Source organism: Diospyros lotus, chromosome 11 (genome assembly GCF_014633365.1).
Source record: "Diospyros lotus cultivar Yz01 chromosome 11, ASM1463336v1, whole genome shotgun sequence".
NCBI classification, from domain to species: domain Eukaryota; kingdom Viridiplantae; phylum Streptophyta; class Magnoliopsida; order Ericales; family Ebenaceae; genus Diospyros; species Diospyros lotus.
Window position 1 is genome coordinate 15,393,205 of NC_068348.1, and position 72,089 is coordinate 15,465,293.

The 72,089-nt window shown below is 36.9% G+C and overlaps 1 non-coding gene across 1 annotated transcript; it reads right to left on the bottom strand.

Moving 5' to 3' along the window:
• Positions 1-36,460: 36,460 nt before the first annotated feature.
• On the bottom strand, positions 36,461-36,567 carry LOC127813808 (small nucleolar RNA R71). The gene has a single exon (XR_008026214.1). It is a non-coding gene; the product is annotated as a small nucleolar RNA R71 (small nucleolar RNA).
• Between the last annotated feature and the right edge of the window lie 35,522 nt (positions 36,568-72,089).

Consider the following 72,089-nt stretch of genomic DNA (forward strand, 5'->3'; position numbering starts at 1 on the left):
GTAGCTGTCAATGTGAGTCTCCTCTATCCAGGTTTTAGCATCCTCTATGGAACGCAAGTCACTAGGTAATAGATGGACAATGCAACCTGTGCCATGCCTACAATAACTAATAATTATTATAAGCTTGAGATTGTATTACCAATGTAAATAGAACAATAATTAAAAATTTTGCTGACATTATATATTTCCTCGATGTCTTTTTGTGATTGTATGTAGTGAGTGTAGCCCTTAGGGGGCTTAAAATCATCGACCCCCTATTGGTCTAGGTGATGCTCGGCTACTTCAGCCACTATCTGCATCACCATGTCCCCTACATTGTCTTGGCTAGGAACAGAAACATTCTCTCCTATCCTAACCGATGTCAAGGGTGGCATTGTCTTCTCACCCTCCACCAGCGGCAATTTGTTTTTGTCTGTCATGTCCACCACGACATCAACCTTTCTCCTCTTCCATCGCTGAGTGTATTCAGTGTATAGTGGCTGACAACACTGTGATTGCAATCGGTCGCTTGCAATTCTTTCCCCGCCCATAACCACTTCCTCCTGAAACTGTACAAATACTATCCATTACATAATAGTACGTATTTCATAATGAAATGTAAATAAAAGTGAAGTTAGAGCTTACTTCGGATTGAGATGTTCAGTCCTCCATATCATTATGAGATGGATGTACTTGATGACCACCTCGCTACTCCTTATCACCATCCTCGATGTGTTTTGGGGAATCGTCAATAGGCGGGACACGTAGATGAGTAAGTAGTGTTGCCTTCACCCTACCTACTTGCCTCAGTCTCCTCTCTGCCCGCATCATTTGTGAGCTTATTCGACTCATTTCCCCATCATACCCATCCAGCCAAGTGTTAATTTGTCTTATCTGCCCATCCATCCTATATGACATCTCCAGCATGACGGTCAGCATCTCGGTGATTTGTAAAAGGAAAAAAAAATTACAATAATAAAAAATAATTGCAAACACTTACAGAGAATTACAAATCAAAAAATAGTTTTAAAATAAAATCCTATCGTAGCATACTGTCCAAAGTGGGCAATACTAGGAGGGGGTTCTACCTCCTATTGAGACTTTGACTTCCTCTCTCTGTGTTAAGCCTCAGCCTCGTCCTCGTCCTCCTCCACCACCACCTCCTCCCACTCCTCCTCCTCACGCCCATCTCCTACCTCGTTGGACTCCCTAATTTTATCCTTATCCCTAGTTGACGTACTTACCTTCTCATCATTGTCAACCCCCCTCCCCACCCCCATTTTTGTACACATCGGTGCCAACCGAGTATAGAGGGTTGAAGGTCTGCCAAAAATCCATCTCGCACTCCACTGTGGTGGGCTTGAGTGTCGTGCCTGCAAAATATTGAATTGTTTAGCCAAATATTATATATAACAAAATAAACTAAATTTAAAGTTAGGTTACACACTTACATCCCTAAGGCATTCATCGTAATTGATTTTGTGAGGCCTTTTGTTGGATAACCACTTTCTACACCCAGGAATGGTGATTGGACGGGTAGTCTTATGGCTCAATTATTCTCCACCCATGGAAATGTCTTAATCAATCACCACTGTAGATAGTAAATAATTTTACAATAGTAAACAAAAACAAACAAAACATTCAGTTAGTATATACAAATCATATACAATAACTTGATGTAATATATAATATAGAGAGAGTAAGTAATTATACCTGAAATGCCCAAACAAAACCATAAATGTTGACTTTCTTTCCCACCTCACCATTCAACTTTCTCTCACTCGTGGCCAACCGGAGGTAATGTAGACTCTAGCTATAAACGTACATCCCCCATGAGAATGCCTCAAATGCCCCTTAGTCCTTGGCCATAGTCCATATGAAATCCTCTATAGGTGCGCGCTCATCTTGGCTAAGCAAGATCATGTTCACCACAATAATATGACCCAGCTAGAGGACATCCTCTGCATCTAGATCCATGCTACCAAGTACTACTTTAATTTGGGCCACAGTCACCATTCATTTATGGGGGAATAGACGCGCCCATAAACTACCCAGCTCAATGAGTCTAGCTTGAAATCTTTCTTTGTCAATTAACCCGAATCAGATTCTATAGATGAAGATGAACTCCTGCTTGTCATACCTATATGGCATGCCACCAATCTCAAACCACATCTCATTATATCAAGCATCTGAAAATGTCACTTTCCTCTCCAGGACTTCATATATCAAAATTGTGGTGTAGACAATGATCAAACATAGGGATCTATAAGAAATGTCCAAGTGGGCCCTAAGTAAATCTATCCAAGACCCCATGATGTCTAAGACCATCGTGAACTGTCGAAAGCTGGTTGATTCCACAGTGTGTAGTGACTTGTGTCCCTGGCAAAATTACCCGTTGAGCGTGAACGTCAGTAAATTGCTTAGACTAATGGTGAGTCATCTGTAGGGAAAATAGAAAATAATACAAGAACAACAATTGGATCAGGAAGTAGATTGAAATGGGGTCAATGGTTTCACCGGGCGATTAAGACCTAGAGCTATGTTCCCAGGCTTAATGGACTGATGAAGCTCGGGAGGTCGGCCTTCCTCACGCCCTTTTGAAGCCTAATGAAGCCTGAGCTTCAACGCCATTGATCAGGAGTGAGGAAACCCAGAAACATACGCCCAGCCTTCATTGTCCGATTTCTCATCAGGCTTAAAAGGTCGATTAAGCCCGGTAGGGCATCGCGCGACCATCGGCCTTCCTTTCCTCCTCTAGCTAGGAGCCCTACTAGGAAGGCCAATGGGCACCCTCGCCGATGGGGCTTTCTCAGGTAAGGAACCCCCATCGACAAGGATGCCCATCGACCTTCCCTATAGCTTCCTAGAGGTAACCCGACGCATTGCGACGAAACCCATCACGATGAAACACATCCAACCCCTCCACAAAATATCACACAAAATGAGAGGAGATCTAACCTTTCGACCATCGATAGTAAGATTCAGCAGTGACGGCTTCACAGTAGTGGTTGGGTTTATAGGGGGAGAGATCGGGCTTAGGAGAGACACAGGAGATCGAGTTTAAGGAGAGTCTCAATCAAGTTTAGCCTATTATCATTTTCTTTTAAACTCTTTAAATATAATTATGGACACATATGCATAAAATGGAAGGACTTTTAATTACTAACAACCAGAGACACAAAATTAAATAATTTTTTTAAAATTAGAAGACTAATTGTTTGTGTTATCAAAATTTTCATATCATTATCTTGATATAATGTTCATTGAACGTAATTCACCGGGTTTTTTTGAGAAGTTAATGATCATTAGATCATTTAACATGCTATTATCATCTTGGTGCAATGTAGGCTCAATTAACATAATTAACGTAATTTCCTAACACCATAGATCATTTAAGTGCTATTATAAACCAAGGATTTGCAACATTAATTTTACAAAAATAAAAAAAAAAAGATATTTGGAAGTATACAATTCACCGGGTTTAGTTACCCGTCCTGATCCAGAAAATCCGATGTTTCATTTTTATTTTTTTATTTTTTTGGTGGTGTGGGGGTTTAGGGGATCCGAATGACTCAAGAGGCACACAATCAAATTATAGAATGGTTCATTACATGTCAATTCATATTAACATCCATACAACATCAAAAACACTAAAAATACATCAAAGGGAAGCTTATTAACTTAATAATATGATACAAGCCCTTGGTGTATTGTATATGTTGAGAAATCTCCTGTGCAAACCAACACACATCCAAGAACTGCAGTACCAATGATCCAAGAAATCTAAACAAAATGAAAAGAAACTAAAATAAACGCAACACACACAACACAATAGAAACTAAAACAAAGAATACCGTATGTATGTGTTCGGATCAAAAGATCCTACTCACAAAAAGAAGTTTCACCCCTAGTCAATCCACTAGCGATAATCAAGGGATTTACAAAATATATACAAGATCTCACGGCAACTCATAAATCAAAAACCATAACAATGTGAAATGCAACAGAGTACAATGCTCAAAATACCCGAGCAACCCAGCAATCATACCTCACAAATCTCTCTTGAAATACCACCCCAAGTGATACTTATATACCATGAGACAAGATTGGAATCGCACGCCTTCATTCCTTCTGATCGTCGAGTTTGGCTTTCCCGTTCTTTGATCTTGCTTCTTCGTTTTTCCCTCTCTTTGTGCTTCGGATTAGGGTTTCTGGTGTGTGTGTGTGTGTGTGTGTGTGTGTGTGTGAAAGTGTAAGAGAAAATCGTCTTTAATTTCCCCCAAATGCCAGCCTTTTATAAACATGGGTTAAGGGACACGGATGGCTTTAGGATAAAAGAATAAGCCTTGGGCTTGTTGGGCTGCAGACACCAACGGCCCAACCCAACCTAATTATATATAACCCAAATACATGTAAATGAAATTAAGACCGCATGAAACACACATGAAATGAAACCCAAATTAAGTATTAACATATATCAATTATTTTGAATCACAAATCCTAACAGTATACTTGTGAGTCTGTTTTCATTTCCTCAACTCTTCCCTAATCCTCCAAAGTTACAACTTGGTAAGCCGCTTCCCCTCCTTCTCAAGCCTTTTTTCCTCAACAAAACAGCAATTCTTGTTGAAATCGCTGATGAGATTCGATGAGGTAAGCCCTTAGTTCATGGTTCCCACAAAGATCGCCAACAATTCAATCCACTAAGTCATCACTGAAGAAGCCTACTCGAATGGTAATGAACTCCACATCGTCGACATCGGAGTCTCCCACGACGTGCAATGGCTGAATCAATTTACAGATTAATCTTCTTGACAACCATCCATTAACCAATCTAACCGCTCAATCCATTAATTCCTCTCCCGACAAAACCCTGATTATCTGCGCCCAGTTCAAACTCCATTGTTTGAGCCACCATAACCCCGACAACCTAACCGAATTCTTGAGATTTCTCCAGAATCAGGATTCTGAGCAATTTTGTTTTTGCATAAATTTGAGGAGTTAATTGATGTTATGAATAATTTGTTATAGAAGCAAATAATAATGATGATGATGAAAGTTAAAATATAAAATTTAAAAAATAATATATCTAATTATTAAACTATATATAATTAGAACTTAATAATATGATTTGAGATTTAAAAAAAAAGATATATTTTATTTTTTAATAAAATTGTATGATTATATATTTCATACATATGTTGAATTGAATTAAAAATGTTTTATATTTATATAATTTTATGTGAGATTTTGATTTTTGATCAATTCAAACCTTTTTTAATACATCACCATGGTTTCATGAGTCATAACACATTTATGATGTTAAGAAGATTGAAGTTTAAAAATTAAAAAAAAAATCAATGATTATAAGTAATTGAATATTTTATTATATGTTAATAATTGGTATAACAATGATTAAATCATGATGCGTAAACTTATAAATTATTAAGTTTTATTTAATTTTAAATTTTATAAAGCAAGTTTAATGATTAAATTCTATTTTCAACATAATTTAATCAAAACTTAATAATCACATGTAAAACATTGGAGTTAAATGAATTCATATTTATTTAAATGAATTCATATAAATTATGAACAATCAGAATAAGATATTAAACAACTAGATATAACCATAACATACAAATTTTAACTTTTTATTTATATTTGACTTTATCGTTGATCGAATTGTTATTTTTGTAATTATTTCTTAAATTGTGATGTGAATCTTGCCAGTATTTAGACTTGAAATATTTGTTATCGAGTATAGTCTTACGAGTAAACTTGATTAAAGATCACAAATAGACTCGACCATAGTCTCGCAAGTTGGATCGTTTATAGACTCACTAGTAGACTTGATTATTGGTTCGTGGGCAACTTATGAATATATAGCTTGTTCATAATTTTATTCATAATTGTTGTTGCCAAAATACAACAATCTATTTTAATTGAGGAGAGATGCAAGAGTCTTGGGAGTCGTTCCTTCACTGATGAAAATCTTAACGAGTAACTGGATCTGGTAGAGGTCCAAATCTGGTGATCTTACAGAGTTGAGGGTCTGATAGATCTGATGGTCTGGTGGTCTAGTGGTCTAGTGGATCTGGTAGATCTGGTGGGCTGATGATCAGGTGGCCCAAGATGAACGAGTGACTTGAGGATGACGAGTGGCCTCAGATGACGAGTGACCTGAGGGTGACGAGTGGTCGTGACCGAGTGACCTGAGGGCGACGAGTGCCCTTGATGACCGAGTGGCCTTGGTGACCGAGTGGCCTCAGATGACGAGTGACCTGAGGGTGATGAGTGGCCTTGCTGACCGAGTGACTTGAGGGCGACGAGTGGCCGTGACCGAGTGACCTGAGGGCGACGAGTGGCCTTGCTGACCGAGTGACCTGAGGGTGACGGGTGGCCGTGACCGAGTGACCTGAGGGCGACGAGTGGCCTTGCTGACCGAGTGACCTGAGGCTGACGAGTGGCCGTAACCGAGTGACCTGAGGGTGACGAGTGGTCGTGACTGAGTGACCTGAGGGCGACGAGTGGCCTTACTGACCGAGTGACCTAAGGGTGATGAGTGGCTGTGACCGAGTGACCTGAGGGTGACGAGTGGCCTTGCTGACCGAGTGACCTGAGGGTGATGAGTGGCCGTGATCGAGTGACCTGAGGGTGACGAGTGGCCTTGCTGACCAAGTGACCTACAAAACGAGAGCACCGTTAGGACACAGGTGGGGGTCCCCGCGTAAACCCTCCGATGCTTGAGTTAGATCTCGAGAGAAAATGAGAAAAGTGTGCTTCAATTACTCAAAAATTGCCTCCCTTGTGATGAAGGCATGGTCTCATATTTATAGTGGAGGAGAGAGAGAAGACGTGCGGGAATTGGGGCGAGAATCTCGCGGCCCATTTCAATGATTTCGCGGCCCATCTGAGAGGGAAAAGAGGAGAGATTGGCCCAAGCCCACTCGACCATGACTTCTTTTGCCCTTTTCCTTGGCTCGATTTTGAGTGGTTCTCATATCTCAACTTCAAGCCCGATTTACACCTTTATTCAGATCGAATCTATCAAAACACAAAACATAAAAGTTGTATATAATTCTCTTATATTTCCACAGGACTTTGAATAAGCTCAATCGGAGCTCGTATGAGAAAGTTATGGCCGAAAAACTAAGGAAGTATCGTACCCACTCGGCATAACCGAGTGGGGTCATGAAAAGTTGTGGGAAATTGATCTCCCCATGACCGAGTGAGGGGATACTCGGTCATAACCGAGTGGGGGGCCACTCGTTCATGCCTTCTTTTTGGCTTTTGTCTTGGTTTGGATCCATCTTCCTTCAATACTTGACTCCGAGCTTTGATAGTATAGGTGCCTCAAATTCATACCCAATTTAAACCTTGATTCAGCTCGATTATCTTAAAACTCAAAACATGAAAGTTGTATATAATTCTCTTATCTTTCCATAGGATCTTGAATCAGCTCAATCGAAGCTCATATGAGAAAGTTATGCTTGAGAAACCAAAGTAGTGTCGTACCCACTTGGCATAACCGAGTGGGGCCCTCCCCACTTGATCTCTGCTCGACCTCTTGCTCCTTCGGCTTATTTTCTTGACCTCCTACAACCCGTTGGGCCTTTGAGCTTCATGTCCATGTCTCATAACTTTTTTAGGTCTTGTAATACTCCAAGTTTGCAGGGCATATCAATAATTTTATAAAAACTATTATTTAACTTAAAATTATTAAATTTTAAATTATTATAATAATGTTATTAATAAAAAGTATTGATAATATAAAATTTGTTGTGATATGAAAATTAATCAACTAATGTATGGGCTTAATAGAGAAATTATTGTTTTAATCGAGTAATGAAATGTTTAGTCGAGTAATAACTAATAAATATTGTATTCGGCTGATTTTTTATTTTAATCAAGTAAGACCTAAATATTTAAGTGATTAATCAATTATATATTTGTTTTACTCGAATATATAATGGAATAACATTATTTGAATAAGTAATAGTTAATCGATTAAATGATATATTAGTTGAGTAACTATAACATTTAATAGATTAAAATGACAAGTTTTGTACTTGTATAATTAATTGATTAAAATAAATATTATTCGAGTGAAATTATATTTGACTCGAGTATTAAAAAGACATACATGAATAATTGTATATATCAGTTGAGTAATATATAGTTTCTTCGATGAATATTATATTAAATTTTAGAAAATTAATCATTAAAAACATCATTAAATTCACATTTTAAATATTTGTTTTATAAACAAAATTTATAAATTAGCATGACTTTATAATAATTTTATTTAAAACCAAAACGATAAATAGGGGTGCAATTCAGTCGGTATGGAATGGAATATGGTAAACAAAATTTATAAATTAGCATGACTTTATAAAATTTATAATAATTTTATTTTACCATATTTCAATTTCATTCCAAAAAACAAATATAAATTCTTTTGGAATATGGTAACAAACAACAAGCAAAACATTAAACTTAACCCCAAAAAAAAAAAAAAGTTATATTTAGTAAGTTATGATTATATCAAATATAAATGTGTAATTATAAATAAAATTTGTACCTTCTTCTAACTCTTCATAATTTATATGAATTCATTTAAGTAAATATGAATTCATTTAACTCCAATGTTTTACACGTGATTATTAAGTTTTAATAAAATTACTTTGAAAATATAATTTAACCATTAAACTTGCTTTATAAAATTTAAAATTAAATAAAACATAATAATTTATAAGTTTACACATCATAATTTAATCATTGTTATACCAATTGTTAACTTATAGTAAAATATTCAATTACTTATAATCATGATTTTTTTTAATTTTTATAAATATAAAACAATTTTAAATCCTGTAATTCAATTCAACATATATATGAAATGTATAATCATACAATTTTATTAAGAAATGAAATTTATCTTTTTTTAAATCTTACATCATATTATTAAGTTATAATTATATATAGTTTAATAATTAGATATATTATTTTTTAAATTTTATATTTTAACTTTCATCATCATCATTAAGTGCCTCTATAACTGGTAAGGGTGTGCAATTGGTTATAACCAAATTGAACTAAACTACATGTAATAATTGAACAAAACTGATTCACTAACCCTAACTAACCGAAACCTAACTAACCAAAACCCAAACTGTGGTAATCGAACCGAATCGAACATCGAACTAACCACAAAATAACCAAAGAGACTGAATATTAGTTCAACTAATTTTGAACGATCCAACCGTTTGATCTTCAATCCGACTACATCTCCACCATGGAAGTAGCCCCGATCTACAAAGTGGTAAGTCTTTTAATTTCATCTACACATTTTTTAGCATTACACGTCGATTGGTTTGTGTTATAAAAAACAAATATAATTCACCGATTTTAATTATACTCGTCGGGTTCGAATGACAAATTAAACTTGATTTGGGTTTACTTGGCACATTAAACAAATATAGCTCACCGGTTTAATTACCCATCCTGGGTTTAATTGTCTAATTAAACCCGTGCTAGGTTTAATTGGTCAATTAAACTCGAGAACTCTATTGATTCTAATAATCCTATTTTTCATTTGTAAAACTTTTTGTGGGGGGTTTGGTGGGATCCCAATGACTCAAGAGGCAAGCAATCAAACTATTGTTTGAACATTACATGTCGATTGGTTTGTGTTATCAAAAATCTCATATCATCATCTTGGTCCTATGTCTATTTCTAGCACTAGTACGATAAAACACTCGATCGTTTATACTTAACTAATGGACTACAAATGTGCCCGATATAGTGGTTTGTTGTGCAACGTAGGCATAAAGTTTAATTGCAATGTGTATAGAAAATGAAAAATCTTGACATGAACTTTCTATTTATTCACAAAAAACTATTACATTGGAATACCAAATCATTAATACTATAAAAAGAAAAAATGTATGCCTCTCGGGGTATAGCTTGGATGGCAAAGGAAGGGCATTTGGGATATTTGGTGTCAATCCAGAAGGTCCTGTGTTAAAAACCTAGCCTCCCTAAGGCACATCCCACAATTTTCCTCTTCTAGCGAAATTGAGGGGCTGAGCATTGGAGGCCCTTGAGATCTTGGGTTATGTAAAAAAATAAAATAAGGTGGTTTACCTTTTGTTGGAAGACCCTCTTGTAACGACCCGTTAGTGGGTCCGATGGATACGTAAGGGAATAAAAATTTTGTTTTATTTGAAACATAATTTTTAGAAGATTATGTGTGATATTTTTATGTGAATTGGCAAAGAAGGAAACACGATGAAAAAATAAAAAGTTTGACTTTATTGGAGACGGGACCCACAATAACTTAGGGTGTGCCCTAAAGGGTTATTTGGAACTTGTGGAGTTTAGTTAATGTCTAAAGTGCCCTTAGAATGGAAGCAATTTCCATTTAATTTGATACGTCATGGGGGGTATTTAAGTAATTGTGCCATGTGTGTGTGTGTGTGTGCGTAAGAAGAAGCCTAGCTTTGTAAGCATTTAAAAGGCAAGGGAAAGAGAGAAAAGGTGGTGGTCGATCATGAGGAAGCAAGGAAGGTTAGGGTTCATCATCTTCTTCATTTCTCTTTGATTTTGGTCCTCCAAGAGAGGTGGTGCAAGTTGGTGGTAGTTTTCCTTCTTTTTGTCTTATTTCCATTGTTTTTGGGGTGTAGAGTAAAGTATAGCTTGTGGTGGTCCTCTTCAAGTAAAACCTTAAAAGGAAAAGCTTTTAAAGGCAAGTTTTACCCCTCTTAAACTCTTTGAACTTGGTATGTTGAGGATTTAAGGCTAAAACCTCCTTGCTTTGCAAAATCGAGTCCTTGTTGATACTTATGTAGAGATGTTTGTAAATATCCCTCAACTCTTGGTTGTCTTCTTTGAGGTGATTTGGAACTTCAAATAGGGTCTATTCTACCCTAAAATCCATAAGAAATGGGGTGTTATTGATTAAGATGAAGTTTGTGCAAGTGTTTAAGGTTAGAGTGCAATTACTTAAATACCCCCCATGGCAAGGCAACTGTTCAGGGCCTTTTTCCTTCTTGTCGGTCGACAGATAGCAAGGCAACTATTGACCATTTGCAGAAACAATCAACAAGTTGCTTACAGTTGTCCACCGTTCCTTCTCGTTTTTGCTTGGCAGCTTGCGCATGTTGTACTCTTTTGGGCATAACTTTTTGTGGTTATATCCGATTTAAGATCTACTTTTTGCATTGTAAACTAAACTCGATAGGCTTCATTTTGACATAAATTTTGGATTATTTAGACAAGTATTGAGCCTATAAATTTCCTATGAAATATCCATTTCAAATATGGGATTTATGTTTCAGCCCGACAATGCTCCAATTTTTGGGGCATAACTACCTAATGTGTTATCCAAATAGAGATCCTCTTTTTGGTCCATAAACTAGACTTATTAAGATTTATTTTGGCTCATTTCTTGGATCATATGGTGATGTTTTGAGGTCATAACAGCCCTATAAATTGGTTCTTAAAACTCGGTATTCTCTCGTTTTGAGTAATCTCTCTTGCTATAGTTCCTAGGAAATAAATGATCATTCTTGGAGCCTATTTGAAGTATGGTTGAGAGCCTTTGATAGGATATGTACTGCTTTTTTTAGTATCGAATTTCTTAGAGGATGGAACTAGTCTATGAGCATATCTTGGTGCAGTTGTGTAAAGATCTGGAAAAAAATAATAATAGTAGTAGTAATTCAATTTTAAAAGAAATATATATATAAATAAATAAATAAAAATATATATATATTTATTAAAAAAAGAAAATATAAAAGGAAAGAAGGAGGCGCGCGGGAAGCCCCCCCATCCAGAAAGTTCTCTCTCTCTCTTTTTCTCTCTCGCTCTCTTCTCTGGTTTTGCCGATTACTCACGATCTGACCGTTCGATCTTCAATCCAACTTTATTTTCACTGTATAAGTGCCCCCAATCTACAAAGAGGTAAGTGTTTTTGTATGATTTTTGTTAGTTTGGCTGCTATTTCGCAAGATGTATGTACAGGCAGGATTTGGGTATTTTTTTCGCTGGTTGTTTAAAGTTAGATCTATGCAGATCTGACCGTTGGATTTGTTTGGTTTTGGGATATGTTGGTCGGAAAGCTTGAGGGTGTCGAATGGTGGTCTCAGATCGTCAAAAATCACCGACCTTAGTGGCCGGCAGTGACTGGCCACCGTAGTAGCAGATGCCTTGAGTATGAAGTTTATGAGCAGCCTTACTCATATTTCCAATTAGATAAGACCGTTAGTGGAGCAGTTACATAGTTTAGAGGGAGTGGTGCACATCTAGAGATATTTCATTCTCGAGGATTTTTTGGGCATATCAAGCTTAGGTCTGCCTTATTGGAAGAGATTAAGGTGGCTCAAGTTAAGGACTCTAGTCTAGCCAAGATCATTAAGGATGTCAGATAAGGTAAGGCGTTGGATTTTTCTATTGACCCTTCTGGAGTGTTGAGATTTAGGACCTGGCTTTGTGTCCTCGAGGTGGACAAGTTGAGGAGTAGGATCCATAGGGAGCCTCATCACTCTCGATTTGCCATTCACCCAGGGACTACCAAGATGTATCAGGACCTAAAGCAATTGTTTTTGTGGCCGCACCCTAAGGAAGATGTTGCTCGTACGTGTCTAACTTGCCAAGTTTGTCAGCAAGTGAAGGCGGAGCATAAAAGGCTAGGAGGCTTGTTGGAGAGCATCCCAATTCCAGAATGGAAATGGGAGCATATCACCATGGATATGGTTACAGGATTGCCGAGGTCCCCTACGGGACATGATTCAGTATGGGTAGTAGTGGACCGCTTAACAAAGACAACTCATTTTATTGTAGTACATACATCATTTACTGCCTCTCAGTTAGCCCAAAAGTTTGTTCATTAGATTGTACGGTATCACGGAGTTGATCAAGGCTATCGAGCCGATCAGATTAATGTATGTATTAGGACTGGTTTGCAACTAGGATGCTCCCCAGGTCGTCTCCCAACGAACTGTCAATGACTGTCAAAACAAGATTAAACGGGGGGGGGGGGGGGGGGTTGATGAAAACCGAACTTAAAAATACTCAAGAATGAAGCAAAGATGGATTCCCAACCAACTAAAACGTAACCCACTACAAACCCTACCTCCTTACCTCGATAATCCCCGTCTCGCTTATGAAAATATTCTGTTTGGATTGATTCTACTCTTCTACAACCATAAAAGATTAAATCAAAACGAGCAATCGCTCACACAATAATTTGTTGTTTCTTTCTAATCAAAGCCTCAACCGAGCATGTCAATTAAACCTATCCAAAGATCATGCATGCATTCACACAACCGCGTAAAAGAAACATACATAAAATTAGAGAAGGAAAAGAAATGAAATCATCAATAAAAACATGAAAATCGAGTTCCAAACCAGATTCGACTACATGACCGAGACTCAAACCGGGCAAGGGGTACAGGAATGTAGCAGATTACAAGCGAATTAGCCTTCCATCGAAGCGGTGAAAATCCTCCAAAATCGGCCACACCCATGCCTCTTTGCTAGCTCTTATTTATAGGGTTTTGGAAAAGCAAAACCTAGGCTAAATGGACTTAGGGATTATTTATTACATATGGCCCATAATTTAATTAATTAAAAAGGGCCCAATGGATTCTAAATTCGCCCATAACCCATAATGAAGGATGGTTGCCTCTTTCAAACTCGATGTCCGTCCACTTTGCAAAGCCCACTTTCGCCTCTATCAAAATAGCTCAAATCTGTGGCCCAAATCTGCCAAATAAGAATAAAAATAGTGTGAAGCCCAATAAAATAAAATAAACAAAAGACAAATGAAATAACCTAAATAGAGTGCAATGAAGATGGAATAAGAGGGATAAATAATATAAAATATGCGCGCTATCAGGAGTTCCCATTTCTATTATATCTGATCGAGGGTCCATATTTACCTCTCAGTATTGGGGCTTGCTTCATGAGGCCTTAGGTACGCAGCTAGCGTTGAGTACTACGTTTCACCCTAAAATGGATGGCCAGTCGAAAAAGACTATCCAGATACTTGAGAACATGCTTAGAGCATGTGCCCTTGATTTCAAGGGTAGTTGGGAAAGGAATTTTTCGTATATCGAATTTGCGTATAACAATAGTTATCAATCCAATATCCAGAGAGCACCTTACGAGACATTGTATGGTCGACAATGTAGGTCACCCTTGGGTTGGTTTGAGGTTGGTAAGAGATGACTTATTGGCCCAGATTTGGTCGGCCAAAGCATAGAGATTGTCCAAGTGGTTCATGATAGGCTTTTAATGGCAGAGAATTGTAAGAAATCGTATGTGGATTATAGGCATCAACCCTTAGAGTTCGCAGTTGACGATTTAGTATACCTTCGAATATCGCCTATGAAGGGGGTAGTGAGGTTTGGGAGGAGAGGCAAACTCAGTCCCCGATATGTTAGACCTTTCTGAATCCTTAGGTGGATTGGGAAGGTAGCTTATGAGTTGGCACTTGTAACACCCCGCCTCACCAGGCATGCCACTATAAGGGTATTCCCGGGAATCTTTTTCTTCTTTTAAGTTCATCATGCATGGTGACTTTAAGAACAACCTTCACATGCAGATAAAAATCCCAAGAACACCAATCTTGCCCGATTAACTAACAAGATTGATAATCTTAAACTATACGAGACATAATATAACGCAGCGGATTAAATAACATCAAAATGTCGTGGCCTACCACGAGTTCCTTACAAGGTGTTCCCACACCAAAATATGTATTACAAACTACTAAATGAAAACAACATTATCATACAACCGTTCATACATATACCCAAAATAAATACTAACACCTTCGAAAAGATACAACAACTATCAAACTAAACACCGTTGGCCCCACCGGCCTTGTCCTCGACCTTGCAACAGTCCCTGGCTGGAACGTTGAATGTTCTAGGAGTATAACCCAGGTTAGATGATAAAACATCTAAGTGATGGCATGAAACAGTTTACTGAATGCATGAAAGACATATAAGCATGGCATACACAAACAACAACAACATGCAAACACGTCTAACTTGAGAAATCTCCCTGACATACTCAACCTCCTGTGGAAAATCCATTCCACACACCTTTGGGGTTAACCTTGCCACGACATACTTAATCCCTCGGGTGCCCTACCGTGTCACCTGTTCACCTAGATTAACCTTTGTCCCATTCTCAAGAAGACCCCACCCCGTCACATACGGACCCAATAACGACACGAAAATCAACACCCCGATGATATGAAAATCACACGCCATGCACTGACTCTTTTATAAGTTAAAAACAGTTGATGCAATATACCACATGTTCAATATGCATATGATGCCATAAGTACATAAGAGAAAACGCCTTTGCAAAACAACCCAAGTTCTTGAGGGTATAACCTCTCGCTAAAACTGGTTCAATCACGTATAACCTAAGTTTGGGAGGGTAAAACCGCTCACCTGAACCCACTACACACACTCCAACACATTTTCAAGACAAGATAAGATTAGAATCAAACCACTAACCTGAACGTGTTCAAATTGCCTCGATTTACATGCCAAATCACAAACACCCAAACTTATATACCACCTCGAGCCACGACACTCCCTAAACACCATATTTAATTTAAGAGCATCAAAAATCAATTTTTCCTCAATTTTCCATAATTTCCTCTATTTTTCTCTTGATTTTCTCCTTGATAATTCAAAAATAATTATTTTCTCAAACTTTTTCCTAAATGTTTCAACATGATAAATCCTAAAATAATTTAAGAAAAATACTGAAGTGAAAACCCGAATTTACCCTTGTCTCACGTGCCCTTACACCCTCAACGTGTGGGTGAGCGTGAGGTGTGGCGCAAGCTCACGCGCCACCTTCTTCTCTGGTTTCCAGCTATCGACGACAGCTCTGATGGCTGATCTGAAGGTACCCCCTCCAAGTCCTCAGCAAGTCGATCAGGATGGCACCAGTTGTCGGTCGAAATGACATCGAAAAAAGCCCCCGAACGGGTAGTTGTAGGCTCAGCCTTGGCATCCGCCTCTTGTCTCCGACAAAGCTCGAAATAGCTTCAAATGTTCACCAAATGCTCTCAAAATCTCCAGAAATGCTCCCCTCACCTCAAAGAACAAAAGCCATCTAACCCTATTGCTTGATTCAAGCTAAAACTCGCCCAATTTGCTTCGATTTTTGTTTGAAACCCTTAGCCTTCAACCCCTTTTATACCCATTTTCTCGATTGAAAATCACCAAATCTAGCCTTTAACACACTCGAATAGCCCTAAATCTTGAGGAAAACCCTTCAAAAATCTTGGCCAGATTTTCGGTCACTTCCGCCATAAATTTCGGTCACATCTTGACCAATTTAAGCCAATGGCCACCACCCAGCACCTCCCCACGCCGTATACCACCTTCCCCAGTCATCCTTCCGTCGTCCCATCGCCGAAAACAGCGGCCACATGTGGTGAAAGGCGACAACCGTTTTCTGTGGCTTGTGTTCACACTACAAGTTTGGTTAATTACACTTTAACCCCCCCTGATTTCTTCAAATGCCATTTTGGCCTTTTCCAAATCACCCCTGAACTATCCAACAATATCACTAAGGTCCATAAGCTTTGTACTTCTCATTTCACCCTCGAAATTCTTAAGAAATTACTTTTTTTACCTCCTTTGGGCAAAATTAAAAAATTACACTTAGCCCCGGTTGATCGTTTTACCCGTATAGCTCTTCGTTTCAACCCGAATTCGAGCAAGGGTTGTTCTACATGTAAAATATTGGTCCTCAAGACACTCCATTGACTCTTCGGATATTCCCTACATCGATTCAGTTTTCTCAACCCGATCGATAGTTATACCAAAAATTGTTCCCGATCCAATTTCTTTCATCACCTAAAATCACAACTTGAATCACCCGTCCTTACTATACCATTTTCCTTAATCATCTAGGATCTGGGGTACTCCCTCTAGTTGATTCGGTCATGTAAGACTGCGATAGTGTACCCTATAACCTTATTTTTCTGACAATTCCATCTATGCCCTTCATTAAATATCGTTTATATCCTCAAGAATTTCCATTTATAGCCTCAAGTAATTCCCGGGTATTACATTCTCCTCCCCTTAATAAATTTCGTCCTTGAAATTTGGCATGTGATAATTGTATCACTGCTATCGCTAATGACTCCCAATTTGGAAAAGTCCTAGACGTATCATTCCTAATCCTTGGCAACCATTCTTAACTTACATCTCTATTGGTCCAAGCTTACCAGATACGTTTCTTATTTTCCATAATATCCCATTGTAGCTCTAAATAGGCGATTAAACGACTCCCAAAATAATTCATAACACTCAATATCACTTCTAATTGTGTCATCAAACCCCATTTATTTGTCTCATGGTTCTCCCAACCTGCTCTTATGCTAATGCATATGATATGATCACACAGAAATTGATAACATTGAACAAACTTAACTGCCATGATCACACAGAAATTGATAACATTGACTTAATTCGGTGTACCTTTCTCTCAATTATCAATTTCTCGATTACACATTAACTTTAGAGATAATTTCTTAGCCTCTTACGGCTGGTCATGCAAATCATCAATTTAAGTCTATTAAAAACACAATTTCTCCTACAGTAACCTGACATCCTGGCATGTTACCATTTCTTTTTCCCAACCACTATCCATCAATCAGATCAGTTTGTCTCAACATAGCATTCTCGTTTCATTTCAATTCTGTATTCATGTTACCACAACATTCCATAATCACATTATCAACTAGAACTTTTAGTCATACATGGCACCTCAATCTAGTACCTCCAAATGCTTTATCTCAACTAAGCGATGTTTCCCATATTCTCCTCACGTGAGAAATAATCTCTCTATTAAGTCAAACAAGATTTTCGTCATCCCCGATCCTAAGAGCATATTTAATTCCCACACTACTACCTTAAAGGGAAATCCTTATAGAATAACTTTCGATTTCCATTGGGTCTTCAACAACACCTAGCATAGCTTTAATAGCTTGGCCTACTGTCTTACAACCCAAATAAAATTTCAATAGAGGAACTGAAAACTCACGTCTTCCTATATTACAACTCATTCATATGCTTTCTTAAATCAAAACACGTCTCTCAAAAAGAAAAACACTTTCGTTTAGTTATCGACTTATAACTTACTATATCCTCATGTTGACTTCGACTTTTTTAAAGATCAACTCATGCTTTCGAGGGTACCAAGATATACCTACTATTGCTTCAACCTTTTTATATTACCAAGGGCGAGGTTCGAGACAATTAATTCAAAGCTAATGACTTAGAATTCCTAAATTTCTAGGCCAACTCGTCACTTCTTAACAACCATAACTTCACGAGTTCTGTCGTAGGTGTAAATATCCCCAAGAACCTTTCCACAAATCTCCGATAACAGCTCGTCAAACATTATTTCTTCGCTTAAGATTACTTTTCTTTCTTTTGATTCTATTTTGAAAATCATAGTCCACAAGGCAAATATCCAGGTGAAGTCATTTTTCCAGCCTTTAACCTTTTCATAATGATTCAGGATCCTACCACAATGTTTCGGTCCCTTGGAACTTGGGCTCTAATCCGTACATAACATCCACGTTGCTGCCCAAACCTTAGCATCTGATTATCTCCACAGTTCACTGTGTTGCTCCGACTCATGGGTATCACACCCCAAACCGCAAGCCAACCACCAGTCCTCTGCCTTAGTCCCTAGGCTCATATCCGTTGTTACAAGCCAAGCACCAATGGTGTTATCACTACACTAGGATTCCTCGTTCCATCTCCAAGAACTATAGTGGTTCTATTACTACTAGCCCAAATCCCTGATCTCTTAGATTCCTAATTTTTCGTTTCCAGACTAACACTCAATCGTATCATGCACCCTTATCCTAACTATTCCTAAGACTTCAGATTTCTTTCCCATAATCTAATCTCTATTACTTTCCAAATTTATCACGCACATGACAGAACCTCACACTCCTATTGCTACTCTTACAGACGTTCATAATTTGTTAAACATTTCATCATCAATTGAATTTCCTTTATTAGAAATCCATCCAATTTAGTTATCATATTCTAAATTTATACTAGATCAAGTAACCATACTTTCCTATAGACTTATGTTACAACCATATGCTTCGTCTATCACAAATCTAGTTTTAGAAGTTTCGCCCTCCTTTATATGTTTCTGACATTTTATTTCGTGATCGTCTTTCAACTTGACACCTCACTTTATAGATCATCAATCCCATTACTCTCTTTGAATCTATTAGGATCAATTTCAACTTAATATGATCTAATCATGTCTCAGGATATCTTTACGAGCTTTATCGAGCTTAGTAAGTCATATCTCATTACTTAGTGCCTAAGAACTCAAGTCAAGACCTTTATGATTACCTCTTGGTCCTTGACAATCATCGTGCTAACTATGTGATTTATAAAGACTTATCATCCATACGACCCATTCAGTGCGTAATTTTACACACCTTGCTACCACACACCTGGCTAATTATTTTCCCCTGAGTTTGAACCTTCCTAAATTAACTAGGGTCATTTCAACTTTAGATGTAATCATTTATCCTCAGGTTGAGATATCATTTTATCTCCAAGTCTATATAGTACGTGTAAATTTTCCTTAGAAACATCAAAGTCAAACTCGAAATTCTCTTATTCCAAAATCTTTCTAATCTTCAGGGTTTGTCCTAAATCATAAATCTCTAGTTTATCATTGATCTCTATATTATTTACAATTCCCAAATGTTCACGTAAGGTTTCATTCTACAAATCCTCTATAAGCTACAAGATTCTTTCAAATTTCCAATGAAAATTCTAACCCTCAAAACATGCGAACTTCACGTTTCATATCTTAATAATTTCCGGTCGAAACTTGACCCTAACTATAGCTAATTTACGGTCATTCCCTCTTTGTCTAGTATTGACCATTCGAAGGGAAAATAGATTGAGATCACACTCCAAGATTTCAGTCACAAGGAAAAAAAATTGCAACTCAAAACATGATACACCAATCTCTAATTACTGCTACAAAAACTTCTAATACCCTCAATTTCTAGCAAGACGAGAATTTGACCTCGACTAATTCTAATTCATTTTCCTCATCTGATCCTAGGCTGATATCCTTGATACAGTGCTTTCTTTTATCATTACCCAAGACTTCCACAGGACTCAGGGCTACACCTTAACCCTCTTTACCCTTGAATAACCTATGAAACTAACACATACCGTTTCCTTATGGTAATCTTTCCTTATTTCCTTTATCATCAATTCTGGATCCTTTATTCCCATCATCAATTTTGGATTCCTAAAACCCTCAAATTCTGTTCTCAAAAGTACTTATTGAACCCTCCTAGGTTTCTTACTTCAGATCGTTCCTTAGGATCCTTGATCTATACCGAGTCATTCTTATCCTCGAATCTTGGTGATTTCATATCATCCGTTCACAAACCTGATTTACAATTAGGTTATGTCATATTAGACTAACCATTCATAACTCGCTCATTCTTAATATCCACCAGATATCCTCACATTTAGCGAACAAGATTTTGACTAATGATCCCCAATTTATAGTTCCCAAATCTCATGGATCCTCAATTATGGTTACCGAACCAACCTTACATTCGAACCATATCGTTGGATGCTAACTCCCAATCCAATGTTCTATCACCTAGCAAGGTCTAGTATTCTCCAATTAATAATCTCAATGACCTCAACTGACAAACCCCCATATCTCTAAGTAGGGATTTCGTCTTTACGACCTATCAGTTTCTTTCCCCTAAGTCTCCATTTGGGATTTCCACTAATTGGCTCTAACCGAGTCTACTCCTCTTAAATCTTTACTTGGGGTATCTAACTCCACCTTAAGATTTGCATTGGCTTCAAGTCATTCTTACTCTCCCACGTTATTTGATAAGTTCTCCTAGTAACCTCAGTCGTTTGTTAACTCATCAAAGTACAACCATTATTGTCACCACATCCCAATCAGGAAATAACCAAGACAATTAGATTCTAGTTAGAAACCTCAAATCTAACCTTTCTAAAGTTTCCATACCCATTTCCATCTAGGTTCTGAATGTCTCTAGAAATCCCTAACCCTGTTCTAAGTTCTCATTCAACAGTTCTAACCATGCTAAGTTCAACAACCTAGCCTAACCATCCTAGGGATTTAACCTAAGACTTTGATACCAATTGTAACACCCCACCTCGCCAGGCGTGCCACTATAAGGGTATTCCCAGGAATCATTTTTTTTTTTTTTAAGTTCATCACACATGGTGATTTTAAGAACAACCTTCACATATAGATAAAAATCCCAAGAACCCCAGTCTTACTCAATTAACTAACAAGATTGATAATCTTAAACTATACGAGACATAATATAACACAGCGGATTAAATAACATCAAAATGTCGTGTCCTACCACGAGTTCCTTACAAGGTGTTCCCACACCGAAATACGTATTACAAACTACTAAATGATAACAACATTATCATACAACCATTCATACATATACCAAAAATAAATACAAACACCTTCAAAAAGATACAACAACTATCAAACTAAACACCATTGACCCCACTGGCCTTGTCCTCGACCTTGCAGCAATCCCTGGCTGGAACTTTGAATGTTCCAGGAGTATAACCCAAGTTAGATGATAAAACATCTAAGTGATGGCATGAAACAATTTACTGAATGCATGAAAGACATATGAGCATGGCATACACAAACAACGACAACATGCAAACATGTCTAACTTGAAAAATCTCCCTGACATACTCAACCTCCTGTGGAAAATCCATTCCACACACATTTGGGGTTGACCTTGCTGTGACATACTTAATGCCTAGGGTGCCCTACCGTGTCACCCGTTCACCTGGATTAACCCTGTCCCATTCTCAAGAAGACCCCATCCCGTCCCATACGGACCCAACGACACGAAAATTGACACCCCGATGATATGAAAATCACACGCCATGCACCGACTCTTTTATAAGTTAAAAACAGTTGATGCAATATACCACATGTTCAATATGCATATGATGCCACAAGTACATAAGAGAAAATGCCTTTGCAAAACAACCCAAGTTCTGGAATGTATAATCGCTCACTAGAACTAGTTCAATCATGTGTAACCTAAGTTCGGGAGGGTAAAGCCGCTCACCTAAACCCACTACACACACTCCAATACATTTTCAAGACAAGGTAAGACTAGAATCAAACCACTCACCTGAACGTGTTCAGATTGCCTCGATCCTCGTGTACTGCCTTAATTTGGGTGCCAAATCACAAACACCCAAACTTATATACCACCTCGAGCCACGACACTCCCTAAACACCATATTTAATTTAAGAGCATCAAAAATCCATTTTTCCTTAATTTTCCATAATTTCTTCTATTTTTCTCCCGATTTTCTCCTTTATAATTCAAAAATAATTATTTTCTCAAACATTTTCCCAAATGTTTCAACATGATAAATCCTAAAATAATTTAAGAAAAATACCGAAGTGAAAACCTGAATTTAACCCTATCTCACACGCCCTCACGCACTCAGCGCGTGGGTGCACATGAAATGTGGCGCGTGTAGCTCACACACCACCTTCTTCTCCGATTTTTAGCTGCCGGCGATGGCTCTAATGGCCGATCTGAAGGTACCCCTTTGAAGCCCTCAGCAAGTCAATTAAAATGGCACTGGTTGCAGGCCAAAATGACACTGGAAAAGCCCCCGAATGGGCAGTCGCAGGTCCGGCCTTGGCGTCCACCTCTTGTCTCCGATAAAGCTCGAAACAGCTTCAAATGTTCACCAAATGCTCTCAAAATCTCCAGAAATGCCCCCCTCACCTCAAAGATCAAAAGTCCTCTAACCCCATTGCTCGATTCAAGCTAAACTTACCCAATTTCCTTCGATTTTTGTTTGAAACCCTCGGCCTTCAACCCCTTTTTATACCCATTTTCTCGGTCAAAAATCACCAAATCTTGGTTGATCTTATCCCTTAGGCACCAGATCTAGCCTTTAACACACTCGAATAATCCTAAATCTTGAGGAAAACCCTTTGAAAATCTTGGCCATATTTTTGGTCACTTCCGCCATAAATTCTGGTCACATCTTAACCAATTTCGGCCAATGGCCACCACCCAACACCTCCCCACGCCATATACCACCTTCCCCAGTCATCCCTCGGTCGTCCCATCGTCGAAAATGGTAGCCACGTGCTGTGGAAGGCGGCGGCCATTTTCTATGGCTTCTGTTCACACTACAAGTTTGGTTAATTACACTTTGACCCCCCCTGATTTCTTCAAATGCCATTTTAGTCTTCTCCAAATCACCCCTGAACTATCTAACAATATCACTAAGGTCCATAAGCTTTGTACTTCTCATTTCACCCTTGAAATTCTTGAGAAATTACTTTTTTGACCTCCCTCGGGCAAAAATAGAAAATTACACTTAGGCTAGGTTGATCATTTTGCCCCTAAAGCTTTTCGTTTCAACCCGAATTCCTGCAATGAATGTTCTACATGTAAAATATTGGTCCTCAAGACACTCCATTGACTATTCGGATATTCCCTACATCGATTCGATTTTCTCAACCCGATCGACAGTTGTATCGAAAACTATTCCTAATCCAATTTCTTTCATCACCTAAAATCACAACTTGAATCTCTCGTCCTTACTATACCATTTTCCTTAATCATCTAGGGTCCAGGGTACTCCCTCTGGTTGATTCAGTCACTTAAGACTGCGATAGTGTACCTTATAGCCTTATTTTTTTCGAAATTTCATTTATGCCCTTCATTAAATACTGTTTATATCCTCAAGAATTTCCATTTATAGCCTCAAGTAATTCCTGGGTATTACAGCACTACCACCATCGATGGATGGAGTTCACCCCATATTTCTTTTGTCAATGTTACGCAGGGTTATTGGAGATCCCTCTCACGTTTTTCCCCCGACAGCACCCATTATAATCCAACCAAGCTTGCAATATGAAGAAAAACCTATTAAGATTTTAGATAGGCAGGTCAGAAAGATTAGATCTAAATAAATAGCTTCTGTTAAAGTCTAGTGGAGCAACCATAGAGAGGATAAGGCCATTTGGGAGATGGAAGATGCCATGAAAGAGAAATATCCCTATTTTTTCCCCTGAAATTCGAGGACAAATTTTTATGAGGGGGGAGAATGTAAGGATTTGGAAAAAAAATAAAAATAATAATAATAATAATTCAATTTTAAAAGAAATATATATAAATAAATAAATAAATAAAAATATATATTTATTAAAAAAAGAAAATATAAAAGGAAATGAGGAGGCGCGCGGGCAGCCCCCTTTCCAGAAAGTTCTCTCTCTCTCTCTCTCTCTCTCTCTCTCTCTCTCTCTCTCTCTCTCTCTCTCTTCTCTGGTTTTACTGATTACTCACGATCCGGTCGTTCGATCTTCAATCGACTTTATTTTCACTTATAAGTGCCCCCGATCCACAAAGAGGTAAGTGTTTTTGTATGATTTCTACTGGTTTGGCCGTTGTTTCGCAAGATATATGTATAGGCGCGATTTGGGTATTTTTTTGGCCAGTTGTTTAAAGTCAGATCTACGAAGATCTGACCGTTCAATTTGCTTGGTTTTGGGATATGTTGGTCGGAATGCTTAAGGGTGTCAAATAGTGGTCTCAGATTGCCAGAAATAACTGGCCATAGTGGTCGGCGGCGACTAACAGTGAGTTTTATCTTTTGGTTGAAAACTAAACCCTAGATCTACAAAAATCTAGCTATCTAATCTTTGTTATTTTCGAGTATGTTGGTCACCTAGGTCCTGTGCACCTCGTGGTAGCCTCCGATCGTGGAAAAGATGGCCGATGGTCAGCAGTCAGCGTTGACCAAATTTCGTCGCTATGTTGGCCAAAAATTAAATTCTAAATCTGCTAAGATCTAGCCATCTGATGGCTCTCATGCATTCGTTGCTATGTCGGTGTTCGTGGTGAGGGCTTTGATTTGGTATGCTAGTTAGCCATGTTTCGTTGGCTAACGATGATTGCCAGCGGTGGCAGAATGTCGGGAAAAAGAAAGGAAAAGAAAAGAAGGAAAAGAAAGAAAAGAAAAAGAATAAAAAAAGAAAAAGAAAAATAGGGCTTTTGGGGTTGGGCAGGTTAAGTAAGGTTTTGGCCTAGGATAGCGGGGCTTGATTGGGTTATAAAATGACCTAATGTGTTAGCATGATTTGACCCAGTTGTGGCAGCCCTTGGGCTAGCCCACTCGGCTTGTTTTCCCTTCTTGTCCCTTGTCCATGAACCTAGGATGACTTGGTTATGTTGGTCCTACTCAGGATATCGATGTTAGTCTAATTTGGGTTCTCCTTAGCTCTCTTGGAATTGGCGATGTGACTGGCGAGTCACTTTGTTGATCGGAGTTCTAAGAACGAAGCCCTATTAGATGACTCGAGGCCGAGTAAAACTGACCTAGAGTGCGTTCTAGGCTAGCCTATGATGATGACTTGGGTTTATCCTGAATCCTAATTTCTAATGGATTCATTTTATTATGAGGCTAGCACATTGCAAATCATTCTTTTAAGCCATTTATTAAATCACTAATTAATTAATTATTATGATTTTAAAAATTTACTAATTGAGTTATAAATATAAATATATATGTATTTTGAAAAAGATAAATTTTAAAAATATTATCTATATTAAAAGAAACCTATGGGTGAATATAGAAATATATATATATATATTATTCTTATTCCAGCCTATAAGTAGGTGTGTAGTTTCGCTATACACTTACGCGTAGCATGCAAGGCAAGGCATGATGACGTAGTCGATGGCTAAGCTCGACGAATTCCATGGCGCCAAATTCAAATATTGTGCAAGCCAAGGTATAATATAACTCATTCAGGGTGTTAGCCAATGGTTAGGACTTTCGGTAATTTTTATTACGTTGTTACTTTTATTACCCAAATGTGACCACCCCATTCTATTTATTGTAAGCTTGGATTCCTAGGATTTTGCTCAATCTTCTCCCCAGACTCGAACTTGAGTTATCTTTTCCCAGGCGAGTAGACAGGATATGTTATGTTTACCTTATTTTGTGCATGTATATATATTGTTCCATGCATGACTTGTATATGAATTTTATATACGCATCACAGAAAAACACTTTTAAATGTTTCTAAACGGCATGAAATATTTTCATCCTACTGGGAGAGACATAAGAAGAAAGATACCCTAACTGATTTCTTATCTTGAGAATGTGAAATATTGAATGATATGGTGTATTTTAGGCACCGCATGAAATGATAAACGGTTATGATTTGTGCATTAAGTATGGTATCATTTGCATTATTATTAGAAACTATCTAGTAAATTCCCTAGTGACTCACAGCAAGAAAAGATCATGGTACTGTGAGGCTTGGCATGCCAAAGACATGAGAGACACATATAGTATGTTTCAGCACTGCTATCACGTGGGCTATGATGGTATTATAGTGTGATGATGATGTATGTGCCAGTATATGTACTTGTGTGCATGTGTGTATAGGTGTTAGGCCAGTTTCTACTAGTGTGTCCTCAAATTCAGTGCATGTCGTATCTAAGAAGTATAGGAGACTTTGGTGGTTAGGTGAGCAACTTATAGGGGTTGTCTCTAAGCACCTATTTTTTCTACACTATGTTTTCTTTTGAACATCAAATTATTTAAACGTATGGTACGTATTATCGTTGTTCATATTACTATTATATTATTGTATTCATGATGTTCATCCTAACATTTTTATTACATACTCTCCTAGTGGGCATGACATACCTTATACTCGTGAGTCCACAAGACTCACCCATTTTTTAAAAAAAATATTTTCAGGAGATTCTTCTTTGAATATTGGTCCAGCAGATCTTCTGGTATGATGTCAGACCCCTTTTGATTCTTAATGTGATATAGGATGCTTTGTGGAGACGTACACATACTGTTGAGTCTGTTCTTTTGTATTTTATTTTTTATGGTACATAATTGTGCAAAAGGCCCGAGAAATGGGACTGTATATGTATTTATGACAGTAGGATGATGGATATTCATATTTCTGTGTAGCTGTTGTATATGAGATATTGAGATTTTTGTCGAAAAGTTGATATAGTATTTTATTTCATGTCTCTATATTCTGCCAATAGTATTAATGTTTTTAGCAAATCAAGCTAGAGAAGAGGCTTACTAATCCACGGTGGGGCCGCTGGGCCTAGGGATTAGTGTCGATCATGACTAATTAGAATTTGGGTCGTGACAAGTTGTATCCAATCCATGTAGGGTTTGTTTCTCCCTACATTTTCCTTGGGAATGATGCTTTCTTTGCTAGGACAGAGAACATGCAAGACTTTGGTGTCGTTTGCATGGATGCCTTTCTTATGCATGATATTGATTGATTGACATTAGTGGATGAGATGCTATTATGAATGTTAAGTCAAAATTACTTATCAATGAGTGTGGAATTATGGCATGGGCCTTATACATGGTATTTGTGAGATGTTATAATTGCACTAAATTGTTGGAAGAGACATATGTGTAAGAGTTGATGAAATATTAGCAAGTAACCTTATAGAATAATGTCTTGGGATGACACATGGAATATACTCCAGAATACTTGTTTGGTGATATCCAATGCAAGTGATGCTTGCCTAGTGTGATCTAGTGCATGTGGATGATGCTTGCCTAGTGTAATCTAGTGCATGTGGAGCATTAGCTCTTGATGCTTGCCTAGTGTAATCTAGTGCTTGGTGAGAAGCTTGCTTAGTGTGATCTAGTGCATGTGGATGATGCTTGCCCAATGGTGTTTGGTGCATGTGAGACTTGATGCTTGCCTGACTGCATGTGGATGATACTTTCCTAGTATAATCTAGTGCATGTGATACTCTCCTGAGATAGTCGATGCGTGTGGGGTTACCCCCTTGATGCTCGCCTAGTGTAAATCTAGTACGTGAAAGGACATGGCTCTTCGCATTGTTTGTGGTTTTTACTATACTAACTTTCTTAACAATGTGATATAGTTGTTAACATGAGAGGTGGCAGTGTCATTGATCCTCATAATAGTACATTAACGTTGTAGATAAGTGAGGTGACGGGGTATGAGAGGGGCTTGTGCGGTCGCACGCTCGGTTTTACTTGTTATAATTTTTATGCTTATTTCACTTTGTAATTTATATTGCTTCTAGTGTGCTTTGTTTATACTTGTTGAGTCTTGCGACTCACCCTCTTTGTTTGCATCATTCTAGGTGAGGAAGATGGCTAAGGGCAAGGGCTAAGTGTAGTAGCGCCTAAGTCTTGGGTAGCATGTGTACAGTGACACCCTGATCGAAAGATCCATGGGTGAGCTGGGAGCATGAAGATAGAATTTAGGAGTCTTTGTGTTATATGTTGGATGAGACACTAAGCCGAGGAGGCCAATGTGGTAAGTAAAGAGTTGTAATAGCCTTGTGGCCTCGCCTTTGGGCAATGAGAATGACAGAGGTTCTGAATCAGTTGCAGTTGTCCCACCATGTTTAACGTTTCACCTCCCTGAGTTCTCTTAGTAGTGGAATTTCTGGGAGATGGGCGTTACACCTCTTCTGCTATACTCTTCTGCTATGGCAATGCTCATAACATTCCCAGTCCAAGGCCAATAATAAAACATCACTTTCCTCAGGCTTCTCAGATACTAGAGCAGGTTCATTCACACTCTGTGATTGCTCTGCTAGTTCAGATTCCAAGTACATTACTAGTGTAAGATGGTTTGCCTTTTGTTTTGCACTTTTGTTTGCTATAAAAGTGCAAAACAAAAGGCAATTAATTAAACAAACATACAAACAAATAAAGAAAAAAATCAAACATGCAAGCACGGAGCGTTTATACTCGCCAGTGTACGAGTGTGCGTCACAGCACAAATTTATTTACTGGATGGGAGTCCAGGTCGATTCACTGGGAGATCTTATTAAGATGGAAATTAAAGCAGCGAAAATTTTCATGTGTTAAATGGGTTTGTCAAACCAATTCAACTGATTTTAGGAAAAAGGAAATTAAATGTGCGACTGAAAACAAAATGTCTCGGGTCAAGACAATTTCAGTGCCAATCCAAATATTTCCCAAGACTCACAAAAGATGGTATCATCGGGTCAAATTAATTTTAAGATCTTTGCTATTGGTTACGTTCCAGGATGATAATGGTTCTAATTCTAGTAATCGACATACATGGCATGCCAACTCTAATTTAAGCAACCACTATAAACCGAAGTGGATATAGTACACTTAAGCTTGGGGATGAATGATGATATTTCCAAGTTGGGCAACCCACATACATGGCATGAGGGTTCTGGATTAGGCATATATCTCAATTAAAAAATCTACCATGTTTTAGCAAAAATCTAAAAATTGTTTTGAAAAATAAAAATACAAAAATGTAAATATGCGGTATTGAAATGACAGAATTTAAAATGGTAGAAATGTAAATTACTGAATTTAAATTACAGAAATTAAAAGATAGAATTTAAAGAACAGAAATTAAATGCTAGAATTTAAAGTACTAAAATTAAAAATACAAAATATAAATTATAGTATTAAAATGTACAGAAATTAAACATGACAGAATGTAACTTTGCGTGTGAAATGAAATAAGAGCAGTGCATGGAAATGAAAGAAGGGCAAATCGAAGAACAATAAGTGAATATTTGGACTTCAAATAACATTAAACAAACAAAGAAATTGAAGAGCAGAACGGAATGAAAGTACAGAAATTAAAAGAACAATGCGTCTTCATTTGCACTGTACTACTCTCTGCCCCTTATTCTCGTTACTGAAAATGGCGGATGGGGCTTGGGGCTTCAATTGGCTTCAAATTACAATCAAGAGCTGGGCTTTAAGTTAATGGGCATGCGCTGGGCTTTCAATTGCTATTTTAACGTGGGCCTCCAAATCCCTGATTCACGCTACAAGCAATTGAGGTATATGTTATAATGTTATATTATCTATATATATATATATATATATGGGCTAAATTCATAATTGACCAAAGTCAGATGTATAAAATCATTTTTTTATTTTTCACAGAAAAAAAAAAAAAACGTTTTTGACTATTCAAACAAATTAATTACACTCTATAGTCACTTTTATGCAAGATACCAAAAATACCCTTAATGAGATTTTAAAATAGAAAGCTCAGATTGTCTTTAGCCTCATTTACCAAAATACCATTATCTCTTTCGTATAACCTTTCTTATATCTCCTCTTCCCACTTTCACGTTACTCTCTTTCTCTTCATTGTCAAACTATCCAAACTCAATCATTCTTCATACATTCAATCTCTTTGCTTGTTGGGTCATTCAATCTTCTTCATCAATTGCAACGACCTCACTGAAGTCCCATTCAACAAGTTTTTTTCTCTCTAACAAATAATTTCACCTAATCTCAAGGTATTTATTCGATTTGTATTTGTTTTATTTTTTAAAATAATTTTTGTGTTCACATTGCTTATTAAGGTTATGTAGAATGATTGTAGTTGTAGCAAAACATATTTTGATAGATATCATTCCAAATCTGCATTAATTTGGGTGAAAAAAAAAATTGAAACTAAACATCGTTATTGGGTTTTGTGGGCGATTAGGGTTTAGTTGATCGGGTTTTGTGGCCCACTAAACCTGATTATGGTTTTTGTTGCCCACAAACCCGATATGGTTTTTTTATATATTATTTTTAAAATAATATGAGTATTTTCTTAAATAATTTGATGTTATATATGAGTAAAATAATATAATTTAATACAATATATTTAATTTTATCATATTATTTAACAAAATTTGACTTCTTAAGCATTTGTGCCTAAATATGTTATGTTAAAATGCTCCAATGTTTTTCATAAAATTTTTAAATATTTTTCAAAAACTACATATTTAGTTACAAAAGATGATAATAATAAGATTGTTGTTGGTTATATAAGTCAAAAATCATGTTGAATTGTACAAATCATCTCTTTAGAAAAGGAAAATAAAATACAAATCTCAAAAAGCAAATAAACTTACTTACTTATAGTTATGACTTGGTTTAATGAGGAATTGAACCCGATTTGGGTGTGTGTGGATCCGTTGCATCCATGGTAATGGTAAGACTAATTTTTTCCTCCTTTCAATCTTGCAGCAATGAATTTAGTACAGTTGGTCATCGTGTGGAACGGGGAATGGAATGATAATAAGTACATTGGGGATAATAGGATGTGTGCGGAAATCTACAAGAATACAAATTTTACTCAATTGATTGAGATTGTGTACACGGTGACGGAAATTGATAAAACAAGATACGACATCACCATTCATTTTGTAACGGAACACTCAAGCGAACTTCCAGCTACCAAGTTCCCTGTTAAGGATGACTATGGTGTCAACTTTATTATGTGCAATGAAAAAAAATATAAAATAATCTATGTTGATATGATTTGTAAAGATGTTGGAGTTTGTAACCTACGTAGTGGTGGTAATCAAGATTCAGATGTTGCCAATCCATTTACATGCGCACATAGTCCACTGCAAAATGATGATTTTGGTACATATGGTGTGGTTGGTTTGTCAGATGACACTCCACACATGGATGATGATTGTGATAATGAAATTGATGATAATAGTGATGATAGCGATGGTGATAATAGTGGTGGTGGTGGTGATGAAAAAGGAGTCAGTCTGGAGTATCCATAAGTAAAATTTTCAGGTTCACAATTTCAGGACAACCATTTACAAAGAAACTGGATTGTTCCTAGTGTAGAAAATTATGCAATTGAGGAAACAAGACCCGAAGTGTCGATTCCATACCAGGGTGATCTTTTACACATGGATGCACTCTTTAAAAGTAAACAAGAACTAATTTTGGCATTTCAACAATATTCTGTTCATGTGAAGATAGACTATCGAGTTAGACGTTCGTGCACAATTTGATTTGAGACTGGTTGCAAGGATATGAACTGCAAATTTATGCTTCATGCAAGATGCAGACCTAGTTGTTCATTTTGGCATGTGGTAAAATTTATGCCGAGCCACACGTGTACTCTAGACGTTTACGATTCACATTTTTTGAGTGTAAAGGCTATTGTCAACAGAAGTTTGTTCTCAAAAAAAGTGGCAAATAGTGAATATACACCGAGAATGTTAAAGGGGGAGTTGTTGGAGCAGCATGGTGTGCATATTATGTACACTAAAGCTTGGAGGTCTTTGCAACATGCAAAGAGACTTACTTATGGTAATGTGGATGAATCATATCAGTAGCTACCCTCATATTTACACATGATAAAAGAAACAAATCCTAGCAATATCATGGCAATAGAGACAGATGAAAATAATCATTTTTTATATTCATTTTTTTGCACTCGGAGCTTGCCTTCATGGTTTCTGGTCTTACATAAGACTGGTTGTTGCCATTGATGCCACCTATTTGAAAGGTGAACACAAATGGGTGATATTCGTTGCCACTTTTAAAGATAGGGAGGAGATGATTTATCCCATCGCTTTTGGATTTGGAGATGGTGAGTCTGACAGATCATGGATATGGTTTTTGACGAAATTGAGAGAGGCTATCAGAGTGCGAGAAGATTTAATCATCATTTTTTATCATCACCAAAGCATTACGAATGCGATGAGCCATGTCTTCCCTTCTATCCCACATGTCTTTTGTTTCTTCCACCTTAAGAAAAACTTAAAGAAACGTTATAGACAGAGAAAAGATGTGATGGTTGCATTCTACCGTGCAGCTTACAGCTACACCACAGTAGAGTGTGATACATACTTGGCAGAAATACAGTCGATGCATCCTCAGAGTCATCTAACATTGATGGAAGTAAGACCGGAAAAGTGGTCACGTGCATATTATCCAAGAAGAAGATATTCCATGATGACCACTAACATTGTTGAGTCTCTCAATAAATGCATGATGAAAGCATGTCGGTTGCCTATAACAAGTGCACATGAATCTCTGAGACATATGCTTTAGAAATGGTTTAGTGATAGGCATGATGCCGTTGCCAGACTCGAAACCATTGTGACTTCCGCTACAGTGGCATATGTAAACTTGGCGCATGCCAAAACATTAGACCGAGGATGTCATATAGTTCCTGTAATATAAGGGAACAAATACCTCGTGCAACATGCAAAGGAAGGCAATGGAATAGTTAACATTGATGCGAGTACATGCAGTTGTCGCAAGTGGGACATTGATCAAATGCCATGTCTTCATGCAATTGCTACTAGCAGGTATCATGGTTTGACTTTTATTTGCGTATTATCTTTGTAATTTAGTGTGATATGTTAACACTATGTGTTTCTTTGGCGTATGTGATAGTTTCATGAGATGCACTACCATACGCTTTTCCATTCATATTACATCGCAGATTGGGTCAGACACGCATATGTACCTCCCATCAATTCTCTCCCTAACAAGTTTGCTTGGGTTCTTCCAGCGTACGTCAGACAGATGGTTATACTCCCACCCGTACAAAGAAGACAACCGGGTAGACCGAGAAATGGTCGGATTCCTTTCATGGGGGAAGCTCGTCGAAGAAAAAAATGTGAAAAATGCAGTGAACTTGGACACAACAGTCTTAGTTGCCCTAATGAATGGACTTCCTTCATTGGAGAGTCGAGCACAGCTGCTACTCCGGAATCTAGGGATGCTGCTAGGGCCTCTGCAAGGGCAAGCTGGAAATGCAGCATTTGCAAAGAGACTGGACACACTCGTCGTCGGTGCGCTGTATAGTTGTCAATTCTAGGTGATGATAATATTAGCAATGATGAAAACAATCAATAGGCATGAACTTATTCAGGTATGATATAATGTCATCACATATGTTATCAATAGTTGTTAGATCGTTTGAAAAAAAAAAAAAAAAACATGTTTTTTTACTCGCAAAGTGTTAATGGAATTTTTACTGACCATATATCTGATAGAGCGCATATTTTCATATTATTTAGCCCTCATATTTAGTCTTTTTGCACGTTAGTTGTGTCATTTTATTCATCTTGATTTTGTTTTATTTTATTTTATAGGAATTGGGTTTTACACTATTTTATTTTATTTTGGACAGATTAGGGCTTCCTGGGTCATAAGGAATTTTGATGGCAAGAAGGGAAACAAGGAGATTGGAGACAAAGAAACAAAAAGTGTGCTGACAAATTTGACCTTCTGTGATTCTTTCAAATGTTTGGCCAAGTTATAATCCCAGAACGTGAATGATGTCTTCAGAGATATTGTATATGACTTCTTATTCTTTCTGGAATGGTATGTTTTGTCAAAATCCGAGTTCGTTTGGGCCTCCAAACATCGCTTCAAAGTCGGGACCAGATAGCTGGGTTAAATTAGGAAAGCTGCACAGACGCTGAATCTTTAAAAGGCCATAACTTGGGCATCCGATATCAAAATCAAGTGATTAAAAATCCAAAATTCATCTACTCTTCCTGATCTACAATATTTATTAAGGGGCCAAAGCCCATAACACACTTTATCCTATTCGAAATCAGCTGTGAAGTTTCGGTAACCTAGGGTTTCCTCCCTAAGCTCTATTTAAGCACATTAAGAGGCTATCAGGGATGGATAATTCTTTTCTCACATGAAAAGTAGCTAATTTTCCTTTTCTCCATTGTTCTTGTCAAGATGCAAGGCTAAGGATTTTGTAACCGGTTGCATGCCATACTCCTTATCCGCTTTGAATCTTTGGACGTTTTTGTATATCTGTTTTCATCTTTAATCTTATGGTTTTGTTTCTTTGCTTCTTCTCAAGTGTGTATGTATTTTATGCGATCGTATGAATGCATGCATGATGCTTGGGAATATTTGACTAATAGGCTCGATTGGGGTATTGGTTTACAAGAAACAACATAAACTTAGTGGGCGATTGTTCATGTCGGTTTCAAATCTGTGTGCTAAAAAAATTGAAACTAGTATATTGATTAAGAAGATCTTCTGTGATTTTTATATTTGTTTCGATTTAGTCTTCGACGATTGTCAAGCATTTTCTTTAGATCTGGGGATTAAAGATAAATAGGTTCTTTATATGGTGGATGATGATACCCGGGTAGGGAGGAAAGGTTGTAACTCGTTGCATCTCGATTTACTATGTTCTTGTTTATTTTGTTTTCTATTTTTTCATCAAAAAAAACCCCCCGTTTAGTCTTGTTTTGACAGATCCGTTTGAGGTTCGTTGGGAGATGACTTTGGGTTGTACCCTTATTACAAATCTGAATCATTATTCATCTAATCTATCGGTGTTCGACAGCCTGACCAGATTTTGGCGCCGTTGCCGGGGAACTGTCAAAACTGTTTCTGCCATAACAAGATTTGTTTTTCTGTTCTTTTGTTTCTTTTCTGTTCTCTTTCATTCTTTGTTGCTTTCTTTCTTTTGTTTTCTTTCTGTTTTGTTCTTTTGTTTCTTTGCTGTTCTTTTATTTCTTTGTTCAATCTTTCTATTCCTGTTTTTGTTTTTCTTCTCTGTTTTTCTGCCATAACCAGCACCCTTCACCGCGTCGACTATCTCGGAATGCCCTGATTTTTGGTGTCCAAAGGAATGGGGGTGTGAAGATAAATAGTCACTCCATGCGGTGAAGAGGGTGGTTTTTGGCCAAATTCCAACGTTTAGACCACTTTTAGGACCATTTTGTGTTTTTCAGTGGCTAATTTTGTGTGGTTTTTAGTGTTTTTAGGTCCCTCAATGTTTTTGTGTTGAAATTTTGTGAAAAACTGCATAAAAAAATCATCTAAGGGCTTCTTGATTGATATGTTTTGTGTTTTTGTGTTTTTGAGTTTTTGAGTTTTTGGTATGCATAGGCCATTTTGTGTGTTGTTTTTGTGCTGATCTTTAGTGCATGACCAGGTCCTCTAAGGGAAAATTAATTGATTTGGATCCTGAGATTGAATTAACCCTTAGAAAGAAAAGGGCAGAACTTAGATTCAAGGCTTCTACTACTATTGTTGACTGTCATATACCATCTGAGCCTATTCCAGAACATATCAACATGGCTGATAATGTAAACAATGGAAATGGAATTGGTAATGGTCATAATGGGCTTAATGGAAATAATGGCAACAATGGAAACCGTGCTCATTTAGATGGTAGAACCATTAGAGGGCTGGCTGCACCTGATGTGCATTACCAGCCTTTATGTATTCAATACCCCCAACTAGATGCCAACTTCGAACTTAAGTCTGGACTAATTCATTTGTTGCCTAAGTTCCATGGTCTTGCAGGAGAAGATCCACATAAACACCTGAAAGAGTTCCATGTTGTTTGCTCCACCATGCGGCCACAGCATGTAGATGAAGAGCAAATCAAGCCGAGGGCCTTCCCATTTTCCTTAGATGGGGCCGCCAAGGATTGGCTCTACTACTTGCCACCTGCTGCCATCACAAGTTGGGATGGGTTGAAGAGAGTATTTCTGGAAAAATTCTTCCCAGCCTCCAGAACAGCAGCCATAAGGAAGGAGATTTGTGGCATCCGACAGCAAGGTGGAGAAACATTGCACGAATACTGGGAGTGGTTTAAGAAATTGTGTTCCAGCTGTCCACACCATCAGATAAGCGACCAGCTTCTAGTCCAATACTTCTATGAAGGATTAATACCAATGGACAGATATCTTGTGGATGCTGCAAGTGGAGGAGCACTATCTGAAAAGACCCCAACTGCTGCCCAGGAGCTGATATCCAAAATGGCCCAAAATGCACAGCAATTCGGCACAAGAATGAACACTCCTACAAGAGGCATCAATGAGATTAGTGCTGTAGCAACCAATGACCAGCAAAGAATAGAGAACAAGTTGGAGGAGTTGGCTTTCATGGTCAGGCAGTTGGCATTAGAGAGAAAGCAACCTCAGCAGGTATGTGGAATTTGCTCCTTACCTTCACATGCCACCGACCAATGCCCCCAGCTGCAAGAAAACACAGAGTCAGTTGCTGGAATCTTTCCTGGTAGACCATTCCAGCAACACCATCAGTCACAACATAAGTATGATCCATACTCAGCCACATATAATCCTGGATGGAGGGATCACCCAAATTTCAGATATGGAGGGTCTTCAAATCAACCATTCCAGCAGCACAATCCATACCAGACTCACGACTTGCAGCAGCAACAATTTCAGCAGCCACAAAGATTCAATCATCCTCAAGGTCCAAGTTCCAGCAACCATGCCCCACCCAGCCCAAATCAAACTATGCAACCCGCACAACCACCACCCAAATCGGAACCTAGCTTGGATGATCTTGTCAAGCAACTAGCAGCCAACACACTCCAATTCCAACAGAGAACAGAGACTACCATTCAGAATTTGGAGACACAAATTGGGCAGCTAGCTTCCAACATAAATGAGCTAAGGAGTCAAGGTTCGGGGCAGCTTCCTTCACAACCAGTTGCCAATCTGAGGGGTAATGTTAGTGCCATCATGCTTCGAAGTGGGAAAGAAGTGATCATCCCAACCCCTCCACCATCATCAAACATGAAGCAGCATGTAGAGGAGCAGCATGTAGAGGGTAGCAATTAGCAGCAACCCTCCTCAATCCAAGAAGCCAAGCAGCCCAACTCCAGCCATCAAGAACAATGAGGGTCTTCCAACAACCAGCCCCTGCCATTCCCACATCGAGCAACACAAAACAAGAAAAGAGCAGAGGCCGAATTAGATAAAGAGATTCTAGAGACATTCCAGAAAGTGGAAGTCAATATACCCCTCCTTGAAGCCATCAGACAGATCTCCAAGTATGCAAAATTTCTCAAAGATTTGTGTACGCACAAGAGGAGATTAAGAGGGAACGAACAAGTCAACCTTGGGAGGAATGTTTCAGCTCTCATACAGCCTGCCATGCCAAGGAAGTGCAAAGATCCAGGGACGTTTTCCATTCGTTGTACTATAGGAGACATGCAATTTAGCAATGCTTTACTGGATTTAGGTGCATCCATTAATGTTATGCCTAACTCTATCTATGCTTCTTTGTAGTGTGGTCCTTTGAAGCCAACAGGAGTGGTTGTCCAGCTAGCTAATAAAAGCATAGCCTACCCCTCTGGAGTCTTGGAGGATGTCTTGGTTAAGGTTAAGGATTGCATCTTTCCTGCTGATTTTTATGTTTTAAATATGGAAGATGACAATTTGCATGAGCATGCACCTCTCATCCTAGGTAGACCATTTTTAAAAACTGCAAGGACTATCATCAATGTGCATGAGGGTACTTTTTCCATGGAATTTGCTGGTAGCACCATTCATTTTAACATACTTGATGCCATGAAATGTCCCCCTGAAGATCATTCCACTTTACAAGTTAACTTGATTCAATTGTTAGTTGATGAAGCATACACTAAGTCTTGTGATTTGATTGATACATTCCCCACTATTCATGACCTTCCAGATTCCTTCATCTGTCCTGATTGTAGTAATGAGAGTGATCCATGTGATGCATGTTCTGAGATTGCTGCATTTCTAGATAATCATGATTCTGAGGTTGAAAATGAGCATGCACATTCTGATCTTCATGGCTCCCCCATAGAGGATATTGTTTCGACTAACCTTGCTGCCATTGAGTTAGAGCCAAACAGGTTAGTCCCTTCATTACAGCAACCACCTACACTTGAGCGCAAGCCCCTACCCGAGCATCTCAAGTATGCCTACTTGGAGGATGGCGAGAAGTTGCCGGTCATCATTGCAAATAATTTGTAGCCTCACCAAGAACAGAAGTTATTGGCTCTTTTGAAACAACATAAGAAAGCCATCGGCTGGACATTAGCAAACATACCTGGGATTAGCCCTTCCATATGCATGCATAGGATTCATCTAGAGGAAGGAGCTAAACCTGTGAGACAGCCCCAGAGGAGACTCAACCCCACCATCCTGGATGTGGTAAAGAAAGAGGTAAGTAAACTACTCTCAGTTGGTATCATTTATCCTATCTCTGATAGCCAGTGGGTGAGTCCAGTGCAGGTAGTTCCCAAGAAGACGGGCATCACAGTGGTGCCTAATGAGAGGAATGAGCTTGTTCCAATGCAAGTACAAAATAGTTGGAGAGTGTGCATTGATTACAAGAGACTCAACCTCGCCACGAAGAAGGATCACTTCCCTCTCCCATTTATTGACCAAATGTTGGAGCGGCTGGCAGGTAAGTCACACTATTGTTTTCTTGATGGCTTCTCTAGATATTTTCATATTTGCATAGCACCGAAGGATCAAGAAAAGACCACCTTCACCTGCCCCTTTGGCACATTTGCCTATAGAAGGATGCCATTTGGTCTTTGCAACGCTCCAGGTACATTTCAGAGGTGCATGGTAAGTATCTTCTCCGACCTTCTTGAGCATTGCATGGAGGTGTTCATGGATGATTTCTCGGTGTATGGGACCTCCTTTTATGACTGCCTAGTTAGTTTGGGTCGAGTGTTGGAGAGGTGCATTGAAAAGAATCTTGTGCTGAATTATGAAAAATGTCACTTCATGGTAGAGCAGGGGATTGTCTTGGGGCATGTAGTGTCCAAGAGGGGTATAGAGGTTGATAAGTCTAAGGTCGATATCATTTCTTCTCTGCCTTACCCCACCTCTGTGCGGGAGATTCGTTCTTTTCTTGGACATGTAGGATTCTACAGGAGGTTTATCCAGGATTTCAGCAAGATTGCCCGTCCCTTGTCCAACCTACTCCAAAAGGATGCGAATTTCCAGTTCGACGAACATTGCAAGCAGGCATTTGATGAGTTGAAGAGACGCCTGACTTCCCCACCTATCATACAGCCACCCAATTGGGACTTGCCATTTGAGCTCATGTGTGATGCTTCAATTATGCAGTTGGTGCTGTTCTTTCACAACGAGTGGAGAAGAAGTCACATGTCATTGCCTATGCCTCGCTCACCTTGGATGCTGCTCAAGCAAACTACACCACAACAGAGAAGGAGCTTTTAGCTATTGTGTTTGCTTTAGATAAATTTCGCTCCTATCTTCTGGGTTCTAATGGCAAGTCCTACTTCAAGAGCTTTTAGCTATTGTGTTTTCTGACCATGCAGCCTTGAAATACCTATTGAAGAAGCCCGATGCTAAGCCCAGGTTGATACGGTGGATGCTCCTACTTCAGGAGTTCAATGTTGAGATAAAAGATAAGAGTGGGGCCGAGAACCTAGTAGCTGATCATTTGAGCAGGGTCCCTCCTTCTTCAGATTCCACAGTCATGGGCTCACAGCCTATCCGAGATGATTTTCCAGATGAGTTCCTCTATCGCATTCATGGTATTGAGCCCTGGTATGCAGATTTGGTAAATTATTTAGTCGCTTCTGAATTACCTACATATCTTAAGAAAGAGCAACTAAATAAATTTAAGAGTCAGGCTCGGTACTATGTGTGGGATGATCCCTATCTGTGGCGCATGTGTAGTGACCAGGTCATCAGGAGATGTGTCCCTGACCATGAGTTTGCATCTGTCCTTATTTTTTGTCACACACTTGCATGTGGTGGTCACTTTGGTCCCCCAACGTACAGCTAGGAAAGTTCTAGATTCTGGATTATATTGGCCTTCACTCTTTAAGGATTCATATGAGTTTTGTAAGAATTGTACACGTTGCCAACACACAGGCACTATATCACGTAGGAATGAAATGCCTCAACAACCCTTATTGTTTTGTGAAATCTTTGATGTTTGGGGCATTGACTTCATGGGTCCATTTCCTGTGTCATTTGGTTATGTGTACATTCTATTAGCTGTGGATTATGTTTCTAAGTGGGTGGAAGTTAAAGCCACCAGGACTGATGATGCTTCTGTGGTTGCAGATTTTGTTCGTTCTCACATATTTTGTAGGTTTGATATTCCCAGAGCCATCATCAGCGACCAAGGATCCCACTTTTGCAATAGAAACATGGACACCCTACTTCGCAAGTATGGGGTAATACACAGAGTGGCGACTGCATATCATCCACAGACCAATGGGTAGGCTGAAGTGTCCAACAGAGAGATCAAGCACATCTTGGAGAAGACAGTCCAGCCCAATAGGAAAGATTGGTCCAAGAGATTGGAGGATGCTTTATGGGCTTACCGTACCGCATTCAAGACTCCCATTGGTATGTCCCCATACTGGCTTGTTTTTGGCAAAGCATGCCACTAGCCAGTGGAGATAGAGCATAAAGCATATTGGGCGGTGAAGAACTGCAACATGGATCTAGCTCACGCAGGTGCCCAAAGAAAGCTCCAACTTCAAGAGCTTGAGGAGATTAGGATAGACACATATGAGAACTCACGCATCTACAAGGAGAAGACCAAGGCTGTGCATGACAAGCTTATTGTGAGGAAGACATTCGAAGTTGGCCAGAAAGTTCTGCTATACAATTCCCGTCTCAAGTTGATGCCCGGTAAGTTACGTTCCCGTTGGACTAGTCCTTTCATAGTTACTCATGTTTTTCCCTTTGGTGCAGTTGCAATCAAGGATGAGTCCAATGCAAAGAAATTCACAGTGAACGGGCAGCGGCTTAAGCCATTCTACGAGAGCTTTCAGAAGCATACTGTGGAGGAGCTGCATCTCCTCAACGCCGCCTACAATTGATAAAACTAGGCTGTTTCTCTCTCCTTACTTTTCATACTTGTCCTATACATGATTCTTGATGCATGCTTACATTGAGGACAATGTAATGTTTAAGTGTGGGGGGGGGGAGTTTTAGAATTAAAAAAAATAAAAAAATAATAAAAATAATAAAAAAAAAATTGCAAAATGAGGCAAATTGAGTTTGAAAGAATTTGGCATGTTTAGAAAGTCGATCTTATTTTTTTGGGCTTTCAAGTAAATTGGAAATGAGTTTGGCTTGGTGGGTTGATTGAGGTAGTCTTTGTGAGGATATTTGTGCTCATGCATGTTCTTTCTTATGATATGCGTGCATTCGCTAATTATAGGTATCACTCCAGAGCTTGTTTTGAATCTTTATTGAAGCTATCAGTGCTCATGCATGTGAAAAGATGATTAAGGCATTTTTTTCATTTTACTCGCAATTTTTCAACAAAAAAAAAAAAAGGATCTTTCCCCTTCTTTAGGTTGAAGAACATTCATTGCATCCCTTGATCATGGCAACATATTAAGCAAGTCCTTTGGAATCAAAAGAAAAATAGATAGAAAGGCCAAAGGCCAAGGTGAGATGGAGCGTAAAACGCACTCGCCAGGGTGAGATGGAGCGTAAAACTCACTCACAAAGGTTGGGATGGAGCGTAAAATGCACCCACCATTCAAAAACAAAAAAAAAAAAAAGTTCTATTTTCTGCTTGCTTAATAGTTCTTCATTGATCTTGGATTGTCTTGAATGTTTTCTTCCTAAGGTTTACTTTACTTTTCATTGTTATCTTCCTATCCTTTTCAGAGCCATGAATAAAAGTCCTTTTGATTTGCATGCAAAAAACATTGAGAGTGGAGATTTAGAAGATGAGCATATCTGGTAGTGGAATTGTGATTGAGTGGAGTGAGGCATAGCATTTGAGGAACTTGAGAGCATATTCTTATTCTATGAGGGTCTGCTTATTTTGACTCGTCTTGCCAAGTAAAATTGCCATGCTACTTGTTTGTCTGGGAAATGTAAGAAAGATGATCTTTGCGTGTTGAATTCCTATAAAACTTGTCATGCCTCTCATTTTGCATTCTTCACATCCCTTTTGTTATTGAGTGTTAGTGTCTAGTGTTTTTCCTAGGAGTGCAAAAGTCTAAGTGTGGGGGAATTTGATAGAGCGCATATTTTCATATTATTTAGCCCTCATATTTAGTCTTTTTGCACGTTAGTTGTGTCATTTTATTCATCTTGATTTTGTTTTATTTTATTTTATAGAAATTGGGCTTCACACTATTTTATTTTATTTTGGACAGATTAGGGCTTCTTGGGTCATAAGGAATTTTGATGGCAAGAAGGGAAACAAGGAGATTGGAGACAAAGAAGCAAAAAGTGTGCTGACAGATTTGACCTTCTGTGATTATTTCAAATGTTTGGCCAAGTTATAATCCTAGAACGTAAATTATGTCTTTAGAGATATTGTAGAGGACTTCTTAGGCTTTCTGTAATGGTATGGTTTGTCCAAATCCGAGTTCCTTTGGGCCTCCAAACATCGCTTCAAAGTTGGGACCAAATAGCTGGGTTAAATTAGGAAAGCTACATAGACGCTGAATCTTTAAAAGGCCATAACTTGGGCATCCGATATCAAAATCAAGTGATTAAAAATCCCAAATTCATATACTCTTCCTGATATACAATTTTTATGAAGGGTCCAAAGCCCATAACGCACGTTATCCTATTCGAAATTAGCTGTGAAGTTTCGGTAACCTAGGGTTTCCTCCCTAAGCTCTATTTAAGCACATTAAGAGGCTATTAGGGCTGGATAATTCTTTTCTCATGTGAACAGTAGCCAATTTTCCTTTTCTCCATTGTTCTTTTCAAGATGGAAGGCTAAGGATTTTGTAACCGGTTGCATGCCATACTCCTTATCCGCTTTGAATCTTTGGACGTTTTTGTATATCTGTTTTCATCTTTAATCTTATGGTTTTGTTTCTTTGCTTCTTCTCAAGTGTGTATGTATTTTATGCGATCGTATGAATGCATGCATGATGCTTGGGCAGATTTGACTAATAGGCTCGATTGGGGTATTGGTTCGCAAGAAACAACATAAACTTACTGGGCGATTGTTCATGTCGGTTTCAGATCTGTGTGCTAAAAAAATTGAAACTTGTATATTGATTAAGAAGATCTTCTGTGATTTTTATATTTGTTTCGATTTAGTCTTCGGCGATTGTCAAGCATTTTCTTTAGATATGGGGATTAAAGATAAATAGGTTCTTTATATGGTGGATGATGATACTCGGGTAGGGAGGAAAGGTTGCAACTGGTTGCATCTCTGTTTACTGTGTTCTTGTTTATTTTGTTTTTTGTTTTTCATCAAAAAAAAAACCCCCATTTAGTCTTGTTTTGATAGATCCGTTTGAGGTTCGTTGGGAGACGACTTTGGGTTGTACCCTTATTGCAAATCCGAATCATTATTCATCTAATCTATCGGTGTTCGACAGCCCGACCAATATCCTCTGTGCTTCAGCAATGCTCAAAAATCACTACCACAATACAAAAAGGATGACAGCATCAATCAAATCTATTTTTATTGGGGGTTCATAAATAAATATTATTTTTTACATTAATCTTTGAATTAGGATTTATTCATATTTGTAATCTTTCAGTTTTCTTCACCTAAACTCGTAATTAATGATTGACAAGTTGTGTTATAGTATATTGTTGAGCAGAAAAATGAGTATATAATGCAGTTTCAATGGCCAAGAAACAAGGGAGACTTTGGGTCCACGTCCAACCCCTCCAAAGTGACATCTTTCTTTCTCTTTTTTATGTTTTGTTGGATCGATGAAGAGTGGCCGACGAAACTGTGATGGTAATCTATCTCGCATAGGTCGCTTGTCGAACCTAACCACTTCCTTCTCCTATGACTGAACAAAACCTAACTATTACAAAATGGTATTTTAGACTGTTGTAAAATGTATAAAAGTAAATTTGAAACTTACTCCAGATGTAGATGCTTGCTCCTCATCGTGATGATTAGGATCTACCTGATCACCACCCCAGGACTGCTCATGAGCATGATCGTTGTGATTTAGGGAAATATGCGAGATGCATAGATGAGCACACAGTGCTGCATGCCCCCTCTCTAGTGCTGCCAACCCCCTCTCTAGTGATTCTTGCGCCCTCTCTAGTATCAGCAACTGTGTCCTCACCTAACTCATTTCCCCATCAATTCTCTGCAACATATCTAGAGTTTGTTTCAGTATCTCGGTGATTTACAAAAGGAAAATAAAAAATATATAAATAATTACAAAAAATATAAATTAAAAATATTATTATAATAAAAATCATACCCCTGCCTCTTATTGTCCGTGGTGTGAACTATCGGGGAATCTTGCCTCCTCCTTATCCTTCTCCTCCCCATTCTCCTCCTTTCCCTCCTCATCTACATATATCCTACTCACCTCGTCCTTGTCCCCGCCTTCCTCCTCATTCTCGCCATCCTCTTCCTCCTTTTCAACCCCCTTCCCCCGCCCCCAAATTTATAAACGTCGACCCCAACCGAGTGTTGAGGGTTAAAGGACCTCCAAAAATTCATTTCCTACTCAGCATCGATGGGCTCAAGCGTCGGACTGATTCCTCGTGCCTACAAAATTGTATTATTTAGATAGATATGATTTAAAAATAAACGAAATTTAGAGGTAGGTTGCACACTTCCTTTCTAAGATTGTCATCGTAATTTTTTATCTGTGGCCTTTTTTTGGATAACCATTTTCTGCATCTTGGAATGTCTGTATCGCATAGTCTGACGGCCCATTTATTTTGAACCCATGGGAACATTTCGTTCAACCACCACTGTAGAGAGCAGAAAAAAATGAAAATAAAAATTAAAAAACAAAATAAACATTTAGTTACTATAGACAAATCATATATAATAAGGAGAGAGTAATATATTACTGATTGTACCTGAAATACCCATACAAAACCATAAAGGTTGATTTTCTTCCCACTTTCACCAGTCAGTTTTCTTTCTTTTGTGGCCAACCGGATGTAATGTTGACTCTTATTGTAGACATACGTACCCCAAGGGAACACCTCAAATGCTTATAAATCCTCGGCTATAGTCCACACGAAATCATCCACATGTCCACGCTCATCCTGGCCCAACAAAAACATGTCTACCACAGCAATGTAAATCAGTTTCAGGGCATCCTCTGAAACCATGTCCTCTCTAGTACTATTAAGTAATTCAATGTCGTTTCCAATCACCCCTTTCTTATGTTGTGGAAATAGTCGAGCACGTAAACTCTCAAGCTCAACAGGTTTTGCTTTAAGGCTTTCCCTATCAATAGCCCCAAATCGAAGTCCACTAATAAGTATGAACTCCTGTCTCCCGTACCTGTATGGTGTGCCGCCAATCTCAAACCACATCTCATTGTAGCGGGCACCCGAAAATCTCACCTCCCTAAGTAGAACATGATATATCAATTGTGGTGCAGTTAAATAGAGGGACAAAGGCATCTCCAAGAAATATCCTAATGGGCCCTGTAGGAATCTATCCAATAACTTGTATCGGTTTAGAGCACAACGCATCGCCTCAAGGTGTTTGACCCCACAATGAGTAGTAACTTGCATTCCTGGTGGTAATATCCGGTGAGCATGAACATAAGTAAATTTAGTTTTTTGTTTAGCCATCTGTAAGAAAAAAAAAATACAAAAACAACAATTGTCTTAGCTAGTGACCATGTAAAAGCACAAGTACAAGCAAAAGAAGACCAATTGTAGCAGCCCGATCATCGCAACCCGAACCCAATCAGGCTTCGTTAGGCTGCAATAATCGGGCTTCGTCATAGCCCAACGATCGAGGGAGCCCAATTGGGAATCGGGCTTGGTCTCAGCCCGATCGGGCTTCGTTGCAGTGGGGCTTCGTTGCAAAAAGCCCGATCGGGCTTCGTTGCAAAGAAGCCAACTGATAGGGCTTCATTGCAGAGATGAAGCCCCATCGGCTTCCTTAGGGCTTCGTTTGGAATGAAGCCCATTCAGGCTTCTTCCCCCAGCTGGCTTCGTTGCGAATGAAGCTCGACTGTGGGGCTTCTTTCGCGATGAAGCCTAGTGGATCTCCATTGTCGCCGACGACGAAGGTTCGTCGGCGACCATTTCCAGCAACTTTAATTTTTTATCATTAAAATCACACAAAAAACTCTAACCTCGTTTAGCGAAGATGAGATCAACATCGATGGTAACAGTAATGGTCACAACAGCGGCCAAGTGGCTGTCACGACGATGGTTAGCTAGTAGTGAGAGAGATGATGTGGGTGGGTGAAATGGGTAATGGGGGGTAAGGGTATTTTAGTATTTGACTATTGTTGTGGTTATTTTTATTTCTTTCTAATTTTTTTAAAAAAATAATGGTCAAATCTGGTAAGGTGGTTATATCATGTAATTAGTTTGTTTGAAAGTACAAAAACATTTTTTTAAAAAAGAGTGGTTAAAAACGAATTTTATATTTGAATAGTGGTTACTTTTTGCCATTTCCACTATATTTATATATCAAGGGGATATGTATTATATTATATTATATATATAGCATGCACGCATGAATATATGGAATATATAAATATGTATTATATTATATTATATTATATTATATTATTATTATTATATATTTTTATATTAATTTTTTTAAACCTGCATGCAATCATAAAATGCATATTAATATTCAATTTAAACCAATTTTAAGACTAAAATAAAGGTGAAATTATAATAAAATTTTTACAAAATTGACTATTAATCAATATGTGAACCAAGTGAGGAATAATGAAATGCTTGGAAAGATAAATAGATCAAAGAACACAAGCACAAGAGAATATAAGGATTTATAGTGGTTCAGCTTAACCTAAACCTAATCCATTACCTTAGCTCCTCACTAAGGATTTTGCAAACAATCCATTAAAATATCTTACTTAACCAAGTAGGCCCTCTAGTCCAAGACTAGGAAATTACAAATCTCTTGCTTATATAAGTAAGCCCTCTAGCACCTAACTAGGTATTACAATCCCTTGCTTCAAAGAGCAAGTCCTATAGCACAATAAGTTAGGAAATACAAGAAAGATATAAAAGAGAGTTTCTAAAAATATACACTCTTAGTTACAATATCTCTCAATAAAGATACAAGACTTTAATCAAATGAAACAAATTTAGTACAAAGCCTTTGGGGGAAAAATAAAGCACAAATTCTCATAAGCTTCAAGTAAAATAATTTGCACTCTTTAGATCAACCCATTCCCATCCAGTAGCCTTGTCAAGTTCATCCATGACTTGTATTTATAGGCATCCCAAAAGATCTAAGAGAAAACTAGTCATTTGATACCGTTGGGATTTGAAAAACTAGCCTTTATGCTTTCTACGAAAAGAGTTAGTCAACAGAATAAAATAGATAGTTGACAGAATCAAGTAACAAAACAAGGGATAGTCGACAAATTAATACACTTAGTCAACATAATGAATTTATGAAATCTGTTAGTCGACAAAATGGAAAGCTTAGTTGACAGATTGAGACTAACATAGAAATTTATACAAAATAACTTAATGTTAGTCGACAGACCCTAAGGCCTAGTCGGCAAAATGAAGTACTTAGTTGACAGATGAAAGCAGTTAGTTGATAGAGCTAATATATCTATTTTCTTAGTTGACAAACTAAAAGAGTTAGTCGATAGAGTGAGGGACTTAGTCGACAGATGCAATGACTTTAGTCGACAGTTTGAAGGGTTAATCGACAAATGAAGAACATTTAGTCGACAGATGAACTTGATACATAAGTGTCCACATTAAAACATATTTACATTTCTTTAGTTTAAGTAAATGTCCCTATTTTCTTTAATTTATATTTTACCTTCCATTTACTTTAATACATAAATATAAATAAGAAAGTACACTCCATTTGGATTTAATAAAAATATCTAAAAAATCAAAATCCATAACCATAAGAAAATAGAGTTTTGGTTTTAGTACAAATTAGGGATTTAGCAAATTTATCACTCATAAAATGCATACCTTATATTTATTGAAAAATTCATTAAAAAACATTTTAACAACAATGAATATTAGTTATCAAAATACTGGAATATAGTTTTTCAAAATAAAATTATTTTCTTATATATTCCCTTATAATGCACTAATCTTCCAAACTTAGAAAAATTATATTAAAGGTAAAACATCCACTATCCAATTATTCAAAACCAATTTGGCGAAATCATTTAGGAGATTCTTTTAGATCTTAAAGCTTGTTTGTGAAAATCTCCATCTATAGAAAATTATTGATCATTTGGTTGTCATTTTCACAAAGGTACTTGAAATTGATTTTTGTTTCCAAATCATATTATCAATTTTGTTTTTCATCATCAAAACCAAATACAAGATAAACAGAAGAGTAAAACATCATCGATAATCCCAAGTATGTTTTGAGAAGAAAAGATATGCTTTGGGCTTCACGAAGAATGGATTTTACTTGGCCCAAGAGTATTTAAAGAGAGCACGACTGGACACCTACTTTTCTGATGTCATCTTCACAGGTGACAAGATAGGAGATATTCGTGGCTAGAAATTATTCGGGGACCCTAATCTTATATCGCCTAATGCATTTTTGAATGAAGAGGCAAAGGATCTCGACAAGCCTATCATTCCATGGAGCCCATATGTATCAGAGCCGGACACGCTAGCTGATGCAGGGACTTCTCAAGGGATGGAGGCAATAGGTGCCCTAAAGGACATTGAGTTCACTGATTTTGACTTTACAGAGGGAGCTCTAGTTCAAGAGAATGGTTTTCTTGAGGTTTTGATTTAGGAAAGACTTATTGCTACCCCTTCCCTATTTTACCTTTTTAGGATCATTATTTTTTTTTTAATTTGAGAACTTAAATCAGATATGAATAGAATGAGCATTCTTTTGGATTTGGTATTTGTATGATCCATTGGGAGCCTATCATACGCATGAGCTATATGAATGCATGGAGAATTAACAAGAAGAAAGTAGGAAAATAATTCAATTGTTACTGTCAAAGATGTGTTCGCTCTTGGAGCGAGGTCTTGATACCTATGTGCCTACCAGCATATAAAGACAACCAGCTCCATAGGTGGGGAATGCTGCTCTTTTCCAACTCATAAAGGGTGAATCAATCAATTATATATGAAAATTTATGGAAAGGACAAAAAAGGTAATAAAGTACTTTTAGAAGTAATGGTATACTTGTTGAGGCAATAGGGAATATCCGCCCCAAGACATATAAAATAAATATTCGTAGGTCCAAAGTAAGGCATGAGACATCTTGCATCTGACATAATCAAGGAGTACTACTGTTGCCACTTGCAACTAAGGGTGAGACGTGTGCGCAAGTCCACTGATCTGCCTTTTACCCGTCAGTCTTGTTCGTAGCTGGTATGTCGCCACTGTTCCCAGGGGCCATTCAGAAGGGAGGAAACGAACCCATAAAGTCCCTTAGTAGAAAGGTTTGGCCTCGAGGATTGGTACACAGTCCTAGGCGCCCTAGTGCAATAGAAGAGGTAAATTCTAGTGGACTTGCACAGAGGAAAAATAATTTCTTACAACCCCGTTCCTTCCACCAATTGGTGCATCGATGCATAGGGCTAGTGGAGTAATCGTTTAAGGGAGTAACCCTAGTCTTTGCTTCCAAAGACAATTAGACTATCCGAGATGCAAAAGCATTGGGCCCATAAGAGAGCTTTGGGTGGGACCCTAATGGCATGGAACGTGTTAATGGGCGTTCTATTTTGGTGACTTGGTTCGGTGGAAATTTTCCTAAACCACTTACGTTCGCGATTAAAATACCAGTATTTTGTCGAAGCGGTTTACCGGAGTGCCTACTTTCGCTATCATAAGGATTTGTCAAAGCGGTTTGGTTGAGTGTTTACTTCCGCAATCATAAGATTTTATCAAAACGGTTCAGGGGGATGCCTACTTTTGTAATTATAAGATTTTTTTGAAGTGGTTTAGTAGGATGCCTACTTCTGCTATCATAAGATTTTGTAGAAAAGGTTCGGTGGGATGCCTACTTTCGCTATGTAGGAGAATAAATATTTTTTTTTTAGTAGTTCGGCAGAATGCCTACATTCACAAGATGTATATTAGGGAACAATTCTTGAGGCCTAACATATGAAAGATAAAGATATCATTTTTTGATAATCAAGGTTTCGGTGTTTTTATTTTAGCAATTCGGATCCTTTCCTATGTTCGCTCTTAAAGGATGCCTTTGACAGACAGATGTTAAGATAATTCATGATGTTACAAGAATTTCACTTCTCAAAAATCTTGTTTATTCATATCTATTTGATTTTGAACTTGGGATTATAGGAGATGTATAGTGGGCTGAGCCTAAGGATTTCCATCCCCTTAGTTTCCTAGTCCGATTCTTATCCATTCCCTGAAATGCTACAAAATAGAGGATACAAACATATATGTGTTACCTTATATCTTTTACATCAAGGGATCATTTTGTTTTAGCAGTTCGGTACATCCGATATCATTTACCTTTGGAATATGGTGAAGGGTTATGAAAAACTCTTGTCGTAGCTGATAATGAGGCTTGAGTGAGCTAGGAAGGAACACCAAACACCTTCCAGAAAAGTGGGAGGAGACTGGTCCAAGAATGGTTGCAGAAAAATGCCACCACAAAGTTGTCTTCTTAGATCGACAGATTAGCTTTTGCAGGGCAGTTGCAGAAGGCACTGATAATTAATCTCCTCTCATTGGCACTTTGTGCAACTTTACCAACTCTTGCCTACCTTACTGCATTAGAATCTCCTTGAACTCAGAAAAAAAAAAAATCCAAGGAAGCTAGGTAGTTCGAGGAGGCATCTTCCCTGGCATGGAAGAAATATATCTGAGGGAACTGGCACGCCAGAGGGGCTGCCTCTTGAGTTCATAGAATGCTCTTGTAGACACATCCGAAGAGGTCTTTTCCCATTGAAGAGGCCTTCACAATCTTCATTCTTCACAATAACACTCATCCACGAGCGCTGACATTGCTAGGGAGGATAACCCCATCATCAAATACAAATTTGGGAAGAGACAATCTCCCAAACTTAGACTTCAAATATCCTCGGGCGCTCATCCTTGCTTCCCACTTGCTTAGCCTAAATCCCTGCTTTGATGAATAGCATGGACGCCTAGCAGAGATACAAGGTAGGGATGTGCGTTTTTCTCCTGAGGGTTGGCGTAATAGCGGGGGAAGAAACTTGGAAGGCACATAATAGTAGGAGAAAAACCTCACAACAAGCTCCCCATTGCCTTTCTAGAGGATTCAAAGCATGTCTCATTAGAGGCACTATAGGATGAGGTAGGAGCACAGCATGTTCACACAACTAACCCTTATGGTAACAGCTAAGGGATGGATTTTTGATCGATTCTCACAGATGGTGCCAAATTGTTATTGCCTAACTACAACAATTAAATTTATTTGTCTGAGGATCAGCTAGAATAGAGTCCTTCACCATGGCAGAGGGTCTAAGATGCCACAAGCAAGGTCAAACAAATTTGAAACAGGTTGGGGCCAAAACCCAATGAGGTAGGAACCCGAATGGGTACTTGAGGGCTTCTGAATGTGCTACCTGAATGGGTTTTGTAGAAAGAGAGATTAAGTGTCAAGACAAAAGTATGAAATGAGTCCAAGGGGTCCATGGAGCCAAAAGATCCCAAAAAGGGTCTATTTTCCTTTGAAGAGGCAAGTATTTATAGACGAAGTGGTGGGACCCACGATTGAGTCAGGAGACTCTTTTGGGGAGTGCATTAAAGTGGCCAGAGCGTCTGGAGAAGTCTTCGAGGTGGGACATCCCGATGGCTATCTCTGGGTGGCCCTAAAGGGGGCTTCGAGTCACCGGATGGCTTCAGTTCAGGAAACCCCAAAAGGTGTCCTTGGACTTGGGAAAAAATTAGGCATGCTAAGCTGATCCCATGGTCTGAGAGGCTTTTGTCCCATAGACTGTCTGGGGAAGAATAAACTTTGAAATTGCTTTAAAACTTAGAAGAATTGTAGGGCACCCCACAATAGTCTGCACACTACATTTCTAAAACATCTAACTGAAGTCTTACCACACACGGTTCACCCGAGAAACTAATTTCTTCCAATACTGACATGATCGTCGAAGGGCATACGAGGGTGAGGAATCCTCCTGTACCTTCTTACTTGTTCTTGTGGATGCAGTTTACCAAGAAAATAGGTTGTACTTTACCTAGAGTTCAAACAACCATTCTGCACGAGGAACAACTTGCTCGATATTTATCAGTTTACTCAGAATTTAGTAGTTGGCTTATCCAGGGCACCCTTATAGGTTTATCCGAACTTCGTTTGTTATTTGGAGGTTTCACTAGTTTACCCGGACTCCCTCATTTACCTAGTGTTCATCAGTCATCCAAAGGACATTCGTAGGCTTATCCAAAGCTTATTCACTTGTTTATCCGAGGTTCGCCAGTTTACCTAGGGTCCACTGATCTACCAAGGGTCCACCAATCTACTTAGGCCAGTTTACCTAGGGTTTGCCAATCTACCTGATGTTTGTCAGATTCACCTAGCTTCATCAGTTTACTCAAAAGACCTCTATTTGTCTAGAATCTAATTATCCCCTGATCTGAATCATTATTCCTTTTTCTCCTAGATAGCGGAGATTCCTAGATCTTGTTCTTGCAAGTAGACTATTGACAGTTTTTTTTCGCATAGCTCTATTGAAACCAAAGCATTCCTACTCTCACTACAAAACAATCGGCATTTAGTAGCTTTTTTTTCGCATTTAGCCGCGATTTTGAAAACCGCTGCTAAGTCAGCCGTCACGGAGTGTTTAGCAATAATTTTCAGCAGTCGTTGGACTAACTACTGCTAATTATATTTTTTGTGACAGTTTAAAAAATCGTCGCAAAATAAGTGATTTAGCAGCGATTTTTATAATATTTAGCAGCGGTTTCAAAATTGCATCTAAAATTAAAAAAATTAAATTCTTAATTGTCAAGCGCGCACGCAAGCGTGGGCGAGCCGCGCCGGGCTGCCCACACCTAGCCCTGCTCACACCCGTATGCGCCCGCCTGGCCCTTCCGCATCACATGGCGATGCTAAAAATTAAATCCCAACCTTCCCCTCCCCAAGTTTCAAACCCAGGATCTCTCCTACGCGCACGCGTGGGCAAACTGTCTGATTTGCGAAGCCTCCTTGACATATATGCGCATATATATATTATATCCTAATCTAACCACTAATTTTTTGAATTATATTTTATATTTTTAATATATATTAAAATATTTATTAATTGATTATTTTTTAAAAGAATAATGGAATAAATTAAAAATAAATTAATTTAGTTAAATTAAATAAATTAATTGATTAAAAAATAAAAAGAAGATTTTATATATTTTTTAAAAATTATTAAAATTTTATATATTAACATTTAAATTTTTAATGAATTTTGTGATTAATTTAAATTCAATTTCAAATTTATTTTTAAGATTTTATATTTATTTTTATTAATTTAATTTTTAATTATTTTCTTAAGCAAAATTTAATTTTTTTAATGAATTTTACGACAGTTTTAAAAATCACTGCAAATGTTAATTTAATTTTAATTTTGAATTATTTAATTTTTTTAAATTTAGCGACGATTTTTCATAAACCGTTGCTAAATTTAATTTTTTAATAAATTTTGCGACGGTTTTTGAAAATCGCCGCAAATGTTATTTTAATTTTAATTTTAAATTTTTTTTCTTTAATTTAGCGACGTTTTCTCAAAAATCGTCACTAAATTTAATTTTTTAATGAATTTTGTGGCGGTTTTAAAAATCGCTGCAAATGTTAATTTAATTTTAATTTTGAATTATTTAATTTTTTTTAATTTAGCGACAATTTTTCATAAATCGCTGCTAAATTTAATTTTTTAATGAATTTTGCGACGATTTTTGAAAACCGCCACAAATGTTATTTTAATTATAATTTTGAATTTTTTTTTTTTTAATTTAGCGACGATTTTTCAAAAATCACCGTCAAATTGAATTTAATTTTTTAATTATTTAATTATTTTTTAAATTTAGCTATGGTTCTTTGAAAATCGTCGCAAAATTAAATGTTTTATTGAATTTTACGGAGATTTTATGAAACCGTCACAAAATTTTAAAAAAATCGCCCCAAAACACCATGTTTTGTGGCGATTTTTAAAACCGCCACAAAAAAAAAAATCGTCGCAAAAAATTAATTTTTTTATAATATTTATAAATTTTAATGATTACAGTTTGATAAAAAACAATAACCAAGGCAAAAGCAATGTCTTCCGTCCATATCTTATTATTAAACCTAACTAAGATCTCAATTGGTGGAGCATTATTATTCACATAAAAGCTAACTATAAATATGAAAAGAATGCTATATATCAAGGTTGAGTATTCAAATTGGTCTCAAACTTTGTGAATGCACGAGTTTCAAAATTCTACCTCTTTCTGGAGAATACAAATTCCAGAACATATACATCTCTACTGTCATGAGATAGTGTACCAAGTATGCATATCATAGCTAGAGAATATATTTATGCATGCAATATGAAATCTTTTGATTTATCTTGAGAAACTCCAATAATGAGAATACGAATTTCTTCACAAGTGTTTCCTAGCCAAATGCTTTAAATAATTTCTCCACGTTAAAATATTCAATTACCCCCATTTGTAATTAAATATAATAATTAGGGTAAATTATATCCAAACCTCATGTGATTTAAGTCATTTGTTCGAAAACCTCTTAAGGTTTAAAAATAACTTGTGAGGTCCTTGTGATTTATTTTCTGCTTGGTCGCTGCTTTTGTTACAAACATCATCAATTAAACCTTAATTACGCAAAAATTAACTAACTAAACTCTAGTTAATTATATTACATTTAAGTTTAAACAAAAATAAAAATCAAGAAGTAAATAAAAAATGCCTTATCCCCACAGGTGGCGGCTTCAAACCAATAGCGATGAGGCTCTAGCCACTACTAGTTTTAACAAAAGAGATGGGAAGACAAAGATAAACGATCAAGGTCGAACATAGAGAAAGGGGGGGATAAAGCTAGTGATTCAAGGAGTTGATTTGTTGCAAAATCGAAGCTAGACATTAGTGTATGACAGTATTTGGTTGTTATTGGCAAAGAAGAAAATGAGAGATTAAAAAAAGTGAGCGGTCCTCACGTCAAGGAAACCGACATTGTTTTCAATTGTTGGAATAATCACTAATAATCGGTTCTTTATCTTCTTCTTCCCCCCTCCCCAATCTCTCTCTCTCTCTCTCCCTCCCTCCCTCTCTTTCCTTCCCGCCTCTCTTATTCATTGGTGCCATCAAATGCCTTTTATCTTTGTTATTTAGGGAAGATAAAGGGTTTTACAAAACCTAGAAGCCATTTCAATCATTGGACCCCTATCACCTCCATCTCCCTCATTTTACCTATCTCTTGTTTTCTTTTGTCACTACCGAAGGCCTTTATTGACCACTAAGAACCATGGCTCTATTTCTGAGTCTGTCTCCCTATCTTTCACCAGCACTAGTTGCAGTTTGAATCTTATCATCGTTGGCTGGAGTCCCACTATTAGTTATTGTTGTCACTAGTAGTTCTTACCGTTCACAAAAACAAACCTACTAGAGAAAATAAACATTGGTCCCCACCAAAAAATATGATTTTTGTGTTGTCTTTCATTTTTTTCAATTATACACACAAGGAATAGACACATATATCGCAATTATTTATCCTCAAATTCGAACACTAAAGATAACTGGGCTAGGCCCGTTTTCCTTTTTAACAATGTATTGGGCCTGTTACTATTTCTTTTAAACAAACAAGATTGTTTTATTGTTGAAGCCCAGACCCAATTCTTGGATTGAATTCTCCCTTTAACAAACTTGGGCTCGCTTGCCCTTTTAAACAAAGACTGGGCCTGAATTACTCTTTTTTTACGGTCCACGCCAGATTTACTTTGTTAAAGTAAGCTGTATTCTCAAAAATTGGCTGGCTCCTATGTATCGGGCCCAATAAAAATCCTCTTTTATGCCCTAGTTCTTTAGCTGAAACATAGAAGGGAGAGAAGGCAGTCTCTGGCGGCGTGAGGATGACAAAGAGGCAGTCTCTGGCGGCGTGCGGGCATCGAATATGGGGTGGTCTCTGGTGGCGCTGTAGGTGAGTCAGAATAAGAGTAAAAATTCAAATATTCTTAAAAGACCCCTTTTTTTTCCCATTTTGGAGTAATGTGGATCCCTATTTAAAATTTAAAATTTAGGGACGTTGATGACAAATCCCAAATTTGTAAAATTATTGTAACAGCTAACAGTTGGATAAGTAAATTAAAAAATATAACAAGTTAACCAAACCAAAGGGTTTGTCTTTTGGGCAGGAAAAAGAAAATATTGTTGGTACATCATTGTGTACATCTTATACTAGATAATGATGTATCAATATTTAAAATGCCTTCATCCAAGTTACAGTGAGACGAGGAATATTTAGATCATTTATGGGTCTTGTGTAATTCAAGATATATATAAATAATATACAAATAATATGATCCTTTTCTAAATGTATGTAGCTGTCATTGCTCTCCAAATTTTCGAAGTTGTTTAGTTCTCAAAAATTGTCATGTTTTCGAGAAAATAAATAAATAAATAAATAAAACTTAAATATAGGGAAACGACGTCTACTACATCACGTCAAATAGAATGTCTTTTATTGCATAAGGGGACCTTATAAAGCAATCATGATAAAATATAAATTATTAAATCACGAATACCAGGTAATCATAATGGAAATTGAGTTTAAAATTATAAAAATGCCCCTCTTATAAGAGGATTTTTTATTTTTCTTTTCACAAATAATTTGACACTTTTTGATATGCCAAATTTAATCCTAAATCATTTAATGAGGGCTCACAATGACTTATGTTCCTGTAGATACAAATTATGTCCTTTATCTTTCTCACGTTTAGTGAAGCAAGGATAACAATACCTCTACAAGAACATGCTTAAAAGGTGCCCTTGATTCAAAATAATTTTTTAGGATTTTTCTCAATTTCATTCAAATTTTTTTCTTCGATTTGTTTCTTTTGGCACGTGAGATACACGCATGAGTCCCTACGTGCCTTCACACACACGTCCTTTTGTGCATTAGCCACATGCGCTTAACTCTTCCTCCTTGTCATTTTCTTCAATCGTTTTCTTTATTGTTGGTGATTGTAAAACTTTCAAATTATTTTGATTTTCTCTATTTTTTCCTTTTCCTTTTCTTTTCCTTTTCTCTTTCTTTCTCTACTCCATTTCTCTAGCCAAAATAGTTGTTGGACCTACAACTCTTTTTTTACCAAACTAGTTTTCTAGCAAGGCTTGATTTTTTTACAAGATAAGAAACAAATTCAAACATTTACCATTTTCTCTCAAATTTCTTCCATTATCTTCCTCTCAACCTCTTGAATCCAAACCCTCTAACCACAACCCTCAAAATTGATCAAACACAATTCATTTTATGACAAAAACTCTTAGTCAAAACCTTTTTTTTATAACCATTTTTCCACCATGCATCCAAATCACTCATTTCAACCAATCAACAATCATATCTTGCCATTTTTGACTGGTTTTGTCCCTTTAATACAACTTTCTACAAATTGCATATAACCTCGCCATTAACTTTTAATGACTATTTTATCATCTCATGATAAAACTGAGTCTCCCGTTAATTCTTAACGGCATACCTATCATGTAACGACCCATTAGTAAGTCTAGGTCTTTTTTTGGGTATTTTAATGTGTGCTATAATTTGGCTTTTTTTTTTTTGTCTAAATGTTATAAATATTTAATGTGTTGTGAAAAGTCAAAAATTAAGTGAAGTTTATATGTGTGGAAAAAAGGAAAAGAAAAATGAATATATGTGGATGTTGTAAAGTCAATGAAAAAGGAAATGAGTAAAAAAGTTAATTGTTGTGTAATGAATTGTTAAAGCAAGAATTTTATGAAGGTTGAAAAGTCAAAAAGAGTTGAGTAGGGAAAATTCAAATGAGTTAAGTGAGAAAAGTCAAAAATAATTAGGGGTTCAATTTAAAATGGTTGTCAGTTATGTGTGTGGGTATTTATATAAATGTATGAGGGTAAAATAAGGAAAGGGAAAAGATTTAAAATGAAGGCAGTTGGGACTTGGCGTACAAGCCATCTTATGTAACACCCCATCTTCTAAAACTGTCTGAGAAGAGATGCTACAAAAATAAAATAAAATAAAACTAACTGATAAACTGAAATCTGATACCACAAATGAATATCTCAATCAACTAAAATAAAACTCTGAGTTAACATAATCTGAAAACCATAAACTCTATCTAAGGGACAATCCATCAACTGAAATATAAAATAACCTTAACTAACAAGAAACTATAAACTGAAAATCTCTCAGATATCTTTTGTCTTGAGCGGCTCCACGTGCACACACTACTGACCACTATTGCTAGGCCCCACATCTGGTACTCCCCCGCTCGGACCTGGAATGGTGAAAAGTACAAGGTAAGCTATAAAACTCAGCAAGTAATAAGCTTAGAAAGAATAACTGAAGCTGAATCGAGAAGTATCGATACTCATAAAGATTAAAACTATCCTTGAACTGAGAGATACAAAAATCACTATAGGGTTGCATTTCCGAGATGTAATGCACATAAACTGTAAAATAAATACATGTATGCAACTTTGGCTTACAGGCCCACATAACTGTAATACATACCTAACTGATCTGAATCTTGCAAACATAAAAATTGTAAACACATATTTTGGGAAATGTGCCCCTAGTCCCCTGGTCGACATCAGACGAGCAACTTATAACTAAGATATAACTGAAACTGATACTAGTGGGATCCCCACAGACAAGCTGTCTGGCGCGCATAATGCAATGCTCATATAAATGCTAGCACATGATATGTAGTGCTCCATATAAGGTCATGCTCAATGTTCATACAAATATGTATGCACATAATCTTACAAAATAATGCTGAACATGTCATAATAAATGCTAAACATGTAATATGATCTTCAATATATTGGAATACAAAGATTTTGTAATTTCTGAGAATGGGCATGGCATATTGGATTTTATCATATCTTGGCATAAAAATTCAATATTTGAAGAATTGAATATTTATATTAAATTTAAGACTTGCATTAAGAATTTATTGAAAGTCATTCGGATGCCATATGATACTATTCGGATGACTGTTGAAGCATAGGGAGTAATTCGAATAAAGCAGCAGCCCATTCGAATGAAAAAAAATGGACTACACCAAGGTCATTCGAATGATAGATGATATATAACAAAGGCTATTCGGATATTTCAAGAACTTATTCGAATGACTCACAAATTTATTCGAATGAATTTGGCAATTTTCCAGCATTTGAACAGGCAAAATGCAACTCATTCGAATGCAACAGTACCCCATTCGAAGGAATGAATGGAATACACATGAGTCATTCGAATGATAGAGAGACTCATTCGAATGCTAGACTATACAAAGCAACAGCTTATTCAAATTTTCAAGGACTCATTTGAATGACAGACTCAAAACTTCAAAAACATATACGAATGATATGATAACACATGACTTATTCGAATGACATAGGACTCATTCGAATGTCTGATACATCATAAGAGAAAAACTTACGATAACACTGAGGATTCATCTTGAATCAAAAACTCAACTTTACTACACCATTCCGAAAGAAATCTTGGGAGACAAATCCCAATCGACATGAACTAACATAAGAATAAATCAAAGATCATTTCTAAAGGAAAACGTTGTAAGAATTTATGCATCACTTATCAAAAACTCACTGGATGCTAATATAATTGTGAATATACATATGCATGTAAACTGATAAAGATCTGGGAACAAGAACGAAGAGTCTTGTTTAATCTAAAAACGTACGCTAACATGATTCAAAGATCATATTTAAAAAAATCACTATAAAGAATTATGCATATCATCTTCATGCACACACTGTTCTACGCATATATATATATATCTGTAACTGTTAAACTATGAGAAAAATAGACCGACTAATCTTGAATAACTGAGAGTAATAATGAATCATAATCCCGTAAGGAAGGTTTACATGGATAGATACTTGCCTTATAAAACTCTGATCGAATCGCATGATTGCAACTAACTTCTCTTATGCAAGACTCACTGTCGAACTTCTTTAATCCTCTACTTCTTCACGGACCTTCCTCTCTACGGCGTGAGAGAAAAATAAGGCTTATGGCTAAATATATATAAGAAGCCCTAGAAGCCATCTCAATCTCCTATTAAAACTTGGAGACTCTTCCTAATCAACTCCCGCACGTAAACATTAATCTCCTAATATCACATGATATTAATAATTAATAATTCTAATCAATAAAGAATTATTACTTGAATAAATACCCTTAAATTCTTCAATTACCTTCATGCTTTTGCATTTATTTTCTTTTAAATAAATGCCATATAAATGCTAATTCTCACTTAAGAAATCCTTAGATTGCCACATTAAACTATTAATTGGAAAAATCTCTTAAATAAAATAAATAAGAAATTAAATAATGTCTAAATAAAATCTAGACCCTCTAATGGATCGTTACATCTTATTTCCTCATTCTCTTCTTCTTTTAGCTTTCATCTTCTCTTTTTCTTCTCTCTTTTGACCTTTTTCTTGATTTGGAGTTTCAAAACAGGGTTTAAGCTATTGTCTCAGCAAGTCGTGTTTGGATTTTAGCGACATAGTTCATGACTTTCTTCTTCTTTCAGTTCATCCATCAAAAAGTTCTTAAAGGCAAGTTCTCTCCTCTTTCTTTCTTTAAGTGCAAGTTTCTTTCCTTTTTGCTTCTTATGCAAGTTGTCTTCTTTTTCTTCTTCGTTCGGGGGTAAATCTTAATTTTTCTCTTCAGCTTAGTATCTTTCAATTGTCCGTTTTTGAGTTTTGGATTCTGGAAACCCCTTTCTCTTTGGTAAAAAAAGGTTTCAAGCTAATTGCTTTAACTCATGTAGTTTTTCTTTAATTCTTAGGAAATTGCTTTAAAGATCCAAACAGAGTTTTGGTTCACTCCATCTTTTCTAAGGAATGACGAGTTTATTGTTAGAGTTAAGTTGCATGCAAGAATTTGGTGTATCTTGCATGTATTTTTGCTTTAAACATATCATTTTTGTTGCCATCTGTCGATCATTTCTTCATGTCTGTCAATAGATTGGGGGATTTTGCATTATGTCGGTCGATAGATGGCCTTAGTTGTCGACCGATTGGTGAGGTTAGGGGGTGATCGAGTAAGTGGCGTTCTGGCTATCAACCGACCATGCCCAATCTATCGACCGTTTGAGAGGAAAGGTCTATGTCGATCGACAATTAAGGCAAGGTTGTCGACCGTTTCAGGCCACTAGCTTCTTGTGGTTGACAGATACCTTCAAACTGTCAATCGATTTGCCCCTGTGGTCACCCGATTCTTTTTTTGATGATTGCAAACCACCCTCGAATCATCAAGTTAACTTTCAAAAAGCTCATCCACAAAGTATAACCTTGATTGTCGCTCTTAAAGGGTGGGAAACCTATTATGTGTTCTCATGTGTATTTATTTATTACTGTACTATGGTTGATTAATATGGATATGGAAGGCTATGTTGTGCATGATGAGATGAATAGTCACAAACATGTTAATGGATGATTGATATGTGGGCATGGTCAATTTATATATGCAATGGTTGATGGCATGTGCATGATATATATACGAAAATTAGCGCACCTATTATTTTGCACTACAACTATGCTGTGTAAGGAAAAGGATATCCAAAATAAGCTTAGTAAGCATTTTCCTAACCGTGAGAACTTAGGCTCATAATGCTCACCTAAGGTAAAACCAATGCGTGGGTGAACAATGGTTCACAAAGTGATGGTATTGTATTGTTGCCCAGAAAAATATCTAAGAGAAGGGTTAATTGGGTTTTTCAAAGAAATTAAGAATTTTAGCTCTTTTGAAAACTCTTAAATTTGTGATCTTAATATGTGATGATTGCAGTAAAATTAATAATAATAAAATCACACAACCATAAGGAACAAGAGAAATTTATAGAGTTTTGCTCTAAAAAGCCTAATCATCTCTCTCAAGACTTAGCTTGAACCTCTCAAAACTTAACTTGAGGTTCCACTAAGGAGAATCAACACTAGTTTTTAATTGGGGTTAGAACCAACACTACCTTTTAATTGGATCTAGAACCAGCATACAATCCCTTGCCTAAGCAAGAACCACTAGCACACTACTAACAAATACAATCTCCTTACACAACAAGTGAATAAAAATAACAAACTTACAATCAGAGACAATTACAAATAAATCACCAACGGTTGAGAATTCCATCAGCCAGCACACTTCCAACACTTCGAACCTTCTCACTCTTATTTGAATGCTCTATCAAGTTTGTTCTACCTTAAGCCTCCATACTTACCCTACATATATATATATATATATATATCTTCCAAATACACTAACCATTAAAGAAAATGGTTAATATGAAGTTTGAAATTCAAAAAATATTTAAGTTTTCTCAAACAATAAGAAAACATGTCTCACCTTTAATTCAAAATAAATTTACTTTTTGCATGAGAAATCAAGATTTAAAAATTCAAATATAAGTTTTTAAGACATAAATGATTAAAACAAGAAAACATGTCTAAAAGCAATCTCCTTTAATTCAAAATAAATTTACTTTTTGCATAAGTAAGAAAAAACATATCTAAAAATAATTCTCTTTTAATTCAAAATTTGAACATTCAAATATAAGTTTTTGAAACATAAATTATTAAAACAAAAAAACATGTCTAAAAGTAATTCTCTTTTAATTCAAAATAAATTTACTTTTTGCATGAGTAAGAGAAAACATGTCTAAAAATAATTATCTTTAATTCAAATAAATTTACTTTTTGCATGAGAAAAAGAATATATTTATATCATAAAAATATTTTTATTAATCATCAAAACTTAATTAATATGAGCAAGTTGGCTCAACAAGTATGATAACGCATTGATATATACATATATATATATATTGTGGTAGAGTATGATGTTGGCTTATATAATTGTTGTGTGGAAAATTCTATTTTACCTTATCGTCCATTGTTCATGCATTTGATTCATGATGCAATTGAATTGCTTTGTTATATATAAATGTTGAGATTTGTGGCTCACTCTTGTTTCTCTTTTCGTCATTCTAGATAAAGGTAAGGCCAAGGAAAGGGCTAGATCAAGCGGAGCTTGAGTCTTTTAGGTGTAGATGTGTATAGAGTTATGCCAACCAAAAGATCCCTGGGGTTTTTTTTTAGGGCGTGAGTGCAGAGTCTTATTTTGTAATTAAAATTGAATTTTGGTTTTACTTTGGGAAATGTACGAGTGGTTAAGCCTAAGCACATGTTGTATAAAAAATGATGTAAATGTGTTGGTTTGGCTTCTTTTGATTAAATGAGCAAGTTTGGGAATGTTTTTATTTAGATTGTTTTTATATCCATTTTGGGGGGACTTCCTCTCAAAACTGCTGTGCTAGCGGGATTTTCAGGACTGGGGCCCTCATATGTCAACTCTTGACAATTTTTCCTTATTAAACCCGATTCGTTAACTCTTAATGGCGACATCATTAACTCTTAAAGATAATTACAGTTTTAATCGCTTAGTTAACCATTACACTCAGATATACGTGTGATTTTCTAGGTTCACTACTAAGTAGCAATGGGGACACATTAAACTCTTTGACGTCGACCTACACTTTAGTATACAACAACGATCTCTCCATCTTCTCGAAGTACCCCAAAAGACCCTGAGTGACAACTATCAATATATTAGGGCGATCCTACTAGTAATGAAATCTTACTTCAAAAGAGAACTTATTTGGACTTTCGATTCCCATGTACTATAATTCCTCCATCAATTAACATCACAATCGAGTGAGAGTCAAATATTCATCAAACTCACTAACTCAATAACTATGCCAAGATCTAGCGTGATGTGATAGAGATGACACATCGAAACTCCTTTCAACACTAGAAACACCTTTCTAGTCATGTGCACCTTGGCTAGAGGTTCGAGCAATCACAACCACTACTGATCAGATAGGATGTTCACCTCACGCTGGAGGTCAATGGATCCCATTAGTTGTAACATCTCGATATTTCAGAAACAAAGAGTAATTGTTAATTTCGATATTTGAAAAGGATTTATGATTTATTGAAGTTTTGTGGATTTAAAAGGCAATGTTAATTTATCATGTTCTATATTATTCATATATATAATGGCAAATTATATTATATAAGCGGTATTATTAATGTGGGGTGTGAGTATTAATTTTCAAAAATTATGAGGTCTAGATGTAATTTTTGAAACTTGGTTGAAGAGTCTCTTTAAAATTAAAAGTGTACATTTATTAAGTGAGAGAGCTCATGGAGTAGGCGACACACATACGCGAGGAGCTAGTGGACGCGGGTTCGAGGGCTAGGGTGTACACGCGTTTGAGAAAGAAAATGCTAGAATTTTCTAGCCAATCCAACACCAAAACGAAGTCAGTTTGGGGGCAGGCGGCAGTGCAATTGGTGCGGGTCTTTTGACGCAATCGTGTTCTTATACCGAGTTATGTCAACTTTTGTGAAGACTTTTTTTTTTTTAAAATAAACAAATTTTAATCATTATATTAAGAGAAAAATAATCCCCAAGAAAAATCAAAGTCTTCTCTCTTCTCTCCTCTCCTCTCTTAAATATACTTGTTTAAAAATATATAATTCTCTCTTCCGCCTTGGTATTCTCCGTCCCCCGTCCAAACATAATTTAAAAGCAAATTAAAAGACCAAGCATTTGAATCCCTGGACTGGACTGGACTGGAAATGTGGTGAAGAACTGGTCCGCGTCCGTGTCAGGCACGGCTCTGCCATTTTACACTTTATGTTTTGTCCACTTCCCGTACATGTTGCCGCCTTGGCTGACTTACGGTCCATCCATCCGTTTTTATTTCCCTGTTTTTTTAATTTAATAATAATTACTAAAATAATGCCATTTCTAAAATCTTAAATAAATTATTATTGAAAAAAGCAAATTAAAAATGTTAAAGTAATAAGATTTTTCTTCTCTCGTTGTCCTTCTTGCTCTTTCTTTTGTTAATTTTTAATTTAAATTTATATCTCACGCCTTCATCACCACTCATCTCCGTTTCAATTGTTCCTCATGCTCTATTCTTATTTAGCATTTGCTGTCGGTCTGTCTGTCTTGATTAAATGCCAATCAAATTAGACTAAATGAATAGATTTCACACAACAACCCTCTAAAGTTTCAACTTCCAAGGAAGACTGGTTTGGTTTAGTTTGGTTATCTGACAGCAGACCAAAGGAAAAGAATCCCGTGCTTTTGGTTGTCTATTCTATTCTCGTGCTGTGCTGCGCTGCGCGTTCACACGTACACATTCACACCTCTTATTCACCATATCCTTTTGGTTTATTCTTTTCACGTTATTATTATTTTTTACTTAAAATTATCAACACTGCTAATCATAAATTTAAATAATTCAAAATTACCAATTCAATAAAAATCAAATAATAAATAGTATAACCCTAGGGCGTTGCTTGCTTATACTTCACCCAAAAAACGCTTTACTTTCTTAACCTAAAGTTAGAGTTAATTAATAATTAACATATCTCAATTATAAAAGAAATACATAAAAAATTGAATTATCTCTCTCCCCCTCCCCATCTCTTCTAATGCTTGGATTGATTGATTTTTTTTTTTTTTTAATTTCTCACTGGGTCAAACTATAATTAAGTTCAAGTGAAATGCAAATGCAAAATAAAGAGAAAAAAATTCCAACCATATTGGTGTTGAAATTCACGTATGACGGTGTAAGTAAATTTAAAAAACTTTATACATCAGACATGCATAGCGAAATACAAATACACACATCATACATAACTTAAATATTTAAGTTATATGTTATTTCATAATATAAAATATAATAAATAATATACTTGTAACCCGATGTCAACTGGGTGTAGAAACTGTTTCTACATTGAGACCAATTTCACTTCAAGTCGTGATAGGCCTAATTTGTCCACACCTAGCAAATTACCCGGAACCATGTCGCGGTCCTCATCATGTGCTAGCCAGAGAATGTTGATTCACCAGCACCCTATGTCTTATCGCATGTAACTCTTACACTTTGTTAATTTCATAGGAAGCAAATGTAAGGGGGCGCAGAGAAGCAGAAGCAACCAAAAACCCTCTTAATCTCCCGTCTTTGCTTAATTTCAGCTCCCAATTGCCTCCATCACCTCCAATCTTGCGCCACGTGGATAGCACTAAAATCAGTAAAGAAGGCAAAAATAGTTAACCAGTTCCCCTCAACCTATCGATCGCCCGAATATTTCAAGCTATCAACTAGTTGTAATGAAGCAGTCGACTTCTACTACAACTTTTGAAGAAACAACTATCCTATTTGTTAACTTTTGACAAACCGAGTCATTAACTCTTAATGACATTGAGACACAACAGGTACACAGTGTCGATATCAGATGCTACAATATATGGTGTGTGACTTTCTAGATTCATTATCTGCTAACAAATAAATAGTGCCAAAACCCTTTTGGCACAGGCCTAAACACTTCAACCCATCACAATAATCTGTCCATACTCCGGTGACAATCTGGAAGGTCCTAAGAAGTGCCTAGCAACAATCCAGCACAATATAAAAGACAATGAAGCCTAACTTCAAGTGAGTTTATTACAGTTGATAATTACCATGTAATACAATCCTTTCGTCACCTAATGTCTTGATCGAGTGAGAGTCATGGAGCAATAAACTCACAAACTCAGTAATTATTTGTTCGATCTTATTAACATGACTAAATGATAGCCCAGGAAACTCTTTTCTGATTAATCATACTGTTTTGGCCAATGACTTTTCTGTCACACTAATAATAGACCACAGGATATTCACCTCATCAGTGATGACGTGAGTGACAGATCTTATCCTTGATCATCTGTTTCCATATACTAGCAATAAGGAATCATATAGGTAAACGTCTCTACCTCGCAATTGGATGGTTCAGCGTATTAGCAAATCCTGCACACTAATATACAAGGCAACCGTGTCAGTTCAACTCTAAGGATTAATATACTATCGTAACTAGATAACATGATCATTATTCACAATGTCATGTAATCAGTCATCAATGTCACATTCAATGTGTTATTCCCCAACAACCACCTACAAGTTTACTAGAGACATCCCTATGTCATATAGTATGTGACTTACCACCCCTAACCATTAGTATCTCATAGTAATTAAGTTAGTAAACTCTGTGGTAGTCCATAATCGACTAATTAGAGTTTCTATTCGATTAATCTAAGAATTAGAAATATTTAAGAAATCCCATTACTACAAAATCTCGTTACATATTCTTAACACTTGAAAAATAAAACTCTCAAATAGGAGATCTAGAGGACTCATTCATATAACAAACTGAAGAGTCTAATGAATAAAGATAAACTTGCATTTTATAAATATATATAAAAATACATTAGATGTATTTTATTACAACCCTACTAGACATTATCTAAATCTAGTATTAGAAAGCATCACTAACAGTTGGCCCTGACACAGGCTGTCAAGTGGTCGCGCGCAAGTTGAGTTGTCTTTTCTATTTGTACATTTCAAATGTTTTTTCGATTTTTAAATAAAAATTAAACATTTTCAGAATATTTTATTTACAAATTCCTTAGAAAATAAATATTTTAAAACTTTTTCATTCTTTTAAGTTAAAAAATAATAATTATCTTTAACTCCAAGATTGGTAACATAGAATTGGCAACTAATTAGATTTGGCCTAGGAGGGATCTCTTTCTCACCCACCATCATTTGTTCACTTACCTCTCTATTTCTATGTTTATTTAATTTCGTCTAAGATACTAGTTTAATATTTTAAGTATATACTACTAGTCAGTTTGATAATTTTATTTCTTTTATTAAGTTAGTACTTAAATAATAAAATTTAATTCAACAAAACATTTTTCTGTTGTGACATAATAGACGTGATTCGAATCTTCATCAACCATGTCTCATTTTTATCAATAGGCATCCATCTTAACCTAACAAGGCTAATAAAAACTTATTGTTCGCAAGGGTTTCACCAACTTTTTCCTTTTCTTCTCTTTCTCTCACACTACAACCATCACGCGTGATGAATTCTTGAACTATCTTTAAAACCCATTCCTTATTACCACTTCTTAAATTTAGGCATTCATTTAATATATAAGAAAAAACTAAAATCAATCTAGACAACAAATGAACTGAAAGAAATAATACACCAAGAAGGTCAGTTGGGTTTTCAAATTCTTTTTAGATTTAGAGGCTTTCGTTCAAAGAAAACTATTTGACCTTTTGGAATCTTTGAAAGATAAATATATAAAAATTTATTGAAATCTTGGATTCTCGGAGCTTTAAGAAATAATGATGCAAATATAACTCAAAAAATAATGAGCTTTACAAGATCAAATTATATCACTGTGACTGCAAACTTTGAATGTTAGAAATAAATATTCAACTTGCTGAAATGAAAGAAGGAAATAAATAATGTAACAAGCACAAATTTTATACTAATCCAGCTTCACTAGCATACTTCACTCCCTTGTCTCCTCATCAATGATTTCAACAATCCATTATAGTTTTTGTAGACTTAGCTATAACCTCGACTTTTATAATAACCCGTTTATCCCAGAGTTAATGTCAATTTATGGGTTTGAGGTATTAGGTAAAAGATGTTAAATTTAATGTATTTTTGAATGGGGATGTAATAGCAAATATTCAAAAATTGAGAGTGGGATTCCCTTAAATATAAATATGCACATTATTAAGTGAGGGAGTTGATAAAACAGGTGGCACACGCACGCGAGGATGTGGCAGAGGTCGCGGGTTCAATTTTGTGAGTGGGAGGAAAAAATGATGGATTTTTTCCAGCCATAAGTGTCATTTCAGGCTCCGCGTGGCCTTGGTCGTGCCACGCAAGGCCCACGCTGGCCTTGCTGCTACTGCCATGTGTAGCAACTGTCGCATGTAGCTCTATTGGTGTGCCACTTGCCGTAACCTCGTGCCGCCACGTGGCATTTTTGCCACTCATATGTTTTGTCGAGCCTATAAATATGAGGGGGCTGGGAAGGAATTTGAAGAACAGGAAGGAAGGCAGCAAGCTTAGTGGGAAATCCAAACAACGTGATTAAGTGAAAAATTAATTAGAATTAAATAGAAGGAAGTCTTGGTAATATTTAATTTAAATATTTCTTTTGTCTTTTGAAACTTAATTTTATTAAGAAGAGATTTGAGCTGAGTCGTCGATAGCCTTAGTACTGTGAGAGATTTAAAAAAGAAAAACTAAGGCAAGTTCTTATCACCCTCTTTCCATTTGGTCAGCTCTCTACCCTTTTGTGCAAGTTCTCTTCCTCTTCATGCGAGTTCTTATACTCTCTGATTGTTCGATTTATTGGTTTCTAGCCAATCTGTGACTTATGCATAAGAATCCTTGGACACTTACTTAATTTTATAGGGTTTGAATCGCCTTATAATTCTTTTGTGGAATGATGCCTAACCATGCGGGAATAGGTTCCTAAATGGTATTGGGGGTGGTGTTTGTATGCTTACAGCTTTATTTTATTGTTGCATGGTTATGGGTGGTTGGCATTTGGAGGTTCATGTGTTGAATATACAAATTGCATGAGCATGCTAGTGTGTCACTGGTGTGCATTTAAAAAACATCTGCATGGCATTCGTATTCCCATATAGGTGTAACATGGCTTGAGGTATGGCTTATGGGAGTTATGTATCATCGTAAATGCTGCAATAGTCTTACATCGTTATATGTTGCATTGCCTGGTTATTATTACTCACGATGGATTTATTTGTGGGATATACATCCACAAGCTCGGGTGACGGGAAGACCGTCTCGAATGAGCTTTGACTCGGTTGTTATGGGAGCTTTGGGCTCAGGAGCATTTTGCTCGAGAAGTCCTACCCAGTTCATGGCTGCATGCAAGTTTGTATGGAACCTTGGGTGCCGGTTTGTGTCTTATGTGTGGGTGCTTGGTTCATTATTTGTGCATTGTTGTATGTGTTATTGTGTAATCTGAGTTGTGGTTCATGGCACGATTTGTGTGTAGACTACGGGCAAGGTAGTCTCTATCCTTGTAGCCTTTTTGTTTCCCTATACTTATTGAGTCTTGTGACTCACTCTTACTCTCCATCATTCCAAGTAGGGGAAAAGTGAAGGTTGAGAGCAATGTCTGATTCGACAAGGTAGAATGTGTACAAGACAATCCTAGCCAAAGACCATTAGGGGAGTGGTTGTTGTTCCTGGGTGCAGGAGGATGTTGTTTTGTTCTTTTTATAGTTGTGTATGGTAGTACCCTAGCGACTGGCTAGTGGTTCTTGTTGTGTATAGTCTCCTCCATACTTGATAGTTTATCTATGTATAATATGCTTCTGCTGTGTTTTTGTATGTCTTTTTCTCTTCTCTAGGGACTCCACCTCGGCCTCCCTAGCTTAAGAGTTGTTGGGTTGGGGATTTCTATAGCTTTTCACAAGTGCACCTGTAATCTCTGTTTTTCATTGACTCAGCAGTAATCAACGACAAAACACAACTTTTACAAGGAGCAGCTAGAACCTCTTTACATTGTGTTTTTTACGAGCTCAAGCACTAACCACAATAAAATAAGTGATGAATATAAATTAAGCACTTTGAGAAGCTATTACAAGATAGAGAACAAATAACAAGATTAGCTTATCACAAAGAAGAAAGAGATGAAGAGAATATTAAAATAAAACACATTCTTTTTCTTTTTCTTATGAAGGATAAAAACTTTGAGGGCTCTTTGCTTGAGAATGATTGTATACGAGATTAGCTCAACATCCTCTCTTTTTCTTGAAGCTCATCTCCCTTTTATAGCTTTCATTTCCTCATAACCATTAGCTTTCTTGTCCAATGGATAAAACCTAAGAAATAATAAAGATATATTCCCTTCTATTTTATCCCAATGGTTAGATATTTAATCTATACTTAAGGGGATGTTTTGAAAGCCTTTTTGTAACGGTTAGAATCGAATCTGGCACTTTTTTGGATATCTTTTACGGCTAGTTTAATAGCTAGATCTTAAGCTTCAACACACTCTTTTCTCAAGTGAATTTGGTCTTTACTTGACTAACTTTAGTCTCTACTCAAGTAGGGTTTGACTGCACTCAATTATGTTCAGCAAATACTTGATTATACAGAGACATACATAAGATACTCGATTATCACTCACAAATAGCCGATTATACATCAACTTTTACTTGATTGCTCATAAAAAATACTCAATTAAAAGAGAATAAAACTTCATAATCATTATTCAAACATAATTATTTGACTATGGATTTGACATACTTGACTAATACAAGATATTCCCCAACCTTAAGCTTTCTCTAAGCATTATGAGGTCCACATGACACTCAAGAAATA